Below are 72,089 nucleotides of genomic sequence, written 5' to 3' on the forward strand. Positions count from 1 at the left end.
GGATTGCATCCATTTGTGCTAGTTCATTTACAAACGTCCTTTCAAGAACATTTATTTTCTTTACTTTTCTTTTAATTTCCTTTTTATGCTTTGCCTTATTTGTTTGTTTTGTGAGAGTTATGGGTTAATCATTTAGGAAACCCTTACGAGAGCATCACTCGTCCTCTAGAGCGATCTAGGGGTTTAAATGGTTTGTCTTTAGTTGCTAAAATTGACTGTGATTCCTACGAAAGTGAGTTAGTGTATATTCCCATCCTCTCTTATTTTTCTTGTTTCTTTCTTTGCTTGAATAATGTCATCATTTTCCCTTGGGTTTGATTTTGTTTTGCTCAAGGACGAGCAAAAGTTAAGCTTAGGGGAATTTGATGAGTGCCATTTATGGCACTCATATGGTAGCATTTTAGGACGTTTTTCTTATATTTTATAGCTTTTATTTTTAAATAATGCTTTAGTTTTGGTCTTTTATGATTGAGTTCTTCCATTCCCTTTACTTTTCAATTTCTTGCATTTTAAGGGTATTTTCGTCTTTTCCTTTTTACTTGCTCTATTTTCTTTATTTTCAGGACTTTCTCGGGCTCGAGATTCATTTTGGAAGGCTTTCCGAGTCTTTTGGATGCTTAGGACGAGCTTTTGCATCATTTCGTTGGCATATGTGCAAGTTAAGAGTCAAGCTCCTACTTTTTGCTTTAGCGCTCTCGTGCATCTCCATAATCGCTTACTTGATCATGAACACGCAAAAATGAAGTTTTCAAGGCTGCCCTCCTCGCGGGCATCACATGAGAGCGTCGACTATAGGGATGCATGAGAGCGCTAGGATCGAAGCTTCACCTAAAGAGGCCACGAGCTAGCAACGAGAGGAGCCGTGCCACGAGCATGCAACAGGGGTGCGCGCGCAGACACCCCTGTGCGTGCGCGCAGGCCCCTCTGTGCGCGCGCAAGGGCCTCTTGCGTGTGCGCACCGTGGCTCTCTGTCCCTTTTATTTTTCTTTGCTATATATACTTGAGACCTTTCTATTTTTGGACAACTTTATACTAGCTTAGAATTTCTCTCTCATATTTTAGCTTAGTTTGAGAGCTTCTCTCTCTAGATCTAGGGTTAGTTTTAGGAGTAGGTTTAGAGAGAGAAAGTGAGGAATTTCATTGGGGATTTAAGAGATTGAAGATTCAAGGTGACAATTGTATTGGAGATCTCCATAATCAATCAATGAGGATTTCTAACTCTATCTCATTTTATTGCTTTGTTTAATTTCAAGTTTGTTTGGTTTGATTTTGATGTTTGATCTTGATTAGTGTAATTATTCTTTATATTTTGTTGATTCTTGTTTTCTTTACTTACTTGTTGATTAGATGATGGTTCTTGAGTAGTTGTTTGGCTAGGGATTGGGTGAAACTTGTATGATTGATTGATTGTGATTAATATGGGAATTGTGTTTATTGATTGTTAAGATTAAAGTGATTAATGAAAGTTTGCATGTGTGTAATTTGATTAGGCCTTGAGAATTATGCTAGATTGCATTGCGATTGCTAATGACACGACCCATTGATTTAGGAATTGCAATTATCGATTGGTTTTGATTGTGATTTTCCTTGTTAGTTTTTCATAGTGAACCCTAGCTTGACTTATAGGAGATAACTCTTTGATTCCAATTGATAACTCTTATCATTAGTCTTCACAACCATTGATTGGCATGTTCTTCCCTAATTGTTGCAATTGTCATGATTACTTGTTGATCCCCATTCCCTAGTGTTTCATTTGTTTGTTTACCTATTTAGTAGTTGTTTAGTGTTACCTCTTTACCCTTGACTTCGACCTAGCTTAGGCATAGATTAGAAATACTTGAACATAACCGTTCCTAGTGGTTCGATCCTTGACTTACCTCTATACTCGTATTTAGGTTTGTTAAGTGATTATAAATTTGTTTGGCTCTAGGGAAGATTAGATAATGACCTAGTTTTCCCTACGTCAACCTCCTACGACATCCACCCGCAACTCTGATGAGTGTCATTTATGGCACTCATTTAGCCTTTTTTAGGATGATTTTTCATTGCTTTTGTATCTCTTTTTCTTTAGTTTTACTTGTAATTTCTCTAGTTTGCGTTTTCCTTAGTTATTTTTTTATTTTCTTGCATTTCTTAGTTTATTTTGCCTTTTCTCCTTTACTTGTTTGTTTCTCTTTGATTTTAGGAGAATGGTGATGTTCGAGAAGCTCATTAGCGTTTTCTTGGGGTGTACAAAGCTTAGGATGCAAGCCGGTTCTTCCTCATGAAGCTCAAAAGTGAAGGAGTGCAAAGTCAAGTCTTTAAGGTCGCGCTCTCATGCCGCGTGGACATCAAAGTCGGTGTTGAACCCACCGTGAAGTCCTCTAGTGACTTCCTCCCCCAACATGTATCAAGTGGAGCGCACGGGAGCATCGACGAGCGCACGAAAATGATCTCCCCTACTCCCAGGCGCAGGCGCGCACGAGGGAGGAGCGACCGTGCAAGGCAGTGGCGCGGCCGCGCAGGTGGTGGGAGCGGCCGCGTAGCCTCCTTTTCCCTGTTTCTTTCCCATTTTGTTGCGGCCACGCAATAGGATGAGAGGTCGCGCCATTTGGGGTTCTTTTTGGACGTCTAACTAACTTCTCCTTAGTTAGTTTTACTATATATAGAATTTCTTCATTTTCTAGATAGATAATGATTAGAGTTAGTTTTTTATTAGGTTTTGATTAGAATTTTAGAGAGAGAGGCTCAAGATTTTGGCAACTTTGTTCGTAGACCTTAAAGAGAGAAACTTGGTAATTAATGATTGCTACATTTTGATCTTCATTCCTCTTTGATATTGATCAAAGTTTTGTACGAATTCTTTCCTTTTCATTGCAATTTGTTGTTTGATTCTTGATATATTGTTGAATTTCATTAGTTTGTTTGATTTGAAATGTTGATGATGGAATTGATGATTAGTTTTGTTATGCTTTTCAAATTTACAATGTGTAGTGAGTATTTTCTTTGCTACGAAAGTGGTAAAACATGTATGAGTGATAATCTATAGCTAATTTGGGGTTTTTGATTGATTTGATGATATGATTAAATTGGTTGATGAAATTTGTGCATGTGTTTGATTTAAAGAGGAGTAGCTAACCTTGATTATCAAGCTAGATTGCATAGTAGTTTTTAATGACACGAAAAATTGATTTGGAAGCTATTTTTATTGACTGGTCTTATTTTGTGATTTTCCTTTGAAGTCATTTGTAGAGAAATCTAGCTTGACCCTAGGAAATAGCTCTTTGAGTGATTTTGATTGCAAATATCATTTTCCCTCGTAATGCTTGATTGATCAAATTCCCGAAAAATTTGCAAGTTTATTGTGAGTGCATGTGGATCCTAAAATTCCCTAGTGCTTTGATAATTGAATTCTATTTGATAGTTTTGATTTAATTGATTCGATATCCTAGACCAACCCATTGTTTAAGACTTCGGAATAGCTTAGCTAGAGACTTTAGCAAATACCGCATTCCCTTGGGTTCGACCCGGACTTAACCTTATACTTAGGGTTGGATTTGGTTTTATAAATTTGGTTTTGATCGAGGAATCTTAGTAATCAATGACGTAGATTTAACCCGCGTAAAACATGGCGCCGTTGCCGGGGAATGGCATGGTGATTTGATATTGTTGGTTGAGTCTATTCCATTTATTTGAAACATACAAAAATATTTTCTTTCTTTTAGGCTGCATTTGTAGCCGTGCTATTGATATTTTGCTTTGAGATTTGTATGCGTAGGGCACGAGATCGAAATTTAGTGTCATTTGATCTGGAAATTGAGAGGACTATAACAAGGATAAGGGTTGCCAATCGTTCCTCAAGCTCGTGACCCCCAAGAAAAGAAATCCATCAAGAAGAAGAAGAAGAACGAGAAAGCATGGGTGCTAATCCGAGAGTAGCATTGAAGGAGTTGGGAACTCCGAGAGCTTATAAGTTTGAAAGCTGAATTGCTCCTCCTACGACACCGGCAAATGATTTTGAGATAAGACTGGCGATGATTACTTTGATAGAGAGGCGTCAATATATTGGTGCAAAGCATGAGAGTCCCCTCAACTATCAAAAGGAGTTTGAGAAGTATTGTAATACCATCAAGGTGAATGGGGTTTCTCAAGAGTTCATTCAACTTAAACTTTTCCCTTTCCCTCTTAATGGACGTGCTCTAGAGTGGTTGGATAAAGAGGTGAAGCCAAATTCTTTGAGAACATAGGATAAGGTGAAGCCAAATTCTTAGGAAAGGAGATGACCTCAATTAAGGCAAAGCTTGAGAGTGCTTCTTCACAAGCACCAATTCTTCCCTCCCACAATAAGGGGAGAGGTACATCTTCTAACTCTACTCTTCCTTCAACTTCGAATAATATGCCAAATAGATGTGTGTTTTTTGATGTATGTGGGTCATATGACCATGATGCTTCTAATTGTCCACATGCATTTGAAAATTGTGATGATGTTGATAATAATGATTGTGAGCAAGTGAATTTTGTTTCAAATAACAACAATGGGCAAAGATTCGATGGACCAAGGAACTTTGGGAATAAAAATGCTCACCAACAAGGGAACTTTGATAATTATAACAATGGTGGTTATAAAAACTAAGGAAATCAAAATTTTCGAGGCAACTATAATAATCAAGGCTATAATAATCAAAGTCAAGGTCAAGGGTATGGCAACCACAGCAAAGGTCAAGGCTATGGTAACTAATACAAAAACAATGGCCAAAATCAAAACCGGGGTAATTGGAGCAACCAAAACTAGGGAAATTTTCAAAACAACAATCAAAGGGGACCCCCACCCAGATTTCCTCCGAGAACTTAAAGGTAATGGGGAGAAGTCCTATGCTCAACCTTCATCTTCTAGAACTACCTTAGAAGAAATCATCGAGAACCAAACTAAAATTTTAAACACTTACATGTCGGTAAGTGAAAAAGTTTAATGAGATGATGACACACTACAAGATGCTTGAAACACAAATCACTCAATTAGCGAATACCTTGAAAGAGAGTGTGAATTCTAGCCCTTCTTATTTACCTCCACAAAGAGTTGAACCTAAGAAACCCGTGTATTCTATCACCCTAAGGAGTGGGAAAGTCCTTGAAGAGAGAGTTTCTAGGAAGAGTGAGGAAAGTGAGAAGGTGAGTGGTTCAAGTGAGGAAAAAGAGATTGATGTGTCAAAGAAGGTGAGCAAAGAATCCCAAGAGGAAGAGAAGAGTGATGAAAAAGTGCAAGAGGAGGTGATCAAACCTAAATTTCCATATCCCCAAAAGTTTTTGAGAAACAAAATTGATGAACAATTTGGGAGATTTCTTGACATGCTTAGGGAAGTTCATCTTTCAATCCCTTTCACCGAAGTCATGACCCAAATGCCAAGATATTCTAAGTTCCTTAAAGAAATCTTGAGTGGCAAGTGAGATTGCAATGAGATTGACTCCGTAAAGGTTGGATAGTGTTGTAGCGCTTTGATTCATAATGATTTACCCAAGAAAATGAAATATCCAGGTAATTTCTCTATCCCTTGCAAAGTCAATGGAAAATTGTTTCAAAATTCTCTTTGTGATCTTGGTGCTAGTGTGAGTATCATGTTAGGTGAGCTTCTTCCAACCAACATGACCTTGCAATTGGCCGATCAATCTATTAAGTTTCCAAAGGGAAGAGTTGAGCATGTCCACCTCCAGATAGGAGAGTTCACAATTCCGGTTGATTTTATTGTGCTTGAGATAGCGGAAGATGACAACATGCCTATCATTTTAGGGAGACCTTTCTTAGCTACTTCTGGAGCTTGATAGATGTGAAGGGTGGCCTTATTACTTTGAGGGTTGGTAACAATAAGGCTAGTTTTGAGCTTATATCGATGCATGAATCTTTGTCTCTTTTGAATGGAATTATGTGCATTAATTCACCTCATTCCAATGATAATGTATGCATAATTGTTTCTTCTACTAACAATGTTCTTGAGGTTTATGATAACGTGCCTTCGAGTGTTGAAAGCAAGAAGGTTAGTGAAGACAACAAGGAGCCTTTAAAGCTTCTGGATGAGGAGGTGATTGATATTCCTCCACGGTTTGAGCTCTGCCCGAAAGAGGACGAAATTGACTCTAAGAGTGTTGATGGTGAGAAGCCGTCCACTACAAGGAGCAAGAAGACAAGGAAGAAAAAGAGAGCTTTTATGAAGAAGAAAATGAAGTTGAAGCAAAGTGAACTTGATTCGGAATTTTCGACAAATGAGAGTACATCCAACAACGATGAGAAGTTGCCAAGGAATGAAAAAAATTTTGTTTCCTCTACCACTTTGGATAAGGTGGTGTTCTTTGACCTTCAGTGATTTGGGGGAAGGGTCGAGCTTAGGACCTTAGACTCATCGAAACCTAACAGCGGTATCGGAGTCTTGCTAATTTATTTTTATAACTAAAATTTTTCTAGGTATTTTTATGATTTTAATTTTCTGGTTATGTTAATAATTAGATTAGTAGCTCAGTTTTATTAATTGTAATCTTGTTTCAATGTGATCTTTGGCCCCGAACCCAGATTTTCGCCCAAAAATTGTGAATTTTGGGTGGAAATAGTATTCTGGACAGTTTTCATTCCTTTTAGATCTGTGAAAAAGCCAAAATCCGACTAGAAATGCCTTTTTTCGAGGGTTTTTCGTTTTTGACGAAAAATTTTAAATCTTTTAACCTTGAATCTTAATGGCTTATTTATGGTGATAATGTATTTGGTTCTTTCCATAATGTTTCTGCTTTTTTTTTTACCTCTTTAAGCATGGTTACTTTGTAGTAATTAGTGCTTGAAAGATTGGTTAAATTTTCACATAATTGCAAATCCATTGCATTAAGTGTGAAAAATTTATTATTAGATGCTTCTAAGTGCTAAAGATCCAATCTTTAATTGTTTTAAGTGGTTGGAACTTTGAGTTACTAAATTCCATGAGTTTTTATTGAAATTTTTGATTTTATCATTTAGTAAGTTGATTGGAATCATAAAGTTTCACTCTTGTGATATAATTTTAATTTATCTTCATATTGGAAGATATAATTTTCAAGGATTCACAAGTTAAAGTTGGAATCTTTATTTTAATTTTTGTGTTCATAATTCCAACTCCCCTTTATTTTTGTCAAATCTCATGATTCGGCACTCCTAGTTCTAGATTTAGCCGTCCCCGGTGACCGACTGATCGCTAACCTAGGTCGTGCCGGGTGTGTTTGGGAAACCATTTTTAAAAAAGAAAAAACAAAAATGAGGAAAGAAAAAATCAGAGGGTTACCTTAGATGAAGGTACGAGAGCCGCTTGGTCTGGAAATCTGCTTATAGGCGAATAAGAGGCTAGGTGTCGGATTCTATCACAGAAGAAAAAAAATTCTCAAAAGTCAAAGATTCAAGATTCTCTCTCAAGATTCACGCAAATATGTTAACGCAATGAAGAGGTCAACCCCTATTTATAGAAAGGGTGAAAAGTCTTAGGGTAAAAACCCTAGATTCTCCCATGGTAAACAGTAAAAAGTCGCTCCAATGAGAAACGGACACCTGTCAATAGAGTCACATGGCGAGCCACATCACCCCTGTGAGGGGCAAATGATTTGGGTATTTATACCCCGCCAAGTGGCCAAATGAGAGTGCGACACGTGTCACGAAAAGAGGCGTCATATAATGACACGTGTGACGCAGATATGGCCCCTAGGAGTTACAGCCTTCAAGGTCCAAATCCTAAGGTGAGCCGCAAAACAGCGCTGCCCTAAATCCTAGGTCATCAAACCCTAGGACAGGGCACCCCTTTCTACGACCCTATAAATAGGGAGATTCCCCATTTATTGAGGCACGTCTTAATCATTACATCATTTATTGCTCTCGAAAACAGAGAACACCTGATCTCGAAATCCGAGAAGATACTTACTTTCAGCACGTTTTACTCCGAATCCGTACTAACTTAATTTTCGGAGGCGAACCTCCGAACATCCGAAGCTCCGTTCTTTTGCAGGTACAGGCGGCTTCGTTGGATCAAGTCTTTAAGTTGTAACTCTCTCAAGGGACACAAAAATACCCGAAACAGTACCCTCTATCAAGGGTCCAATAGCCCTTTATTGTGACAACAATGAAGCTATTGCTCAGGCCAGAGAGCCAAGGGAACATCAAAAGGTCAAACATGTCAAGCGGTGATTCACATGATAAGGGAATGGAAATCAGAGGGTGAAATCAGAATTTGTAAAGTTGGAACGGATGACAATGTAGCCGATCCACTTACTAAACCTCTGCCTCAAGTGAAGCACAACAAGCACGTTGAGGCAATGGGAATCAGGCATGTTGGGGATTGGCTTTGATTTCCCTGTTTAGTGTTTTAATTAACTTTTGAATATTTTAATGTAAAACACTAAGATGAAGCATTCAAGTTTTAGAGTAATTTAATTTCATGTAATTTTATCACTCCGTTTCTATTTAATTGTGGTTTAGAATTAAATATTGAGTCCATTCGATTATGAGAATATTCAAAATAGGGTATCAAGACTAGTCTTGGATAAAGAAACACCTATTAAGTGAACATTGAATGTTATAATCGAAAATTATCCCTAATCGAGGTCATTTAAATGATGAACGATTAGTGACCGCTAGAGATTAGTGTGTAGTTTGATTTATAGCACCGTTTCTTGTGCTATAAGGACATAATTGTCATAAATCATTTGCACAGGTATTGGTTTAAAACCATACTGGATCGACCTATGAGAATACATTAAGAGATTTAAAAATCGTCATAAGTATGCTCCTCATTATGGCTATCGGAACCTCTTTCCTCAAACATGAGTATTATAAGTTCTCTTGTTTGAGTACTAGTCCGTTTTAATGTTAGTCAAACGTCTGCCGTACATGGAGATTATAACGGCAACACTCGGGCGGTTAAGTCCTCTTAGTAAGAGAAGCTGACAGTACAAGATTAGGAATGTCCCCCTACTAATAATAGGGAACATGTCTTTGTTGTTTACAAGGCCTCTCGGAGAGCGAGACTATGAAAATGCATGGCCGTGCTCAGATGGATTTTAGAAATCATCGGCTTATTGACAATCAAACTCGGATTTTGAGAAACACTTCTGGATTTAATAAGGATGACGAATAATCTTACGTTATAGTTCATGAAGAGACATTAAGTGACATAGGAAATAGGCTATACACAAAAAACAGCACTTGTTCGGAAGGACAAGTGGGAGATTGATAGGAATGGTGTCCTTCGAACAAGTGTATTTTTCCGATAAAGCGTTTGGAATTATTAGAAAGCTAATTATTTTGAGAGGTCAAGTAATCAAGATTCCTAGTTGGAGGCCGCTTCCGATTAGTAATATTAATCCATAGTTAGTATTACGGCTTAAACTTGACTGAACCCTTCGGGTCACACCTAAGCAACTAACAATCCGACACGACGAATTAATTCAAAGGAATTAATGAGTCACTCGAGTATTAAATATTTAGACGTCGGAAATCGAGCTAGGAGCGTCAAAACCGAGCATCGCCCGAGTCGAATTAATAAAAGACGAGATGGTAAAATCTATAATTAATCAACAATTACAGAAATACCCCTAGCATCGGAATACCCTGAGCAAACCGTGTTCTAGGGACAAGAGGAGCTAGCATGCGCACCACACCGAGCCAAGGGTACTGGGTGCACATGGCTAGGCAGCTGGCGCGTCGCTAGCTAGTCTAGCAACACCGGCCGCACACAAGTGCACCAGCAGCCCGCATGGCATGTGCGGCTTGATGTGCGTGCTGGCGCACAGGCCAGCTAGCATCACAGCAGCGCCATACCGCGCCACGCCCAGCAGCAAGCAGCAAGCAATGCTTGCTGGGCTGGCGCACAAGTATGCTGGCAGTAGCGCCCAGCAGCCTGCATCAATGCGATGCTTGCTTGGGCTCGCTGCTGGGCTGCGTGACCAGACGGTAGGCCCAGCCAAAGGGCCAGGCAGCCAGCTGGGTTGGCTTGGCGCTTAAGGCTGGGAGCGTCAGCTAGTGCGAGCTGGTTAGCTTGGTTTGCTTGTGGGAGGCGGTTTTGGGGATCCTTAGGGAGCAAGGATTTTTGTCCTTCCCCCCCCCCCTTGTGGTCCTCACCTAACCTCTCCTTGTGTAATTGCCACTTGTTGATTAATTTGTTGTTTGCTATTTTCTTTTATTTTAAATTTAAAAATAAAAAGGGAAAATTGATTTTACCAACTCTCTCACATTGATGGCAGAGTGGAATTCTCTCATGACGTTCTCTATAAATACCCACCTTGAGATTTGGAGAAAGTCACTTGAGTAGGAACTTAATAAGGCATCTCCACTTGAGAGAAAACCTTTAAGTTCATATAATACTTGAGTAGTGTTTTTGTCTGACTTGGCTAAACTCCAAGTAAAAAACCCGTCGGGGTCAAGTTGCGGGTAGGGGTGCTTATGATGCGAGTCGAGTTCGAGTTTGGGGTAGCTCGACTCGACTCGTTAACATATCGAGTCGAGCTTTATTGAGTCGAGTTTTGACCGAGCTTTGACCGAGTCGAGCTTTGACTAAGTTTGACCGAGTCGAGTCGATCTCGAGTAGCTTGAAATTTGATCCATCTTTAGTAAAACTCCGTATTTACTATAACATCTCTTCATTCTCTTTAATTTTTTCATTTGAGAAGTATATATTTGATGATTAGAGTACGTAAATAATGTTTATTTATTAATTAATAATCTAAATTAAAAGTTTTTTTATCAAAATATTTTCATTTTTTGTAAATATTATATTATATGAAGGATTTCGAGCTTCTTACGAGCTTTCGAGTCGACTAATGAGCAACTCAACTCGTTAACATTACGAGTCAATCTCGAGTTCGAGTCAAGCTCACTCGAGTCGAGTTTTGACCGAGTTTTGACCGAGTCGAACTCGAGTAGCTCACGAGTTGTCTCGTCTCATTAGCACCCCTAGTTGCGGGTGGATACCATAGGAGGTTTCTACGCTTGCAAGACTTGGCTTTGAAGTAAGAGCTCCGAGTGAGAGCGAAGCACGCGGCAAGGGTAAGATCTTCTTTTTTTCTCTTTCTTGTTATTTATGTTGTTTTAGTTATATTAATTGTGAGCGAGTCACGGGGTCGGGTTTTGTTCCGCGGTGAGTTGGACTCATCGAAACCCAACATAACTCTCTCACCCGAATACACCACAGCATCGTACATCCCCTGAAAGTAACGACACTGAGATGTATACGTGGCAAATCGTGCAGGAACGTCCAACTCAGCCCATGGACGGAAAAGAGGCTCAGGCTCCTATGAAAGAGATATCCATGAGTCAGAATCCTGTTGAACAGGACAAATGGAAATGACAAACAGCAATTCATACCAAGAGAAGCGCCTCTCGAACAAGTGCGGTAGTATCCAAGCTAGGATAACAGCCTCCCCAACTAGTAGCAACGGGGAGCCCTCATAGCGAAGGCCTGGCTGGCGCCAAAGATAGAAGTTACGCGTAAAACCACATACACCTGTAACAACGGGAAAAGGTCAGCAAAAGCTAACACGCGTCAAAAGTAAGCTTTTGTAAGTAGAATATACCTCTACGATCCTCACGAAGCTAGAGAGTGTAACTTCCTCCCCGTAGCTACGATAGTGACATGCGAGTCGCAATCCAAGCAGGAAGTCAACATAGGCCAAGCTGGCCCAATCAAAAGTCCCGACCTCTCATAGGTCGCGAAGATAAGGCAAATAGTAGAGTAGCGCTCGGTTACCCTTGTCAGGAGAAAAGGTCCCTGACAGCAAAATCAGAACAAAGATGCGCACCCGCTGCTCAGGGGTGGTCGCATCATCTCGAAAGGCCTTTGCAAGCAGAGCTCGACAAATGGATCGGCCGCTCATCTGCACTGACCTCGACTCAACACGGGCCCGAACGACAATAGGACCCAACAGCTCGTCTACCTCGGGTAACATAGGGTAATATCCCTACCCAAAGGAACCACAGTCGATTGGAACTCCAGTCCAGTCATAACAGAGAAGTCGAGGGGAGTGATGGTCATCTCACCCCATGGAAAATGAAACGTGTTGGTGGTATCCCAAAAGAACTCCACCAAACCTCGTACAATGAAATGGCTCGACCGTAAAGAGTAGAGAGCCCTAGTGGCCTGTAGCAAAGGAGTCAAGCCACATGACTCCCACAGCGCGTGCAGCTCCACGTTGTTGACGAAGTAGGTGTCGTACAAATGACCAATGGTGTCGTTGCCCGAAACATGGCAATGAACCCGCTCGTCGGACATATCGTGCGAACACGCTCCGAAATGTGGAACCTAGAAGTAAAGTATAGAGCGCGCCCATCCTACTCAGGGAACTACGCGAGGCTAGTGGAAGTCCCCTCACCTGCGTCGACAGGTTCGTCCTCCCGGTGAGCCCCGCGAGAACGAGAGCCAGAACCTCGACATCGAACCATGCTAATTATGTTCAGAATAAGAAAAATAGTAAATAAATTGTTCTATAGTATCTAAGGTTCGCCTAGCCGCATGATACTATGTTCATAAAAAATAGAGTACGTAGTACTAAAACAGAGTATGTTTTTAGTTCAACGATAAAAAGTATTTCTGAGCAATCAAACAATTTCTTGCAATATTATGGCAAATATTGTGACAAATTAAGCATAGAAAGCAAACAAAAAACATGAAAAACAAGCCACATTATGTTCACGAACTTAAGGTGTTCAACAATGGCAATTGGCTCGTTTCTTCGCCAAGTTGAGCCTAACAAGTTTCAAAATATTCCCAAGGCAATATACAAACATAACAAGTGGTTTCATGGCAAGAAATTCAACAAAACAAAGCAAAACAAGCAAAATTGTTTTTGAAATTTTTGAAAACCCGCGAGCAAAAAGCACCAAATTCGCCAAAAATAGAGTGAGTTTGAGCAAAACTTACATAGATCGGCAAACTAGAGATAACAAGCTTCGATTTGCAAAAAACTTGAGCGAATTTTGTTGAGAAACGAGAAAGAAAGAACAAAATGAAAATTTCAAGCGAAAGACGAAAAAATGAAACAAGCGGCTGCGAAATGAGGAAGAAGGGGTTTAAATCCGGAAAACCCGACTCCATCGCGACACGATAACATTATCGCGCCGCGATAAGCCTGGCGCGTCGCGATGGCACGTGACAGCAAAAGGCAGCCTTCTTTCCTTAGCGATGCAATTCCTTAGGCCCCATATTGGTTTATGTAGACCTTATTCAGAAAATTGGGTTCCTTGGTACGCTAGTTAGCCCCTATACGATAAATAACATGATTAGTAGTCCGCTCGATTACAATCACGGTAAGTGATCGACCTGCTGATGATCGTCTCACTTAGCTTAAGCTCCTAACATTGGCTCACTACAAGCACCAAAATATTGGTTCATTGCAAGCACCAAAGAGATTGGTTCATAGTAAAATCACAGCAAAGCAACAGCACAGCAAAGCATAGGCAAACTGAGGATCGTTACAAGCAGAATGGTCTTCGACAACGTTCCCTAAAATGTGAAGGGTTTTCACAAACAACTGAAGATGACTACAAGCATAGTCACCTTCGACAATGATCCCTAGCTTGTGGAGAATTGTCATGAAAACGGGAGATGGCTACAAGCAGAGTTATCTCCAACTATGTTCCCTAGCTTGCGGAAGATGGTCACAAAATAGTAGAAGATCGCTACAAGTGGAGAAATCTTTGATGGTGTTCCCTAGCTTGCGGAGGACTGTCACAGCAAAAAATTAAAGACAACTATAAGCGAAGTGGTCTACGACGATATCCCCTGGCTTAAGGAAGGTCGTCACAAATGCAGCGATAAATCGGTTACCTAGAGACGTGTACTCGACGGTGCAAGATACGCGTTTTTTAACTCTCTTATCTATTTAACTAACGCTAGTTTTCAGGTATCGGCGTTACAAGAATGATTTAGGATCGCAGAACGTTCTGAATCATTCTCTGTCCCTATCGCCACTTTGACTTTTGTTTTCGAAACTTATGTTCCTCCAAACTCAGTCAAAGTGGGGGCTTCTGTAGACACCTGATTGTGTCTCCCCGGAAAACCAAACCCAGTGATGAATGCCTTTCATGTCATATGATTATCGAACGAGGTGAAATATGAAAGAGTCTCGTGATGCACCTGTTTTTAAAAATATCTCTTACTGTTTTTCGAAAATATTTCTTTTCGTACCTTATTTATGGAAAATGTCAAATCCAGTTTAGTTTGGTCCATGATATGGGTCTAATAATATTGTAGTTGGATGGGGCTCGAAAAGAGCTTTCCAATGATATATTATAAGCCCAATTCCGATGAATAATGAGGAAGTTATGGCCAAAATACTAGATTGGGCCCAAAATGATTTATATATGGCCCAATGATCAAGTGGAGGGCCCATTAATTGTTATTCCTAAAGTTATAAGGATTGACTTTAATCTTCTAGAATAATCTAGAAGGTTATTCTAAGTTCTAATGGAATTAGGATTAATAATTATACTTTTATTTTATTTAGAAAAGATAAAGAATTTAATTTGGGATAAAACAAATATTTTAATGATAAGCTGATCTTAAATTAATGATAAATACAGAGTCTAATCGTCTAATTATATTAGGGGAAGGATTCTGTATAGCTTTTTTATCGTAGCCTTGCCATCGCGCTGCGAGGAGTCTATCGCAGCGTGATAGACTTATCGCATCGCGATAGGAGCAGTTTTATTCCAAGTCAAATTCTGACTCTTTTCTAAACTTTTTGGATGTTTTCTCTATAAATAGGGGTGTTATTTCCCCGTTTTCAATCATCAACAATCATCTAATTCTATTCTCTCTCTCAAATCTAAAAGCTTGTTCTTTCTCCCTCTTTCTAAGCCTTCCCTTTTTAAAAATACAATACCGCATTCACGAGTCTTAGGTGCACAGTTCTGGTTTTTGTCCTGTTCCTGATCAGTAGCATTAGAGCTTGAAGCTGCAGGGATTGAAATAGGTTGCTTCTGGACCCAAACTTTCTTTTGTTGGGGTTTAATCGGTTCAGGAACAGCTTGCTGAGCCTTAGGCTTGGGAAGAGCCTTTGGCTTAGGAGCATTACAGTCATGCCCAACTTTATCACATTTCTTGCAAAAAAGGAGGAGACCACTCAAACTAAACTTTTAAATCAAGAACTTCTCCCATATGACTCTCAATAGTTACTGAACTAGGAAGAGGCCTAGTTATATCAAATTCAATGAGCATTCTGGCAAAAGAAACTCTAAGTTATCTGGTGGTACACTCATCAGCATACAAGGGCACCCCAATTGTACTACCAATTCTGCTCAAAGTATCTAAACCCCAGCAATTCAGAGGCAAATTTTGTAGTCTAACCCACAAAGGAACAGTTCTAAGTATCTCAGCTTGAAAATTGAATTTATCACTCCATGGCTTAACAATAGCAAGCTTATTATTAAACATGTGAGGTCCTGGGCTTAAAACAGCATTCTTATCATCACTTGAGCACAAATTAATTATAAAGTAATCATCATCATGCCAAAAAATCTCAGGCTTAGCAAAGTTACTCTAATTCTAAGCAATGAATCTATGAACAGCAGCAATTGTGGGGTAACACCCAAAAACATGAAATATAATTGCATTACACCATTTGGAATTACCTGCTTCAATTTCTGCTTCTTGATTCTAAGCTACAAGTTTACCACTCTTCAGGACTGGAGCTACAAAGGTCAGGGCATCACCTTTTGCAGTCAGTTTGCCTCAAAATAAATTCGACCAATTCTCAGAGTTTTTGGCTTTCTTAGGTGATTCAGGCTGTTCATGTTGATCCTCAGACCCGGAAACAACCGAAACAAGAACATTTGATTGAGTAGCCATTGATCCTGGCAATGGAACAGTACCTGGGAAAACCCTAGGTAATGTTTAATTGGATTTCTGTTGAATTTGGCTCTGAAAAAGTTAATGATGATGCTTAAGAGCCTTCAAATCAGCTCTGGTAACTTTTCCAGTAGATGGATGAACAAGATAGAGTAACCAGCTCGAGTTCATCTTCAACTTCTGGAATGGAGTTAGGGTTTTCATTCACATTCAAGTTCTTCAATCAAGATCTATAGGAGCTAATGATCCAAAAGATGGGGCTTAAGGAAATAGAGTTGCTTGCTTTTTCTTGCGAGGCATGATCAATTGATTCTGAGTGAGAAGAACCAGCTTTAGCAAATCGCCATTGAAATCGCCAAGATGGAAAGAAAGTCAACAAAAGTCAAACCCCTTAAAGAATGTGAATGTGTTTTAATGCATTTTTAATTTCATTTGAATTAAAAAGCTTTATTTGAATGTGTTCGTCTTTCTTTTGATTCAATTAGATTTGTTGAATTCATTTGACTTTCATTTGATTCAAAAAGCTTTGTTTGAATGTGTTTGAGTTTCATTTGATTCAATTAGCTTTGTTGAATGCATTTAAATTTCATTTGATTCAAAAAGCTTTATTTGAATGTGTTTAACTTTCAATTGATTCAAATGGTTTGTTTGATTGTGTTTGACTTTCATTTGAATAAAAAAGCTTTGTTTGAATGTGTTTGAATTTCATTTGATTCAATTAGCTTTCTTGAATGCATTTGACTTTTATTTAATTTAAAAATCTTTGTTTGAATTTGTTTGACTTTTATTTAATTCAATTAGCTTTGTTGAATGCATTTGACTTTCATTTAATTCAAAAAGCTATGTTTGAATTTGTTTGACTTTAATTTGATTCAATTAGCATTGTTGAATACATTTGACTTTCATTTAATTCAAAAAGCTTTGTTTGAATGTGTTTGACTTTCATTTGAATCAACTAGCTTTGAATTCATTTTGACTTTCATTTGATTCAAAAAGCTTTGTTTGAATGTGTTTGACTTTCATTTGTTTAAATTAGCTTTGTTGAATGCATGTGACTTTCATTTTATTCAAAAAGCTTGTTTTGAAAGTGTTTAAATTTCATTTGATTCAATTAGCTTTGTTGAATTCATTTGACTTTCATTTGTTTCAAAAAGCTTTATTTGAATGTGTTTGACTTTCATTTTATTAAAATGGTTTGTTTATATGTGTTTGACTCTCATTTGAGTCAAAAAGCTATGCTTGAATGTGATTGACATTGAGTTGATTCAATCAGCTTTGTTAAATGCATTTAACTTTCATTTGATTCAAAAATCGTTATTTTACTGTGTTTTACTTTAATTTAATTCAAAATGTTCTGTATGAATGTGTTTGACTTTCATTTGATTCAATTAGCTTTGTAGAATGCATTTGACTTTCATTTGATTTAAAAAGCTGTGTTTGAATGTGTTTGACTTTCATTTGATTCAAATGGTTTGTTTGAAAGTGTTAGACTTTCATCTGATTCAAAAAGATTTGTTTAAATGTGTGACTTTCATTTGATTCAATTAGATTTGTTGAATGCATTTTGACTTTCATTTGAATCAAAAAGCTTTGTTTGAATGTGTTTGACTTTCATTTGATTCAATTAGCTTTGTTGAATGCATTTGACTTTCATTTGATTTGAAAAGCTTTGTTTGAATGTGTTTGACTTTCATTTGATTCAAATGGTTTGTTTGAATGTGTTTGACTTTCATTTGATTTAAAAAGCTTTGTTTGAATGTGTTTGACTTTCATTTGATTTAAAAACTTTTATTTGAATGTGTTTGACTTTCATTTGATTCAATTTGCTTTGTTGAATGCATTTGAGTTTTATTTAATTCAAAAAGCTTTGTTTGAATTTGTTTAACATTTATTTAATTCAATTAGTTTTGTTGAATGTATTTGACTCTCATTTAATTCAAAAGGCTTTGATTGAATGTGTTTGACTTTCATTTTAATCAATTAGCTTTGTTGAATGCATTTTAACATTCATTTGATTCAATTAGATTTGTTGAATTCTTTGACTTTCATTTGATTCAATTAGATTTGTTGAATGCATTTGACTTTCTTTTTATTCAAAAAGCTTTGTTTGAATGTGTTTGACTTTCATTTGATTCAATTAGCTTTGCTGAATGCATTTGACTTTCATTTGATTCAAAAAGCTTTATTTGAATGTATTTGGCTTTCATTTGATTTAAATGGTTTGCTTAAATGTGTTTGGCTTTCATTTGAATCAAAAAGCTTTGTTTGAATGTTTGTGACTTTCATTTGATTCAATTAGTTTTGTTGAACGCATTTGACTTTCATTTGATTTAACAAGCTTTATTTAAATGTGTTTGACTTTCATTTGATTCAAATGGTTTATTTATATGTGTTTGACTTTTTTTTTTTTTGGTAAATTGCAAAATTTTATTACCATAAGAGAGAAAGTTTACAGATTACACAAAGCTAACCTGCAAACACCCAAACTACACAGACCAAAAGGCCAAACAACCCCCAAACAGTTCCTGACTACATGATGCTACCTTCTAGGAAGGGTTCACCATGCACTAAGGAACAGAACTGGACTCAAGCTTCAAGCCATCTTCTATAAAGGTTGCACAAAGCTAAGACCAGACAAAGCATTACAAAAATAACAATTCATGTCACTATCAATGCATCTACAAGCAACTCTAAGTACAATATCCCTAAACACCTCTTCTACTGGTATACAACAACCTTTAAAAACTGTAGCATTCCTCTAAATCCAGATGTTGTACACTGTCTCTGTAAGAAACATGAGATGAATCCTCCCTGCAGGTCTTGATTTCCTGCAGTATTTAATAGCCCAGGAAACTTCATACTCAAAAGCTTGAACCAGTTTCCTACAATTCAACAAATTCAACACTTTCTGCCATATTCTCTTTGAGTAATCACATTCTCAGCAGCCTTTGTACACAAAAGACAGATAGGATCACAAGACATATTCCAATATTAAGCCTATCTTTTGTAATTAACCTGTTCTGAACAGTCAACCACAAAGACTCTTTGGAGAAGCATGATTATTACGGATTAGCCTTTTCCAGTTCACCTTAGGGGCCTGAGGTATAAGCTTTTGATACAGCTTCTTAATCTGCATTTTGCCACCCATTTGAACTGTATCCCAACCTCCAATATTATCAATTATCTGCCTACATTTCAAGATTCTTTTAAGGACCCAAGAACACTTTTTAGGCACCCCAACAGTCTAGCAATTTTTGTTCTTGAAATAGTAGATATGAACCCATCTAACCTATAGGGAGTCAACTTTATGGGAGATATCCCATAACAGCTAAGAGATGGCAGCAATATTCCACTCAGGTAAAGAAATAACATTCCAGCCACCACTAACCCTAGGTAAGCAAATAGTATTCCAGGCAACTAGGGATTTCTTAGAAGGATTTGACTGCCCTATCCAAAGAAAATCTCTAAACCTAGCCCAAATTTCCTTCAAGATCTTCTTTGGAAGCACAAAAATTTGAGCCCAGTAGGTTTGCACCCCAAAAAGCACACTTTTCACTAATTGAAGTCTACCAGAATAAGAAAGGTGCTTTGTAGTCCACCCACTAATTCTGGCAGTTATTCTGTCCATAAGAGGCTTGCATTGGCTGATAATGAGCTTTTTAGAGGACAAAGGGACTCCAAGATATCTGAAAGGGATAGTACCAGGGACCACCCAAAGAATCTGGAGGAGAAAATCTTGCTCTGCAGCAGAAATGCCCCCAAAATAAGCTTCACTCTTATCAAGATTGGTTGTCAAGCCGGAAGCATTAGAAAACTTAGTAAAAGCTTGAAAAAGAAGCTTCACATAAAGCTCATCTGCCCTAGCAAACATGAGCAAATCATCTGCAAACATAAGATGAGTTAGATGCAATTTCTCACATCTTGGATGGAAATTAAAATCAGGCACTGAATCCAGCTCATGAAAACATCTTGACAAGTACTCCATTCTCACAGCAAAAAGAAAGGAGACATTGGATCTCCTTGTCTAAGCCCTTTCCTGGCAAAGAAAGGAGGAGCAGGAATACCATTTAGAAGGATTGTATAAAAGATAGAGGTGAGGCAACCCATAATCCAAGAGACAAAAATTCCAAGATAATCCAACTCTTTCAATATAGATTTCAGAAAACTCCATTCAATAGAGTCATAAGCTTTCTTGAGATCAACTTTGATCATACACCTAGGAGTAACATTTTTGCCGGAATACCCTTTAATGAGCTCTATAGCTAAGAGAATATAATCACAAATGTGCTTCCTAGGGATAAAACCAGCCTAGGCTTCATCAACAACCTCACCAATAACTGTAGCAAGCCTAGAAGTCAAGATCTTAGAAATGATCTTGTATAAGACAGAACAACATGTTATAGGCCTAAAGTCTTTGGCATAAGAGGGGTTCTGCACCTTAGGGACCAAAGTGACTGTAGTGCAGTTCCAATCTTTAATCATCTCCCCAGTAGTGAAAAAGTGAAAGACAGCATCGTAAACATCAGTTTTCACTATTTCCCAAGCTTTCTTGAAGAAAAAGGAGTTGAAACCATCAATGCAAGGGGCTTTAGAAGAGCCAATCCCTTTCAGAGAAATATCAATCTCTTGCTTAGTAACTGGAGCCACCAAAAATTACTGACAAGAAACAGATAACTGCCTTCCCTTCCTTAAAACCATAAGGTCAACAGTAGGGAGAGTACTAGCAGTAGAACCCATTAACCCCTTATAGAACCCAGTAAATTCTTTCTCAATATCCTTAGGTTTCTTCAGAAGGACCTGATCTGTATTAAAAACAGAATCAATTTTGTTCCCGTTTATTCTGGTCTTCATATCAGCAAAGAAATAATAAGTATTGGAATCACCAAGCCTGATCCAATCAACCCTAGATTTCTGCCTATAAATGCTTTCCTGAGTGTTCCTCCAATATTTCAAATTCTGAATGCAATCATTTTCCTCATCAACTGAGCTTGAACTAAATTGAGATTCAACTTTAGTCTGAATTTCCTGCAACTTATGATAAGCATCCTCAATTCTGATATCAATATTACTGAAGTGTTTCTTATTAAGCTCTTTCATTTTCTCCTTAACAAGCTTAAGCTTGTTCCAAACACTTCTCATAGGATTACCTACAACATCAGTATCCCAAGCATCTTTAACAGCATCTAAAAAATGAGCATAAGAAGCAATGTAGTTGAGGAATCTAAAAGGCCGGGCTTTACTAGGAGAGGACTGAAAAAATTCAAAAAGAAGAGGGCTATGATCAGATAAAGAAGGAGGAAGGTAGACAGCTTCAACATGACCATAAAGATCCATCCAAGCTTGATTAACCAATCCCCTGTCAATTCTAGTGCAAACCTTAGGCCCATCCAAGGCTTTATTATACCAAGAGTAGAATAGTCCTTTACTCTTAATGTCATAAAACTCCATAGCATAAATAAATTGTTGGAAATCCCTTACCTCATAATCAGTAACAAGATTACCATTCATCCTATCCTCGGCATTAAGAACAGTATTAAAGTCACCAGCACACAACTAAGGAAGAGAAGTAGTAGGGAGATTCTGAATCCCTTCCAAAAGAGCTCTCCTATCTTGGATAGAATGAAGGCTATTATTAAACGTCAAGCAATTTGCACCTGATAGTCCTTAGAACTAACACTACAAGAAAAAGGGGTATTAGCGACGGTCAAAGTAGTCGCAAATCCGTCGCAAAAATGAATTTGCAACGGATTTGCAACTACTTTGGTTAGTTGCCAAACACCTCGTCGCAAATCCATTTTTGCGACTAATTTTTGAACAGTTGCAAATTTAGCGACGGATTTGCAACACCTTTGCAACTACCATTTAGCGACTAACTTTTAAATTTTAGCAACTAAATGATTGTCCGTCGTAAAATATTTGCGACGGATTAGCAACTACAGAGACCAATGTTTTAAGACTACCTTTGCGACGGATTAGCGACTACAAGACCAAACTTTTGCAACCACGAGACTAAACCTTTGCGACTACAGAGACTAGTTTTATTGCGACGGATTTGCGACTACTTACGAGACCAAACTTTTGCGACTACAAAACTAATTATTTGTAACAGATTAGCAACTACTGAGAATAATTATTTTGCAACTAACTAATCAGTCTCTAAACCAAATTTGCAGTCGCTAAATTTTTGCGACTGATTATCAATATTTGAGACCATAATTTAGCGACAACCAATATCAATCACAAAAAAAAGTAACCACGCATAAATTCAAATAACCAAGATGTTAATTTTATTCAAATATCCAAAATATAATCAATTTTGTATCAATGTATTAATAAATAATATTTAATACATATGACTAATTGTTTCAAAAGTCACCTCCCAAATAAAAAATGCTACTTCAAATAAGAACTAATGACAATGTAAAAGACCAGTTGTTCACAAAATTACCCCCAAGAAAATAAAAATCACTTAGTTGTATCACGAGAGCGGGTGACTATAGGCGTAGGAAGTTTAGAAGGACGGTAACGTTGTTGGACAAGTGATGCCATTTCCTACATGTTTTATGCATAGCTAATTTTTCCTTCTTCCATGTATCTTTTTCGATCTCACGATTTTCGATGAATTCCTTAGCATATTTTAAGCTCTATGCCGCTATTGTTTGGCTTTCTTCTACCTTGTTATGGTTTTCTTCCGCCATCTTCTTTAATTCTTCAACTTGAGAGCTTAGTTGAGAAATCATGAAAGGAGTGGAAGATGATGCAGTAAGTTGAGAAGTATAATCGCTCTTGTAATACATTTGTGAAGCACTCCCTAAACTATAGACTTTTCCTTTCTTTTGCCCACCTACAACCTCCAAGTAGACTTTGTTAGGGTTTATCTCAATTCCTTTGTTCTTATATTCCTCAAGTTTTTCCATATATTCTCCCTGCATTAAGATATGTATTAGTAACTATGATCTCAAATGTCAAAACTTAAAAAGACTAAAAACATTTTTAAATAAATAAAGTTCAAATAAAAATTGCAACACTTATAGCAAAATAATTTATGTAAGCAGTTATTAGTAAAATTTTCGGCAAAATCTCCTTTGTAAATTGAAGAATTCCCTCCTATAGGGTATGGCTTCAAAATAAACCTGTTTCAATTCACATTATGCCATACCACATTAATCATATGATTAATGCCGGCAAATCATTCTCATCCTCTAACTCAATCACACAAACAAATAAACAATCTATAGTATCTCCAAACATTAACTACCATATTTTTTTTGTAATCTTAGCAAAATTTAGAAGTATACTCATACCATGACTTTTAAAGACTTGTCACCCATCAATTCAACTTCATCATTGCCCACACAAACAGAATGAGTGCTCTCATAGACTTCAACAGCAGTTGGTAAAATTCCATCCTTTTTCTTTGTCTTGTATAAGAAGAAGTTGTTAGCACTAAAAAAAATACAACAAAAAATAGGGGGACATAGACTACAGAGCAATTGTAATAAAGACCAGTTATAGTTATCTCTTAGTGGCTAAAAAGTTTCTACTTGCTTCAATCCTATATTAAAAATCATAAGTTTGCTGCTAAAATCATACACTTACAAATTTTTTAACTACTTGAGGAGTATATACGCTACCTTGGTGATGGCCAGGGTCAAACTTAGCTTCTCTAATGTTTGGCTACATAACCGATTATCTCTTTCTTGGTTAGAACGTTTCAGAAAAATCAGGATGCTTACGATTATTTATAAATTCAGCTCAAACAATGTCAGTCATGAAACTAACTTGCTTATGGAGAGCCATTTTGTAAACTTGGTTCAATGTACCCCTAAGTCGGTCCCCAGCTTTTTTGTCAAATTCTCTCCTAGCCTTAGCATTGAACTCGGGTCTCCAAGTATATGGACGCTGCACATAATTAACAAGTAAAGTTTTTAATTTTAACTCAAAATAGCATATTATACATAAATAATCTCTAACTTTTTTTTACAAGTACTATCATTAATGCAATTAAGGATTGTATTACCTTTTTGTAGTATGCTTGTATATATAATGAAACAGGACATAAGAACTTTTTATTTCTGATTTATTTAACAAAAAGCAGCCCAACTTCATATTGATTTCATAGTATATCACTAGTTCTCAACAGACGACAGTTGATATTTGCAGCATCATTTATTTATTAGTTAACGAAAATTGTCAAATAACTTTGCCTCAGCTAACAAGCAACAATTATACTTCTTAATTTCCAAGATTTCCCGTATGCATAAGCAAAAAAGTAACATCTCGTCCAAATATGAATACCAAGCATAGAAAATTAGCCAAGGGACTTCATATAAATCAGACACACAATTGTGCCAACACTCCAACAGGGAAACAGAGTATAATCAGACACAATTTAGCATAGCCACATTTAGCTTGCTTCAAAAGAATATATAAGAGAGGAGCTGACACAGAGCATCTTCTAGCTTTTCCATTCAAAAGCCAGAGCAACAATGACATAGAGCAGCTGCATACAATGCATAATTGACAAACAGTTTTAAACATCCCCAATGCATAACTGTATTTAGCCCTTCAATTTTGGTGGAATATAACATTTTTTGTACTCTTCTAATTACATTATTTGATAACAGCAATTGTGAATTTAATTAATCAACACTTTTTTTTTGGCAAGTCATATTATATCAAAATAAAGATTGAGATCGTACATCATACAAATAAGATGGCTGATAAGTGACTTTTAGGGTGTTTTTTGAGTCGTATTCCGGCTTATTTTCCAATAATTTCACCCTTTTTTATCCTTTATTTCTATTATTTTATTATTCTCGTCTTTTATATTTATTTTGAGTATTTTTGGAGCCTTTTAGTTTATTTTCTTTATTTTATTAGTTTTAGTCTATTTTCGTATTTTATTTTATTTTATTTGTTTGCGTAGTTTTAATTATTTTTTTGGTTTAGTTTTATGTCCCTTATTTTCTAGTTTATTTCTATTTTATTTATTTTATTTTATTTGTCTTGGTTTTATTTTATTTCGTCCTTTATTTATTTTCATTTTTATTTATTTCTATTTTATTTATTTTATTTTATGTCCCGATCCTCTCCTCGGTTTTCTTGGTTTGTGTAGGATTGTGTTCGAGTTCAAAGTCCGAGATTCGAGGCACATGATTTGAGCCAAACATCGAGGCACTAGCTGCTGCCCCTAACAACCTGTTGCTGCCAGCATTAACCTTCACCGCACCTCCCTTATCCTCCACCACACCAAATCCCCTGCTCCCTCACGCACACAGCAACCCACCATAATCAGCCACCCAATCCCCTGCTCCCCTCAACAACACCAGCATCTCACAGCAATACAACTCAGCCCAACACCACCAACCTCCACCGCAGCCACTCTCACACAACCAACACCAGCCCACGCAACTCCCTTACCCCCCACAACACCACCAACACCAATCCCCTGCTACCTCACGCAACCCAGCCTCACCTCCCATTTCGCCACCAAAATCACCACTTAACCACGCTGCCCATCCAACAGCAATAGCAGCAAACACGCAACTCTCCCCACACCTGAACCACCAATCACCCCCGTAACAACCACCAGCTCCACCTACAATTTTCACGCAACAACCACCAGCAGCAACCCGCAACAATAGCAGCGAATTCCGGCCTCCCCTCTTCACCATTTGCAAGCAATCGAACCTCAACTAAGGTCCAATTTGATTGGAACTTCACGGCCGCGCAGCCCTGTCAGAAGGCGCACGCAATTGGAGTTCACAAAACAGATTGTAAGCCGAAGCAATTGCGCGACCTCCACGCGACATCTTCGCGGGCGCACATATCTGGGTTCAATTTGAGCCACTTCACGAGTTTTGCACGTGACAATTAATGATGATTTCACAGTGAAGCTTGGTGATTACCGTTGATCTTCGACTTGGGATAATGATGACCGTTGATGAAGGTGAGGCGGTGGTGATTAAAATTTCAGATAGCCAAATGAAGGAGAAGGGAATAGGGGCTGATTTGGGGGGTATTTCGTGGGTTTTGTTTTCTTTTTAATTTCTTTTTCCTTTTTTCTTTCTTTTTTATTTTATTTTTATTAATTTGATTAGTTTTATTTTTCCTTTTTACTTATTTTATTTTATTATTTTAGCTTGTATTATAAATACCCCTTTGGGGTTATTTTCTCTCAACTTTCAATCAACATTTTTCTACCCTAGATTAGATTAGAGTAGTTTAGTTCTTTTATTTTCTCTCTCTTAGGGTTAGATTAGGAGTTTCTCTCTCTAGTTTAGGAGTAGTTTAGAGAGAGAAAGCTTGGATTTTTCATGGAGTTTTTGGGAATTTGAAGAAGCAAATTTGTGGATTTTTCTTCTCATTTATTCAATGAGTCTTCCTAACTTTCTCTCACCTTTATTGCTTTTATTTATTATTGTTTTTGCTTATTTATTTGTTTATTTGAGTAGATTAATTAGTTTAGTTATTTGATTCTTGCTTTTATTATTATTTTACCTTGTTTTCCATGTTTTTGTTCATTATGTTAGCTTAGATTTTGTTCTAGGGAAATGGATGAAGATTATGTTAATAAGTTGAATGATTGATTGTGATTTGTATGAAATTGTTTCTTGATTATTGTGTATGGATTATGCTTAAATGGATTAGAATCTTTCTAGCTAATTGATTCTATACTTTTAATTGTGCTTTCAATCAATTGTGCGAGAGTGAGTTGGTTGAGGGTCTAAATTCTTCCATACCTTTGCTAGGCTAGTTGCACGAGAGTGAATTAGTTTAGTAGGATAATTAACATGCTTAATTGTGCGAGAGTGAGTTAAATGTGTTAATTGTTCCTAATCGAGGTCATTTTCATCTAATTGTTTGATGTTGTTGAATGCATTGATGTAATTAGATTCCACTTTCCCTAGTTTTAGTTATTTGCTCTTAGTAGTGTTTAGTTGAACCTCTCTTTACCTCACAAGCTTTCCTAGTAATCTAGTTGGCATAGATTGATACACTTAGTCCTTTTGGGTTCGACCTTTTTACTTACCCCTATACTCGTATTAGGGTAGTTTAGGATTATAAATTTCTAATTTGATTAGGGTTAGTAGACCTAACAACACTACCTAATCCCTCGATCAATGGCGCTAGAGTTTACCTCTTTACACCTTGTAGGAAGGGTTAAGGAGAGGATTCTTCATTTTCATGGCCCTAAACGAACACCCCTGAGTCAAGCTTTAGGGACTCCTAAACTAACAGACTAAAAACAGCTTAACAAACTAACAGCTTAATAAAGGCCTGCAGAAGATAAAGGAGGAAGAACATTCCACCAGTCCGCCTTTTCTACTGTCAAACCTGTTCAGAAGAGCTAACAATACCACTGAAATTGGGAACATGTTAAAGGACAGAATACTAATGGCCCTAGACTAAATTATCCTATCCCCCTCCAACTGATCAGCAACATGCTTCTATCCAAGACCCTAATATAGCATCCACTTCATAGTAGCTGAGGAATTGACCTCCAATAAACGATTGAATCTGTCTCACCCACAGCTTGTCCAAGCTAAAACCCAAAGTAAATTCATGAGTGCGGCTTTTTCCATATGAAAATCTTTACATTTATGCCAAACTGCAAACTTTATAAGGCATACATTCTCCTAAGACACAGGAGCTTTCTAAAACAAATTGATACCATTGTCCATAATTCCATAAGTACGCTCGGCAGCTCTACTCCAAGAAATTCTTATATATGTAATTTAGTACACAACTATAGGCTATAGATAGATAGCCGATCTACACGTATGTAATATAGTCTTCTTATATATGCTCATAAATTATCACACTTGCTATAGAGAGAGAGATGCTATAGGGAGAGACATATGTAACATTGTTGACATTCTAGCTAACTCGCTCTTGGGGGGGTGAGTGAGAGAGATGCTATTGAAATATCAGTCTCTTTAATTAAATGACCCAAGAATCAGATTTTACTACCTATATTCAAACAAATCAGAAGCACAAATCAAAACCACTGACTACTACAATTTTTTTGGCATGTTCAGAATTTGATATGTTTGGCTACTTGACATCTCCCTGGGTGCCTCATAATAAAAGATAATGTTTATCAGAGATAATCAAAGTAAGTGAGAATCAAATTAAAGGTAAATAAAGCTTTAATAATTAGGAGTTATAAGCAGTATAAAGTAGGTAAAACCAACACACCTCTAGTGTTCAAATCCCCACATAGCATATTAATCGAAAATATGAATTAGAAAGTTAAAACTTCACAATTAATCAGATTATTCACCAAACATGATATGAGTAGCAATGCTAGAATATAATTATCATATCACTTTAATCAAAGTATTCAATTTGACAAATCACCACAACTTTCAAGCCCCCTTAACCCATAAAAATAATTGAGAAATACTTGCTTGCAATTCGCATATAAGTATCAGGTAAGTAATAAATAAATAAATAAATAAATAAAAACAATTCTTGCTACTGCCATATTTGCAATTCCCGTATAAGTATCAGATAAAAAACAATTAAAACCAATTTGCAATTCGCATATAAGTATCAGATAAAAAACAATTCTTGCTACTGCCATATTCTGTAAAAAAAAAAAAAAAAAAAAAAAAAAAAAAAAAAAAAAAAAAATTGCATATAACATACTTCAATTTGCAACTTTTAAGAACAATTTATGCTTCGTATTATAATCAGATAAAAAAAAAATCGCAAATCAATCAACTCGCAATTCAATCAATAACCAGATTAAAACCAATTCGCAATTAGCAATGGATATCAGATTAAAATCAAAAAATGGAAAGAGAAAAACACAATGATAACCCTAAAATTCGCAATTGGCAAATTACAGTAAGAGAAAGATGGAATGGACTATATGAAGGAGAAGAATAAGTTACTCACCTGGGAGGAGATGTGGTGGCGCAAAGGCGGCTGTTGACGACGACGGCAAAAGGTTCGTTGTTCTGAAATTCAGAATGGAAGCGGGTTTTTTTTTTCCGGACAAAAGAGTCTTGTATGATTATGAATAAACGAATAAGAATAAGTAGTGATGGGAGTTTTTGTTTTTTTTTTTGCGGCAACAACTTATTATATTAAGGGTTTTTTATTTCTTTATTAATAAATTTTAAAAATAATGGTAGCGAGTTGCAATAGTAGTCGCAAATTTTTTTAAAAAAAAAAATTGGTTTCAAAATTATTAACCTTAGCAACTAAAATTTAGTCGCAATAAGTTATAAGAGCGTCACAGATTAGCGACCGCATAGCAACTATTACAAAGTCGGTTGTAAATTTGGCAACTACTCGTTTTTTTCAGTCGCAAAATACTTCATGCGACTAATTATTATGGTAGTCGCAAAAATTAGTTGCTAATTAGCAACCGCATAGCAACTACTTCAAAATCAGTTGCAAAAGTTGCAACTACTCGTTTTTTTCAGTCGCAAAAATAATTTTTGCGACGGATTATTATGGTAGTCGCAAAAATCAGTCGCTAATTTCCCTTTTTCTTGTAGTGTAATCAAGCAATTAACAAATTGCTCATGCACTTTAATAACATCAAGATTCAACCTGTCATCCTTCCATCCAACCCAAATCCTACGTTTTTGGGAATAGGACAGGTTAGTAATCCAAGACCATCCTAAACCAATTCTTTTCTAGAATGGACAAAACATTTTTATTTTTGACCTTGTTTTAAAGCAAAGCAATAACATCACAATTATGCTGTAAAAGCAGCTGTTTGACATCAGCTACCTTATTGGAGTCATTAAGACCCCTAGTGTTCAAGGTTATGATTATCATGGCACCAGAGGGGGATTAACATCACCCCCGATAGGTTTAGATAGATCATCCTGAGCATCTTGAAGTAATGCAGAGTAAGGATTTGAGCTATAAACTGCAGGCATTGTATGAGCATTTCCATGACTTTTATGCTTCCTGCTAACCACTCTCCAATCATTATCAGAGTTGGCTAGCTGAGCTGTTAGAGCAAGAGTAAATGTACTAGCACCATGAACAATCCCTTTACCTCCAATAGATACAAATACAACAGCTACAGGTACAGGAACAGGTTGGGCTTTAGAAACCCATACCTTTGCATGTTGTTTAGGCTGCTCCTTAGAAGCATCTTGTGTCTTCAGTGTTTGAACCTTTTTTGCAGGAATCATGACCCACCTTATTACATTTTTTGCAAAAAGGAGGATTCCATTCAAAGACAACTTTCTATTCCACCAGAACACCATCTGGACTTTCAGCCCAGATAGTCTTAGGTAATGGCTTAGTGATATCAACTTCAATCAACAAACGAGCAAAAGAGACCCTCAATTGTTGTGAAGTGCATTCATCAGTACATATTGGAACCTCAAGCACACTCCCCATCCTACTCAGAGTATCCACCCCAACAATTCAGAGGTAAATTTGGGAGTTTAACACATAAAGGAATAGTCCTCAATACCTCAGCATGAAAATCAAACTTCTTAGACCAAGGCTTGACAATTGCTGCCTTACCAAAGAACATGTGTGGGCCAGCACTAAGAATAGTATTCATGTCATCATGATTTTGCAATTTGATCAGAAAATAGCCATCATCATGCCAAAAAATATCAGGTTTAGCTATATTATTCCAATTTTCAGCAATATACCTGTGCACAACATCAATAGTAGGATAGTAGCCTATAACATAGAAAAACACTAAGTTTTTCCACTTAAGATTACCTTCTTGAAGTTCATCTTGCTGCGATTGAGCTAGAATTTTACCCTCTTTGAGAACAAGGGATACAAAGGAGAGCGCAGATCCCTTAGTAGTGAGCTTAGTAGATCCTGTCTTCTGAGAAGCAGGAACTGTTTTAGGATGATCAGGCACCTCTATTTCTACCTCAAAAGCAATCAATTCCTCAACAGAAGCAGAATCAGATCTAGAAACCAATGGAACAGTACCTTGAGAAACCCTAGGTGCTGCTGGATTTGGGTTTCTAGGGATTGAACCAAAATTGAGGGCATTACCACTTTCAGGAAACTTAGAAGTACCCCGCAAAGGATTTCCTATAGTGATTCATGCAGAATCTGGTCTGGAATCCAATGGAACAGTAGTTTTCAACACTGTTGCATTGGACTTGTTCAAGTGAGCACTCAACGCATGAAATTCCTCAAGAGCTTTCAAATCTGCTCTGGTAATCTTCCTAATTGACGGATGAACCAGATGAGCTAGAGGAGTGACCAGCTCTTGAAGATCTTCATCTTCTTCTGGGATCAAAGCAGGTCCAGAAAAACCACGAACATTCAACTGCTTTAAACCATCATTCAAATTATTCGATGAAGCTATATTAGATTGATTCAAGTTATTTTGAGGTATGGGGGTGGATTATTTCTTCTTTTAAGCCACTGAAATCGATTTAGCTGAAGAGAAAACCACCAAATCAATCGCCATGGAAGGAGGAGAAGAGAGAAATGTCAACGCCCCCATATGTGTTTGACTTTCATTTGATTTAAAAAGCTTTGTTTAAATGTGTTTGACATTCATTTGATTCAATTCGCTTTGTTGAATGCATTTGACTTTCATTTCATTCAAAAAGCTTTATTTGAATGTGTTTAACCTTTATTTGATTCAAACGGTTTGTTTGAATGTGTTTGACTTTCATTTGATTCAAAAAGCTTTATTTGAATGTGTTTGACTTTCATTTGATTCAAATGGTTTGTTTGAATGTGTTTGACTTTCATTTGATTCAAAAAGCTTTGTCTGAATGTGTTTGACTTTCATTTGATTCTGTTTTTTTTTTTTTGGAAAGTAAGAAAAGTATATTGATCAAAAAACTGTACAAATGTACAAGTACAAGCCTGAAAACAGGCTGCCCAAACTACACAAGCCTAAACAAGGCAAACACACTCCTAAGGTTCAAATTCTAGCCTAGCCACCTTCTATGAAGGGTACTAGGAAGAACTTGGAACTAGAACTAGGTTAGAGAATCCCCTGGTACCTTTTAGGAAGGGCACAGGGTAAACCAAAACTGCTAACATCAAACCAAACAACTAACAATAGAAGAAAAAACATAGGACAGTTAGTACAAACATCAAAAAACATTTAAATACTAGTCTTGAGTTGTTGAACCCATCTGCAGTCTTCAATCTTCCAAGCATGATTAATCAGCTGCTGACATCTGACCACAACTTCCCTTTTCATAGCTTTAGACAGAAACTCAGGCCTAAGAACAGCTTTGTGCCAAAAAAACATGATTTCTGGCAAGCTAGATATTATACACCACAGCAGTCAAGCTAGCCAAGATCAGCTTCTCTTGAATATGATTTTTGCCTTCCTTTCTCCAATCCTTCCAGATACTCAGAGTACTCACATGCTGATTGGCAAGACCAAGCAAGTGAGCCACCTTATAAAGGACCCTCCTGCTATAATTACAAGAGAAAAATAAGTGACTGCAAGATTCTACAGCCTCCCCACATAAAAGACAGTTAGTGGAATCATAAATGCCAAACGGAAATAGTTTATCCCTTGTTCTGAGCCTACCTTGCACTGCAAGCCAAGTGATAAAAGTGTGCTTAGGGACATTGAACTTGTTCCAAACCCAATTATACCATGTAACCTTTTCCGTACTGCCCTGTAACCACTTATAGCCATCCTTAATTCTGTATTTCTTGTTCAACCATCCCTCATTCCCAAATCCATCTTTTAAATCATCTTTAACTCTGCACATCAGTTTCCATGCCCATCTAGCATCTTTCTTTGGAACATAATCCCACTAATCCTCATCCTTTAAGTAAACAGAGTGTATCCATTTTACCCATAAAGAATCAGTTTTCTTGGCAATCTTCCACACATAGCTTCCTAGGGCAGCTTTATTCTAATTCCTACAGTTTTGGATCCCCAAACCACCAAATTTCTTTGGTCTAGACACCCAATCCCAAGCAATTAGGGGAGCTTTAGTCAGAACTGCATTGCTACTCCATAGAAAGGCCCTGCAAAGTTGAGTGATCCTGTCCACAACAACCTTGGGCAAGAGAACACACTGAGCCCAATAAGTGTGCAGACTCATCAGAACAGCACTAATAAGAGTACTAGTAGTATAGGACAGATTCCTACTGCTCCAACATTGTAATCTCACCAGTATTTTATCAATGCGACTGTCATAATCCACCACCTTCATATACTTAGTATTTAGAGGGATACCAAGGTACCTTAAAGGCATATCACCAAGCACAAAGCCAGAATTTCTCAAAATATTGTCTTGAACTTGTTGTTGCACATTCCCAAAATAAATTGTTGTTTTATCCAAGTTTGCTTGCAACCCTGATCTAGCCTCAAAAGTTTTCAGGACTTTGATTAGGAGCTTGATAGACTCAGCATCACCATATGAGAAGAGCATCAGATCATCAGCAAAAATTAGGTGATTTAGAGCCAGCTGTTCACACCTTTGGTGGAATCTAAATCTCCTTTTCTTCCCAACTTTCTTCAAAAGTCTTGTTAGATACTCCATCACTATAACAAACAAAAGAGGAGACATAGGATCTCCCTGTCTCACTCCCTTTTTCCCCTAAAAAAACCATAAGTGCCCCCATTAAGCATCAAGGAGAAAGAAAGAGTAGTCACACACTACATCACCCAAGAAATGAACTGATTGGGAAACTTAAGAGATACCAGCATCTCTTGGATAAACTTCTAGTTGACAGAATCATAAACTTTCCTTAGATTAACTTTTATTGTACATCTAGGAGGCTTCCTCTTGTTATTATAGGCTTTAAGCATATCTTGACAAATCAGAATATTGTCCAAAGTGGACCTCCCAACAACAAAAGCACCCTGACATCCATCAATCAGCACAGGCAAAACCTCTTTCATCCTTTCACAAATCATTTTAGAAATGATCTTATAAAGAACATTGCAACAAGCTATAGGTCTCAATTAAGTGACCTTATTAGCATGCTCAACCTTGGGAATCAAAGTGAGAGTGGTAGCATTAATCTGTTTGAGAAGCTACCCAGACTTGAAGAAATCCAATATAGCTCTGGTTACATCAACTCCCACAATATCCCAGGCAACCTTGAAAAACTTGCTAGAAAACCCATCAGGGCCAAGGGCCTTGTCATCATCAATACTCCAAAGAGCACTCTTCACATCTTGTTCAGAGAAAGCCCTGCAAATCCCAAGACCCTACTCATCTGTTAGAATCCTCCCCTCAACAATCACTCCATGATGAATACTGCCTATCATTTGATCTTTAGTACCTAATAACCCTTGATAATACTCAAGGAAAGCATCATCATAGACTTTCCCGGGATCAGAAGTCACCACCCCCTCATTGTTCACAATAGAGTATATATTATTATGCATTCTTCTTTTCCTGATAATAGCATGAAAGAAAGTTGTGTGCATATCACCATCCTTAAGCCAATGAACCTTAGCCTTTTGCTTCAAAAAATTATACCTGTCAGAATAAGTTTTACCGTACTTCAATCTAGCATCCCTTTATTGAGCTATTAACTCCTCATTTCCAGGATCATTTGCAATTTAATCTGGATATCCTCTAACTGTTTCTCTGCAATAGCATTAGCAGCCTCAACACAAGAAAAGTTAACCATCTTTGAATCTTTCATGAACCTTTTCACCTCTTTCAGTTTTTTAAATTATTGGAACATAGGGGTGCCAAAATACATGCTCTCCCAGGCATCCTTGACACTAGGCAGAAAATCAGGAAAATCAACCCAAATATTGACAAATCTAAAAGGCTTCTTGATTTGAGAACCTGAATCAAACAAGTTAATCACATAAGGGCAGTGATCCATCAATCCTTCAGGAAAAAAAATGGCTTGCATATTAGGAAACCTATCCATCCAACTATCATTAACAATAACCCTATTTATCCTTGTACAGACCCTGTCTTTACCATCTTAATTATTATTCCAGGAGTAGAACATACCCCCAGTAGCCCAGTTAGTAAGATCATTCTGTCTCAAGCAAGACCTAAAAGGCTCAACCTCATAAAGAGATACAGTGCTACCAATTCTGTCATTGAGATTCAAAACATTATTAAAGTCCCCTTTCACAATCCAAGGACCCTTAACATTCCTACCAAGATCACCAATTTGATCCCAAAGATAACCCCTGGAAGCAGTAGTGTTCAAACCATACACCATTGTGCAGAAAAAGACTACCCCAGAAGCTCTATGGACTACTTGTAGATGAATTAACTGAACCTCATATCTAACAATAGTAACATCAAAATACTGAGATAACCAAATGATCCAAATTCTACCCCCTTTATGATGAGGATAGTTAGCACAGACAGACCAATGACTTCCCTGTCTACCAAAAACTGAACTAAACTTCCCAGCCTTGACTTTGGTTTCAAGAAGTCCAAATAAGCCAACTCCATGATGTATAATAAACCATAGAACATCACAAAGCTTACTAGCTTTATTTAGACCTCTAACATTCCATAAACCTAACTTATCCATGGAAGTGTGAGAACACTCCCCCTCTTCTAAAAAACTAAACCTGTTACCACTGCTGCTGATCAAAATAACCCCTGGCTGTAGAATTTGAGCTTGCTGAGTCCTCTCACACTCTTCCTCATCATCACCACAAGCTTCTGTCCTGCCCCTCACATCATGTTCCTGAGTAGCAAGCTTCTACACTGGCCTCCACACTTTCTGTGGCTAAGTTTTATGCGTATGCCTAGCCTGCCCCTTGTGTGACTGGTTTCTTTGCTTATTTCTAGCTTGCACCTTATGGTTAGGACAGTGAGCATCAACATGCCCTACCCCACCACAAACCTTACACACCACATGTTTTGGGTAAAATTACCCAAGACACGTGGCCCTATCAGAAGCTGACACGTGTCAGCCTCTTGGAGGTCCAAATGGATCTCCCACCTAATGACACGTGCCACTCCAAACAAATGGGAGAAAAGGCTGCCTTTCTGGCCCAAATCCAGATAAAGCCGTATTACGGCGCAGCCCACCAAATTAGGTCAGAATGACCTAAGAAAGGGCACTTTTCCCAATGATCTTATAAATAGGGAGATTTTCCCCATTTATGGGGCAGATAGATTTATTACAACAACCCTACATTCTCTTACATCAGAGAAAACACCTGATCTCAGAATCCGAGAAGATCTCACTCTACTTTTCTGCACCTTTTCGTATTCTCCAACACATTCTAACTTGATTGTCGAAGGCAGAGCTCCAACCACCCAGAGTCTCCGTTATTTTGCAGGTATAGGCACCACCGAATTAGTCTTCAAGTTGTAACTCTCCCGAGGGACAAAACACCCAAAACATTTGGCGCCGTCTGTGGGGAGAGTACCTCAAAGATGGTTCAAGAGTCTGTACCGCTGCCAGACCCCAGCCGTCCCACGGTTGATGGGGAGGTCTTTGCAAACAATGAGGACGACCACGATGTGGACGTCGAAACATATGTGGCCTCTAACGGGTCACTCATTGCTAAACACATCCGTTCCAGAGACAAGATGGAACGAGTAAACAATGAAGCTGGTCCCAGCAAGTCTGCTGGACCACCGCCTGGGAATACCAAGGCGGCATGAGGTCAGGCTCCAGTAACCCGAGACGAACTCATGAAATTCATGACAAGTTTCAAGGGTAAGATTAAGGACCTGACCAACCAGAGGACGGCTGGCTCTAGAAAGGGTCAGTTGGCCAAAAAATCTCCTCAAGCTGAGAAGAGGAAATCAGTTAGACACAGGCAGCCTACTCCACATCCAAAGGAGAAGACTATGCCTGCCATTTACTGGTCTAAGATCCTTCTGCCCCAGACGGGAAAAAGGAAGGTCATCCGAGCTGTTCAGCCGGATGACAGCAAGAAAACCTTTACGGATGCTCGACATGTCATCGAGTAAAATCGAAACCAGCAGCTGACTGAGTCAGCTTCTACGTCGAGCTTTCCGAACAGTTTCAAAAATACATCCGCAAGGAATACTCAGTCCTTATATGAGAGCCACACCAGCGGCAAGTCCATGCATTCTGGCCCTCAGATGATTGGGAATGCCCCGTATGTGCCTCAGATGGCAAACGGGTCGTACGCCCCTTATTTCGTGCAGCCAGCCCTCTTTGGGGGACAGGCAGCATATAATGTCCAACCCTTGGACTAGTAGCTCCGTCTGCTTAAACTTGGTGAACAAACTTCTGCGTTCACCAAGGAGATAACCGAGGCGGCACTGCCGGCCAAGGTTAAGAATGTGTTGGTTGGTTCCTACGATGGCACCTCCAACCCTGAGGACCACCTCATGGTCTACTCTAACCTTATGCACATGCAGGAGTTGGAGGATGCTATGTGGTGCCGATGTTTTCTGGCTACCTTGAAGTGCATAGCCCAACAATGGTTCAACAACCTGCCAGCCGGGTGCATTGATAGTTTCAGGAGGCTTGCCTTCCTATTTGCCTCCAACTTCTCGATGAACATAATTACCAAGAAAACAAATCTCGTGTAACACCCCCAAATCTCCCTCTACAAAAATACCAGTATAATATGTATAATTATACTGTAGAGATAGACCTGAGCATGTTACCGCCGCGTGATTACGCAAGGCTACCAAACTTACTAAATAAACCAATACTTTGCAGCGGAAACTTCAATACTCTTTTATTAATTAAACCATAATAATAACCATTGTCATGAGTACTCAAAATAAAACATAAAGACCAACATTCCTAATCTAGGTGAAATCATTCTCGGGACTCCACATGCTCAATCATTGACTCCCCCTGAAATTAGTCAACACTGCTTACCATTAAGGTAAAAAGGGCAAACCAAAACAAATAAGAAACACGGATAAGCAAATTATGCTAAGTACGATAAATGCAAGATAATGTAAACTCAATTTATTTGCATACATGCTTTAAAAATCATTTCCAATAATTAATCCAATAAATTCCAAACTCATTATTCCAAAACCGATTCCAATGATTCAATATTCAAAATAATAGTTAATAAAACCAATTCCTTTATTAAGAACCAATTTCTTTTAATCCAATTCCTCACCAAAGTGTGCACACCCCCCAAGCTAGTCTCCTTATATTACAAGGCTATTCTTGAGGAAAGACCCGGTCATACAAAGTCCAAGGCCTTATCAATAAACCAAATCCGCATAGTGGGATTACCAACATGCTTATAAAGCATATAATAATAATAATTCAATGGTTCAATAAATCCTTTTAATATCCAATAAATTCCAATATAATTCAAACTCCTTTTTAATAATTCGACATACTTTCAAAATCAAAACCTTTTAAATAGATACATGAGAATAAAATCTCATATTAATAACTTTTCAAAAATCAATAACTCTTCCTTGAAAAACCTTTTGTTTAATTCAACAAACCTTTTAAAATCAATTCCTTTATTTAAACACGATAAGTAATCCAAACCATTCAAAATATGATTTAAAAATCAATCATTCAAAATACTTTTATTAAGACAAATTAAATATTAAAATCAATACCTCCAAACATAATTCAAATCAATTTAATTCAATCACCAATAAAATCATATAAAACATGTTATTCAAACCAATCACTTTCAAAGGTATCTAGCCACCTAAACGTACCTCGATCCTTGCTAGAAAAACCACACAAAAAGAACCTCAAGAACCTTGATTCAGATTATCAACCAATACTTCGCACTCAAAGTTCAATCACGAATACACCTTGCAAATAACATAACCATAAGGTTATCACAACATAAACTCAAATCTAATGTGCATGGACTATAAAACTCTTTTAAAATAATACTTTAATATAAAATTATAGCTTTGAAATAGGTATTTGTATTTTAGAAAACTAACCATGAAGAAAATAAAGGAATAGGATTAAAGAAAATTGAATTTTCGTTGGAAAGAATAGGCAGAACTTGTAGAGGTCATAACTCCTTCAATATAACTCCAAATTGGGTGATTCTTGAGCCTAACCTCAAGGATTTTTCAAGAGGAACAATCTTCTGTAACGTCAATACCCCAAAAACTAACCAAAAGTGCCCAAAAACTGGCTTCAAAGATAAACGGGATGATTTGTGTAAAAAGAGGAGAAGAAAAGTATGAAAAGGTTTAGGGAAAAGAAGAATAAGAGAAGAAGAGAATTGAGTTTTGGTGTGTAGAATATGAGAGGTATGAAGGGGTATTTATAGGCTCATGAATGAGAGAATTATGTTAGGAGAATGTAGGAAGAACTATGGTAAAAAGAATTAAGGAAATTACTTGGAGAAGTGAATAAAAAAATATGGAAACTTTTGATATTAAGGTGATTAAGAATAATAGAATTCAGGAAAGTGTGTTTGTCATGAAAATAATATGGCAAAAGATTTTACTTGGGGAATAATCAAGGATGAAATAAGGTAGGGAAATAAGATGATCAAATCTTTGTGAGATGGAAAATAAAATTAAGGAAAATAAGAGATTTTAAGGAGATAATTAAAAATACAATTTACCAAAATAAAAACCCAAAAATCCATCATGGTGGCCAAAAATTTGAGCTTTCCTAAGCTCATATTTTCGGACCTCCCTTTAGATATTTTGGGAATTAATTTGCTAGTTTTAAGGAATTAAAAATAATTGTGTAAATAATATATATTGTATAAAATAATTAATTAAGAAAATACCAATTATTCACTAAATAAATTAACTAAGAAAATCAGATTTTCTACACTTAGAAAATCCAAAAATTATAGCTTATTATTTAGGAAATTCAAACCTCCTAATTAAATAATTAAAATATAATTTTGATTAGTTAAAATATCCGAAATATATATATATAAATAATCCGGTTTTTGAAATAAAATAAATGGATAATAAATCTTATCCAAAATCCAAAAATAATAATTGAGTTTTTAAAATACTTTTGGTGCCAAAATTCAAATATCATTTTGGCTCCAAAATTCAAATAGTAAAATAAATTACTAAAATACCCTTTTTAAGAGAATACTAATTAATTAAATACATTTCAAAAATACGGGGTATTACATTTTGACTTGAGCACTATACGGCAAGGGGAGAGAGAGGGACTCCGCTCCTACGTCAGGCGGTTCAATCTAGTGAGAATCCAGATTCAAGGACTGTCTGACGAAGTTACCTATACAGACTTCTTTAAGGGTCTAAAGAACGGGTCAACTTTTAAGTTTGACCTTGTCAGAAAGAGGGTTTTCACACTTCAAGAGGCATTGATAGAGGCAGAGAGCTTCATTCAAGCAACCGACCTCTGCACGTCCAACAATCAGTCAGACTCCAAGAAGTCTGACAAACAAAAGGAGAGTCGGTCTGCTCAGCCGGCTCCCAAGGCTGACCATAGCAAAAGAGAAAAGAAGTCTGGGCGGTTGAAGATTCTGATCAACCGTACTAGAAGAAAAAGAAGGAATTCAAACTGTACGTTCCAAGGTACGAGTTTAATAAAGACTGCTACTCCATCCTCATGGAGATAAAGGACCGGGTGACTATTGAGAAACCCGTGGCCATGAAAGGTTCCGCCAAGAATCAAAACAAGAATAAATAATGTCAGTTCCATGAGGACATTGGCCATGACACCAATGATTTCTTCAGCTTTAAGCAGTTGTTAGACTGTCTGGCTGATCAGGGGGAGTTGAATTCATACATCCTCAAGTCCAAGGACGCCTCGAAGGCGAAAAAGGGGCAATTGTCCAAAAAGACTCCCTAGCTTACTAGTAGTTCGGACACCGACAAGGATTCGGTCTACACCATAGCAGGCGGGTTCGCCAGTGGTGGCCCGACCATTCGGGGTACCAAGGATCATCTGAAGAAGATGATCAACTTAGTTGATGATGGACAGGCGTCCACTAGTGGTACTTTCCCAGACGTCCTAATCACTGAGAAGGATCGTGGCAAACTCCGCCGACAGCATGACGACCTGGTTGTCATTGAATGTAAGGTCGCCAACCAGCTGGGTGGTCGGATCCTTATCGACACTGGTAGCTCCTCTAACCTCATCAGCTACAAGTGTCTGTCCAAGCTGAACTACAAGCTGGACAGTCTGCGCGATGTCTCTCATCCCCTTGTTGGCTTTGGGGAAAGGGTCGTGCACCCAGTTGGACAGATTGACCTACCCATCCAGCTATGGCAGAAGGGAAAAGGGCGACATATGATCATCCGGTTTTTAGGTGGTTGAAGAGCTGACCGCCTATAACATCATTCTGGGCCGACCCACTCTGAACGAGTGTAAGGCCGTCAATCCCAGCTCTCATGTTGTTAAAATATGAAAAGGATGATGGCTCTGTTGGCTCCCTCAATGGGGATCAGAAGACGACCAAGGAGTGTTACCTCTCAGATATCAAACCAATGGCTGCAAGAGCCAATAAGCTGAAAGAGCCAATAGACCTTGACGATGTCAAGGACTCCGACCCAGCCCCACCAGCAGCCGGAAAGAAAAGAAAAGTTGATCAGTTGGTGGAGGTGAAAAGGAGAAGAAATAGCAATCACTAATCGAGGAACGGTCAGATGAGCTCCGTCCCCAGCCGGCTGGTGAGCACATTGATATTCCTCTGGACGATAGTCGTCCAGAGCAAATTGTTAAGGTGGGGACGACTGCTTTTGAAAGGTTGGTTGCAGACTTGCACCTCCTGCTAAAAGAATTCAAAGATATCTTTGCCTTTGAAGTGGAAGAGATGCCAGGCATCAGCCCAGATCTTGTTATCCACAAACTCGTCGTGGATCCTAAAAAGAAGCCCATCCGGCAAAAGAAAAGAAATCACGGCGAGGAGAGAAGTCAGGCGGCAGCTGCCGAGGTCAAAAAGTTGTTAGACGCTGGGTTCATTCGGCCATGTAACTTCCCTAATTGGGTTACGAACGTTGTGCTTGTAAAGAAGCCGAATGGTACCTGGCGCATGTGTGTAGATTACACTGACTTGAACAAGGCATGTCCAAAGGACAGTTACCCGCTTCCAAAGATCAACAGCCTGGTCGACTATACAGCATGGCATGCCTTGATGAGTTTTATGGATGCCTACTCAGGCTTCCACCAGATACCCCTATGGAAAAAAGATCAAGAGAAGACGGCCTTCGTCACTAATCAGGGGTTAATCTGTTATACGGTGATGTCGTTTCGCTTGAAGAATGCGCCGGCTACTTTCCAGCGGATGATTAATACAGTCTTCATTAATCAGATTGGGAGGAATGTAGAGGCATACATTCATGAAATGATAGTCAAATCCAAGCTACAAACGAATCAGTTTGCTGATCTCCGAGAAACCTTCACCACACTCAGGCGGCATAAGGTCATGTTAAATCCCAAAAAGTGTGTTTTTGGTGTTGAGTCTGGGAAATTTCTCGAATTCCTGATTAATCAAAGGGGGATAGAGGCTAACCCCGAAAAGATACAGGAGGTAATTGACATGAAGTCACCCCGCACTGTCTAGGAAGTTCAGAAGCTCACCGGTTGTCTGGCTGCGTTGGGGAGATTCTTCAGCCGGTCAGGTGACAAATGCCTTTACTTCTTCCAAGTAATCAGGAAGAAGACTAGATTTGAATGGGGAGATGATGCTGAGGCGGCCTTTCGAAAATTGAAAGAACATTTACACTCCTTGCCAAGGCTTGTTAGCCCTCTGCCCAAGGAGACGCTTTACATGTACTTAACCGTCTCAGATCATGCCGTTAGTGCCGTTCTCCTTGCTGAGAGAGACGACATCTAGCTCCTGGTCTATTTCATTAGCCATGTGCTCAGAAATGCTGAACTGCGGTACCCAATGGTTGAAAATTTTGGCCTCTACCTTTACATGGCTGTTAAGAAATTGAAACCTTACTTCTTGGCACATCCGGTTGTGGTCTACACAGACCAACCTCTTAAGCGACCAATGACAACCTTGGAGTCATCCGGTAGAATGCTCAAATGGGCTATTGAAATGAAAAGTCTTGAAATCACTTACGAACCAAGAAAGGCAGTGAAGGGTCAGGTGTTTGCCGACTTCATTGTCAAAATGACAAGGCCGATTGCTCCAGACAATCTTAATCGGGTTTGGAAAGTTTATGTAGAAGGGAGCTCTAATATGAACGGCTATGGTGCAAGCGTAATCTGTCAGTCTCCTGAGGGGGACAAATATGAGAATGCACTACGGTTCAAGTTCCAGGCCTCAAACAATGAGGCAAAATATGAAGCCCTACTAGCCGGCATCCGCATGTGCAAGGCGGCAAGGGCAACAAAAATTGACGTCCGCTTTAACTCTCAGTTGGTTGTTAGCCAATACCATAGTGACTATGAAGCCACCCTGATGAGCATCGTTTATGGCGCTCAAAAGAATAAGATTTAGGTTCATTTTCTTTATTCTCTTTCATCATTTTCATATAATTCTCTTAGTTTTATTTGATTTTCCATTTTTATAATTCACTTTAGTTCTCGATTGGTTTTTACGAGTTTTTCATATTTTTAGTTGATAATTCATAATTTTAGTTTTACCTTGTTATACTTTCTCTCTTTGTTTTATTTGTGTTTTGTAGGTGAATAATCAAGTCAATTTGCTCATTTTGGGAATGCCTTGTTCGCGGGCATCATCTCGAGTGCACTGATGATGGGGATGCTCGGGAGCGCGGAGTTTGATCAAGCAAGCGAAGGAGCCAAGGCCTAGTGCACCGCTCAGGGGTGCGCGCGCGGCTGGTCTGTGTGTGTGCACGGCCTGTGCAACCCCCTTCGCTCGATTTTTCCTATTTATAGCTTTTGATTTTCTTTTTGGGGACAACTTAACTTTGTACTAGAGAGAGAATTTTTCCAGAAATAGTAGAGAGAGAAAATAGAAAGAGAAGCTTAAGATTTACATGCTTGTACTTGAATTTGATCTAAAATTTCAATTTGACCTTGAAATTCCTTCTTCAATTCAATGAATGTTTGTAAGATTTCTTTCCCTTGATTTACTTTTAATGCAATTCCTTCTAGTTTGTTGGATTTTGATTGAGATTACATTCCTTGCTTAGAATTTGTTGATTGATTGATTTTCTTTTGATTAAGCTTTAAATGAATATGAATTTGATTGAATTTGTTTTGTTTCTTAATTTCACCATGTTTAGTGAGCAGATTAGTTGCTAGGGAGAAGGGGAAGCGTGCTTGATTGATGATTTTTGCTAGTTGATGATGCTAAATTGATTTTGAATGGTGGAATTAAATTGGTTAACATAGTTGTGCATGTGACTAATTAGACTAGGAGTGATCAACCTATAAGATTAATCTAGATTGCATTGCAAATTTCAATGACATGAACCCTTGATTTGAGAATTGCTTTAATTGATTGAATTTGATTGTGATTTTCCTAGTTAGCCATTCATAGTGAACCCTAGCTTGGCTTATAGGAGATAGCCCTTGAATTCCTTTGATTGCAACTATTGTTTGTCCTTTGCAATGTTTGAATTGATTGAGTGATCCTTCAATTAGCATAATCATTGAGCTTTCATGTGGAACATATATCCCTAGTGTTTAGTATATTGAATTTCTCGATTTATCTAGTTTTCTCGATACCTTAGTTACCAACCGCATCTTCCCACAATCTTCAAAGTAACTTGACCTAGGCTATATCTTGCACCTACTCATTCCCTTGGGTTCGACCCTTGACTTACCATATACTCGTATTAGGTTGATCGAGTGTTTATAAATTTTCTTTAGCTCTAGGAAAGGGTAGAGAACGACCTACATTTTCCCCGTGTCACACCCATCCGGCAATGATCAAATACCTTCAGGCGGTTAAAGAAGAAGCTGGGACACTTGAAGAATTCCACCCGAGTTAAGTGCCCAGGTCTGAAAACAACCAGGCGGATGCACTGTCAAAATTGGCATCCTCCGCCTCCTGTGATACGCCTCGGTCAGTCTTTTGGGAAGTTATGGAAAAATGAATTATTACTGAAGAAGAGCCCATTGGAGTGCTTGACCGAAGCTCTACCTGGATGGATGGCATCCGAGCATATTTGACAGACGGCACGCTTCCTGATTCACCCCAGGAGGCAGCCGTATTAAAGAAACGTGCTGCAAACTTTGAAAGTTCTCGAAGAATTGCATGCCGGGTACTGTGCCTCCCATATAGGCGGCAGATCTTTGGCCGTCAGAGCCAGGCGACATGGTTACTTTTGGCCCACCCTTGGGGCAGATGCCATGAGGATGGTCAGAAAAATGTGATAAGTGTCAAAAATTTGGCAAGCTATTCTGGCTACTAACCTGACGGCAATCCACAGCCCAGTCCCGTTTGCTAAATGGAGCATGGACATTTTAGTTCCTTACACGCTTGCTCCAGGCAAAAAGCGCTATATTTTGGTGGCTGTGGATTATTTTACCAAGTGGGTGGAGGCAAAGGCGGTCAAAAGCATTAAGACAAAGGATGTCATCTCTTTCATTTGGAAGAACATCATCACCCGGTTTGGGGTACCTATGTCTATGGTGTTTGATAATGGCCTCAGTTTGAAACGCCTCAGCTCAAGACTTGTTTGGGAGATCAAGGGATCTCACATTGTTTTGCATCAGTCGGCCGACCCCAACTAACGGCGAAGTTGAAGCCTTCAACAAACTCATCTCAAACGGCATCAAAAAGAAAATTGAAAGTGCCGGTGGTTTATGGGCTGAAGAATTAATTCATGTCCTCTGGGCCATCCGGACAACTGATAAAGGGGTGACTGGTGAAACCCCATTTCTCATGATATACGGTGCTAAAGCCGTCTTGCCCATCGAGCATTATGAGCCGACTCTATGAGTCATGCTATACGATGAAGAGGCAAACTGGGAGGCCATGCGGCTAGCATTGGACTCGCTCCCGAAACGCAGGGGCAATGCCGCCTTGAGTCATGAGATTTACCATCTGACAATAACCCATGCCTACAATAAAAAAAAGTACACAAACGGCCCTTAAAAATGGAGGCAACCGGTAGGGCCAATGAACACGGAAAGCTAACTCCTAATTGGGAAGGCCCTACCAGATCTATGAAGAAGTAAGAGACGGCACCTACCGCCTGGAAACTCCAGACGGCAGGCGACTGCCCAGAACTTGGAATGTAGACAACTTGAAATAGTACTACTTCTAAGGATTGTAAATTTTTGTAAATGAAAAACTTATCAATGAAAAGTTCTTTTCGTTTTCAGTATTGTGGTTTATTCCTTGGTATACATGCATAACTTTCCAAGTACCGCCTGTACAATGTACAGATGGACATTGCTAATAAACTATATCATAGTTAACTTAAACTTGAAGAAACAAGGCCACAGGCCGGATGATAAACTGAGCTAGAAACTCGGTGGCTAAACGAATGTCTAACAGACGTGAGGCCTATGGCCGGATGATTTTAAATTTTATAATTCGTCTTCTCCAACATGAGGAAGGCGTCCGGCGACGCCCATCTGGGTGGAATCGTCGCGGAGAGTAACTCCCATCTAGGTGACAAAGTGCTCTACAACCGCATACAGACGGCAAAAATTCAACGATCAAATTGGTCAACTCATAGCCATCTGACGAAAGTAATCTAAAGGGAATACAAGTGGACTTTGAGAGAGGTTGTGTCTAATAACACATCCGAAATTTGCATAATGCCCTTACTTAGATTACGGCTTGAAATTATTAGCCTATACGAAGTATTCCCAATGGGGTAGACGGATGAGTGTATAATTGGATAATAACTACTCCGCTTGGGAGTAGGCGACCCGCCTGTTTGTAATACATCCGGGTGGTTTTGATGCAACGAGTATAACTTAAATGAAGTCATTGTTTCTATTATACACAGACGGCCTAAACTGAGTAGTCTTATTAGTTCACTCATAGCCGTCTGGGTTAATAACTTATGAGGGTTAAGTATGCCCTGCAAACCTGTTTAAGTGGGGCAGGCGGCCCCTATATGCCCGCTTGCTATACCTCTGAGCTGTTAGGCCGTCTGTATTTGCATAGAAGCAAAGCAGGCGGGCGAAAGCAGATAAAACATTTTAGTTTGCCTGCTCCTTTTGAGCGAAATGACGAGAATATCAGGGCTAAGGCTCGATATAATAGTCATTCGGCCACCTAGAAAAAGGTCCAAGGCCGTTTGTCTGAAATAACCGGATGGATGGTCAGTGGCTGGTTGTATGCTTGGTTTGGGGCAATCACCATAGTGTTTGATTGACTTAGAAATTAGTCATACTCTTTTAAGTATCAAAAATTTCCAAGTCAATCAACCCACTCTTGAACCCAAGCATACAACCGTCCATGGGCAATAACACCCGGTACGCTTCTTGTATCAAATAAGATGCAATCATTCACGCAAACATTTAAAGAGCTTAACTTTTAAAGAAAGACCGACAGATGGCCAGCTGATTCATAAATAAAAGTTGACCCCTTGGCCAGCAAATTAAACATTGTTACCCGGAATATATCCGGGGGAAACAAAGAAATTGTTCAATAAATCCAACTCCTCTGTTAGTAAAAACAAAGAAATGTATTTGAAATGGCCATCCAACCGCAGAAGAAACTTAATCAATCAACTTCAGGAGAGGACTCAGCTTCATTTTCATCAGCCACTTCCTCGTTGGCTAGATGTTGTTCGTTGTGCTCCTTGTACTCATCCTCATCTTGGACATCCGCCCCGCCCTCCGCCTCCAGGTCCGCCCGTGCATCAAGCTCATCAGTAGCTCGCTCATCACGATACTCCCAAACGGCGTAATCGTCTTTGGGGAAAAGAGACTTCCACGCCATATTCATGCAAGCGACGCATTCGGCTTCGCTCTCCTGTATGAGCAGCTTCTTCTCTTCTTCAACACGGGTGGTCCACTTGGACGTGAGCTGCTTCTCTTGGTTGGCAAGCTTATTTTGCAACTTCTCATTTTGGCGCCTGAGACTATCCGTCTCCCTGCCAATATCTTGTAGCTTGTCCAACTCAGTTTTGGCCGTCTTCAGCTCCGCCTTCAGTTCAGTCACCTTCTTCTAGGCTGCCTCCAAATCTTTTTTGACTTGCAAATTCGTAGCCGTCTGTGAGTACAGGATATCTTGAGTCAGCAACTCAATCTTATTTACATCATACATGGCTTTGTCAAGATTGGAAGCGGCCCTTAGGTAGGCAGCCCTTACCTCTTTTTGCTTATCGTTGAATGGTTTTTTTAGACCATTCACTCTCAGCATGGCCTACATCCAGTCAAAAGAAGAAGCGGTTAATATACAGTCGGCCAAGTCAAAATTTGAAAAATAATCTAACTTATAAAGAAAGTTACCTCTGCCAGATTTGTCAGAATAACATCGAAATTGAGGGAGCCGAATCCTTTAATGGAGTCACGTTATTCAGCAGAGACGGCCTTGAGCATGTCCTTGGCTATTTACCCCGCATCTGGCGTCTGAGGAGCATCTGCACATGCAACATTGGGTGAGAGGCTAGCATAGATCTGGCCAATAGACCGGCTGGCTTCAGAACTTGATGGTGACTGGCTATAAGTCTTAACCCTGCAAGGGTAGGGCAAAGGGTCAAAGGCGGAGGTACCTGGAATCACGACCAGATCCTGGGCGTTCTTTTCCTTCCGCCTGTTGGAAAGACCGCTTGAAGAGCTGGCAGCACCCGTTGGAGGCTTGTCCTTTGAAGACTTGGACTCCTCCTCTAGCTTAACAACAGCCATAGCAGCCGGCGACTTGCCGCCTGTTAAGGGGTGGGATTCGGATTGGCTCGCAGAAGGTTTGTGAGCAATCGTCTTCCGTTGCTTTGTGGGTGTTGGCCCCTTCCCAGAAGCGGGTCGTTTGGGGGCCTTCTGCTCCAAAGCCGGCAGTACGGGCGGCTTCACGGATCCTTCCTGAAAAAACACAACACTTAGCAAAAGCATGAAATTCAAGTCCAAAAAGAAATTAGCGGATGCAAGAGAGCTTACATGCTCCAGTTGATCTTTTTTGAAGATCTGGCTCTTCTGCCGGACCATCTGGGGGTATGTGGTGGCTGAGTTGCCTGGCTTTTTGCTGGGATCCAGTTGAGACATAGCTTCTTCTGCAAAAAGGCCAACTGGGTGGTTAGAAAAACAAGCATAGTAAAAGTTTAAAAATGCTCTACAAAACACTCATCCGGCTGCCCACCTCTTCCTTTTTCTGTGCTTAGGCCACAGGCGGCCAGGAAACAGGGATCCATAAGCCATTCAAACCTAGGGATGTAGCTATTTAGGATGATCTCCTTCTTAGATCCCCCTTGTACCATTTTTATTTCAACCTTAAACAGCCCAGGCGTCAAAATCTGATCCCAGCCTTCATCAGACACTGGCGGGAGAATTGCTTTTTGAACCAAAAGATAAGGGTTCTGGTTCTAAGAGTTGAATTTTTTATTCCAAATGGTGTCTGGGGAAGAGATGATGTAAAACTTATTTCTCCAATCTTTCCACTTAGACTCTTTCCCCAAAGTCATCATGTAACCTTCGTTACAAGACAAAGTGTATTAGCCGGGTCCGGATGACTTGGGAGCCTTATTTAAGTAATGCATATGGGAGAATGCCTCAAAGCAAGGTTCAACTCCCTCCATCCTACAGGCGGACATGTATCCTACAACATTGACCCAAGAATTGGGTGCTAGCTGCCATACCCCAGGCGGTACCCATCAAGGATCCTTTCGACGGATGGATCTAGTGGGAACCGAAGGCCCGCCTGTATTGTGGCCGCATAACATCCAAAGCAAAAATCCCCATAGCTTTGGCCAGACGACTGTGTCGTCAAGAGCTGGGACATTTATTTTATAGTCGGCCCCCAACACATAGGTGTCTAGGATCTCTTCTAAGTTTTTCCGCATGAGCCTTTGAGTTGCAGCGGAAATGTGAGTAAAGTATGGGGTGTACCGCTCTTAAAGAGAGGAAGAAGTCTTCTCCTGGCCTCGTTCGACAGAGGCGACCTCCCCCTTAGATTCCTCTTCGACAGTTTCAGGCGGCCTCTCTTCGCTCTTAAAGCCGCTTGAGATAGCATCCGACTGGGACGACCCCTGTTCCGATCCGGATGTCTCTTCGCTAGACTCATTTTCTGACTCGTCCAAAATAGAGTCATCCAGCATAGTTGGGATGCCAGACGGATGATAGAAGACATCATTCCTAGGAACCCTAATAGGACTCTCGTCCTCTTCATCACTGGACGCCTGAGCTGCCCTCTTAGTTCTGGCCATAGTATCTTGCATAGACACAGACACGGACACGGTCGGATTCGGGGACAAGTGCAGATTGGGGCAGGCGGCACCCCTAGTCCTAGATTCAGCCATCCCAGGTGACCGGCTGATAGCTATCCTAGGCCGTTCTGTGTGTGTTTGTGATACCATTTATAAAAAGGGAAAAACAAACATAGACGGAAAAGCGAAATATAAGAAAGAGAAAGAGCAGACGGTTACCTTGTGAAGGTACTGTTGAAAGTTGCTTAAGCCGGCTGCGTCAGACGGTTGAAAGCAAGCGGCAGGCGGAAAGTTCTTTATGGAAAAGTCAAAGATTCTCTCATATTCTCTTAAGAGTTTTTTCGTGAATATGCGAAAAATGAGGGGCAATGATAATATTTATAGAGGGTGAATCCAGGGGCAACCCTGTAATTTTCCCATATGGGTGAACAGTAAAACTGACCACCCAATGCATGTGTGACAAATGTCACAGATGCCCCGTGGCAAGCCACGTCACATCTGTGAGGGGCAAATGTTTTGGGTAAAATTACCCAAAACACGTGGCCCTATCAGAAGCTGACACGTGTCAGCCTCCGGGAGGTCCAAATGGATCTCCCACCTAATGACACGTGCCACTCCAAACAAATGGGAGAAAAGGCTGCCTTTCTGGCCCAAATCACAAGAAAGCCAAATTACGGCGCAGCCCACCAAATTAGGTCAGAATGACCTAAGAAAGGGCACTTTTCCCAATGACCCTATAAATAGGGAGATTTCCCCCATTTATGGGGCAGATAGATTTATTACAACCCTACATTCTCTTACATCAGAGAAAACACCTGATCTTGGAATTCGAGAAGATCTCACTCTACTTTTCTGCACCTTTTCGTATTCTCCAACACGTTATAACTTGATCGTCGGAGGCGGAGCTCTGATAAGTGGCTTTTATGTCACTTTTAGTGTTTTTTATGCTTATTTTTCGGTTTAGTTTCTAAATAATTTCCCTAGTTTTACGTTTTATTTCTCTCTTTTTCTTATTTTCCTTATTTGATCTTTATTTTGTGTATTTTAGTAGTTTTTAATTGTTTTTAGTTTATTTTCGTAATTTATTTTATAATTCTTAATTTATAATGTTCTTAGTCTAAGTTCTTGTTAATATTTTTCTTCTCATTCTCCTCCTTTTATTTTCTTTTATTTTCATGTTTGGTTTCTTTATTTAATTTAATTTCATTTGATTTTATTATTTCTTTTAGTTTTAATATTTTATTTTACTTTAATTTTATCCTTATTTTACTCTAGGAGTAGGTTTTAGTTCCCTTTTGTGGTTATTTTTATCTTATTTTTCCCATTTATTCTCTTATTTTCTATTTAACAAACTTTCTTTTTATTTTGGTATTTTGGAGTGTGTTAGTTTAATTTCTTTATTTAATTAGTTTTAAATTATTCTTGTATTTTATTTGCTTTGATTTTGTTTTATTTTATTCTTTATTTTCCTTGAAAGTATTCTAATTTACTTTTATTTATTTTAATTAGTTTTTAGTCTTTTTCATAATTTTATTTGTTTGTGTTTTATTCAATTTTGCTAGTTTTAGTTCTATTTATATATTATTTTCTATTTTATTTTATTTTTTTCTATTTTATTTTTTTTATATTATTTGTCTCGGTTTAACCCTCGGTTTTGTTTGGTGTTTGTGTGTAGGTTCGAGTTCGAGGTCCAAGCCAAATTTCCAAGTCAACTCAACCTCCGCAACACCAATACACCACGGCCAGCAGCACTCTTCACCTCACATCACCACCATTTCACACCCACTGCTTCACCATTCACCAATTAACCCAACAATACACGTAGCTGCCGCAATTAACCACCTATAATCACCACCGTCAACCACCATTTTAACCCACAACAGCCCACGAATACTGCAGCAAAACAGCCAGCATAACCACCTCAAGCAGCCTCCCCTACTCCAATTCGAACAGCCTGCAACCACCGATTTACAGCAGCAGCCCGCAACTCGCAGCTCCAATTCAATCCCTATTTCGATGACCCATTAGAGCGGGCGTTCGTTCATACGAAGCGGACGCTCCTCATTCATTCATTTCCGCCAATTCGAAGCAGAGTCCTTGAGCGGCCGCTCTGATGATTATGAGCGGCCGCTCTGATTTCACGCTTTTTGTCTGTACGGATTAATGAATTAGGATGGCTTCGTGTCGATTATCTAAGGGCCACGATTTTAATGAGGATTGGAGGTGAGCTTTGAGCCGTTTGATGGTGTTGATTGAAGTTGATGAACGGCTATGATGATGATGGTGAAATCCGAAATCAGAGCAGCCAAAACGAAAAGGAGAAGAAGGTGGGGGTCTGATTTTGGTGGTGATTATTCGTGGGTTTTTGTTTCCTTTGTTTTCCCCCTTTTTAAATTTTTTTTTCTTTTTATTTTCTTTTTATTATTTTTAGTTTTGTTACTTAATTAGTTTGATTAGTTTTATTTCTTTTTTATTTTATTTTAGCTTGTATATAAATACCCCTTTTGGGGTTATTTATCTCTCAACTTTTAATCAACTATTATTCTAATTAGATTAGATTAGATTAGTTTAGTCTCTCTCTTATTTTCTCTCTCTTAGGGTTAGATTGTGATTTCCTCCATCGTAGAACTTGGATCTTCTTCAAGCTTTGTCAATTCAAGTCTTCATTTAGTAATCTCTTTTTCCCTATCTCTTTACTTTAGTTTATTGCTTTCATTTGTTTTGCTTATTGTTTTGTTGATTCATTACTTGCTTATTTGTTCTTGCTTGGTTGATTTTCATGTTCAACCTTGTTAATTATGCTTTCTTATATTGTTTAGTTTTCATGGTTAATTTCTCTTCCCTAGGCTAAGTTTTTAGGGGAAGGGGGTGAATAACATGGATTATTATTGATGATTAATGATGATTTGATTGAACTCATGCCATAAATTGATGAAAGATATGATTTTTGATAGCTTGAGATTATTAGTAGCACATTATTTGATGTTCCCTAATTTAAATGCATGAGAATGATTTGAATTAGATTAAGATCACCTTTACTTTGATGATTGCATGAAAATGAATTATTTAAGTAGAGTTTTATGTATTGTGCACTCTTAATCTCTCGATTTTCTTAGAGTCTAATTGGATGCGCAAAAGTGATCTCGATTAGGCCAAGACCTCATTCATTAATTTGCTTAGACAATTGCATGAGAGTGAGTTGTTTAGGTAGAATTTAGTATTCTATGGCATGTTCTTCATGATAATCATCGTTGTCCACCTTTGTGTAATCGTGTTTGACACCCCCGTACCCCCTAGCGTCATTTCCCTTTGGTTTAATCCTTCTTTATCTTTCTTTCTTTATTGTTTTAAAGTCTCTATTCAAAGAAAACCAACAAAAATTTACTCTCCTTTGATTCTTGCATTAGTGAATTTGGTGTTTAAACTTATGTGCTTCCTTTTGGATTCGACCCTTTACTTTCCACTAGCTAGTTTAGTGAAGGTCTAGGTTTATAAATATTTAATTTGATTAGGGTAGTAGACTCAACGACCTACTCTACCGTGATCAAGCTCCAACCACCCGGAGTCTACGTTATTTTGCAGGTACAGGCACCACCAGATCAGTCTTCAAGCTGTAACTCTCCCGAGGGACAAAAACACCCAAAACACCGCAGGTCTCCATTCATACCTCACCTCTTGCTTCACTGTGCTTCCAATTTCATTCAAGAATTCAACGAAATCTGGTAGCTCAGCATTGAATTTCAGCTCAACCATGATCCTGGCATACTCCAATCTCTCCTTGTTAGCTGTTTCCTTATCAGTTTTAATAGGCTTTCCCACCATAGAAGCCAACTTCAATAGAGCCTTCTAACCCCAATACTTAAGGTTCAGGCCAGGCAGTCTGACCCAAATAGGCACCATATCAACTGGCTCCTCTGCAGGGTTCATCCCAGGCACCCATTGCTTCATTATCACAAGCTTATTATCAAACCAGATAGGTCCTGCACCAAGAGCTTTGTCTCTTGCCTCAACAGATCTAAATCAAACCAGAAACACTCCATTTGCCATCAAGGACACCTTATCCAAGCCATATTTTCCCCATATTCTTCTATCAAACCCATTAATGACATGCAAAGGAGGTTTAACACCAATCACATAGCACACAATTGCAGAATTCCAATAATCAATTTCGAGCTGCACATCATCTAGAGTGATCTGAACCCTCTCAGAACTGCAATTACCCTCATCATAGGTCTTCCCCCCAAGACAGATCCAAACCCTTGTCCCTAGTCCCCTGAAACAAGCGCTCCCTCCAATTCAATCTAGCACCAGAATTAGAAATAGGTGACCCAAAAAACAGGGGATTGCGATTCAAGATTCTCATAAATTGCGGAAAACGATTTCAAGTGCAATTAGAGTTCTTAAGTATCAATAATGGGGTAGGATTATCAAAATCAAGCACACTATCACCACATGCATCATTTCTAAGTTCATCTTTAATGGCGGAAGAAGAAGAGTGAATAACCTTCAACCATTAATTGAACTCCACTTGATGCTCTCCACGATCCTCTGCAGGCAATTCCATCCCGGAGCATCTTCCATCATTGCTGAGTCCAGCCAACTATCCACTAAAACATCTGCAGAAGCCATGCTCTATTCTTCCCTCTTCGTAAAATTACGAGTTTTGGGTCTTGAGTTTTCCTTCAACTTCTGCTTCTTCTTGGATTTTGAGACTGAATTCTTACTCCCCTCGCCCTTCTTCCTCTTCGCCATTAAAATCGAGCTCAAAATCGATGATCAAAACCATGGGTGTCCAGCTTCTCAAGACTTTCTCTTTCTAGACTTTCATTTTACTTTACTTTCATTTACTTTCTTTTGATTCAATAACTTTCATTTTATTTAATTAGCTTTATTGAATGCATTTTGACTTTCATTTGAATCAAAAAGCTTTATTTGAATGTGTTTGACTTTCATTTGATTCAATTACCTTTGTTGAATGCATTTGACTTTCATTTGAATCAAAAAGCTTTGTTTGAATGTGTTTAACTTTTATTTGATTCAATTAGCTTTGTTGAATGCATTTGGCTTTCATTTTATTTAAAAAGCTTTGTTTGAATGTATTTGACTTTCATTTGATTCAATTTGCTTTGTTGAATGCATTTGACTTTCATTTGATTCAAAAAGCTTTATTTGAATATGGTTGACTCTCATTCGATTCAAATGGTTTGTTTGAATGTGTTTGACTTTCATTTGATTTAAAAAGCTTTGTTTGAATGTGATTGACTTTCATTTGATTCAATTTGCTTTGTTGAATGTATTTTGACTTTCATTTGAATTAAAAAGCTTTATTTGAATGTGTTTGACTTTCATTTGATTCAATTAGATTTTTTAAATTCATTTGACTTTCATTTAATTTAAAAAACTTTGTTTGAATGTGTTTGAATTTCATTTGATTCAATTAGCTTTGTTGAATGCATTTGACTTTCATTTGATTCAAAAATATTTATTTGAATATGTTTGACTTTCATTTGATTCAAAATGGTTTGTTTGAATGTGTTTGAATTTCATTTGAATCAAAAAGCTTTGTTTGAATGTGTTTGACTTTTATTTGATTCAATCAGCTTTGTTGAATGCATTTGATTATATTTAATTCAAAAAGCTTTGTTTGAATTTGTTTGACTTTTATTTAATTCAATTAGCTTTGTTGAATGCATTTGACTTTCATTTGATTCAAAAAGCTTTGTTTGAATGTGTTTGACTTTCATTTGAATCAATTAGCTTTGTTAAATGCATTTTGACTTTCATTTGATTCAAAAAGCTTTGTTTGAATTGACTTTCATTTGATTCAATTAGCTTTGTTGAATGCATTTGACTTTCATTTGATTCAAAAAGCTTTATTTGAATGTCTTTCACTTTCATTTGATTCAAATGGTTTATTTGAATGTGTTTGACTTTCATTTGATTTAAAAAGCTTTGTTTGAATGTGTTTGACTTTCATTTGATTCAATTTGCTTTGTTGAATGCATTTTGACTTTCATTTGTATTAAAAAGCTTTATTTCCATATTTTTCTTCATTATGGTTGCTTGGATTTTGATCTAAGGAAATGGATGAAGGTTTTGTTGATGAATTGAATGATTGATTGTGATTAGTATGCAATTGATTCTTGATTATTGTGTGCGGATGATGTTTTTACATTGCTTAGAGTCTTTTTAGCTAAACTATTCTAGGTTTCTAATTGTGCTTTCAATTAATAATTGTGCGGAAGTGAGTTGATTGATAGTCTAGATTCTTCCACACCTATGCTAGGCTAGTTGTGCGGGAATGAACTAGCTTAGTAGGATAATTCGCATGCTTAATTACACGGGAGTGAGTTGGGTGTGTTGATAGTTCCTAATTGAGATCATGATCATTTAATTGCAATCTGTTGTTGAATTCATTAATGTAATTGGATTCCTCTTTCCCTAGTATTTTGTTGATTGTTGTAAGTAGTGTTCTAGTTATTCCTCTCTCTATCTCACATATTTCCTACTAGTTTAATTAGCTCAAATTGATACGCTTAGTCCTTGTGGTTCAGCTCTAAACTTGTCTCTATGCTTGCTTAGTGGTTAGTTAGAAATTTATAAATATTGTTTAATATGAGGAGGTTAGTCAACGACCTAACCCTCACCTGATTATCACTCACCCTGGTTGAGGTGGCAGCCGGAGCCTGTGACCGACTCACCCTAGTCGAGCTGGTAGCCAGAGCCTGTAACCGACTTACCCTAGTTTAGGTGGCAGCTGGAGCCTGTGATCGACTAACCCTGGTCGAGCCCTTAGTCGGAGCCACTATGGCATGTGGGAGCCGACTTAGGTGACCTTTAGACTTAGCGGTTTCACAACGATAGTTGAGGCGTGCCATCGCTAAAGGGGCTAAGAGCAGGAGATAGTTCAGTAGGAACTACCCTATACAAACTAGCCCCCGAAGAGGTGGTATAAGGTTACTCATACTAGCTCTTTTGAGGTAGTAACCTTATCGGTAATTACTCAACAGGTCATCTGAGGTTCCTTCCATACACTAAACATACTCAAAAATTGAGGAAACAAAAGAATTTGACCTCAAATCCTACAACATACAATTTTTTTTTGAAAAAAAAAAACTAATGTAATGGGCTAAGTAATTAATCAAATTCTCCAAATTGATTACTTGTAAAATTTTATCACATTTACTAAAAACACAAAATATTAACACAAAATCTAATAAATTGACAAAGGAGGTATGAGCTAAAACCAACAAAACACCAATTTTGATTTAGAAATTATATTTTAAAAAAACTGGGAAAAAAACTTTTATAAGGATCTTTGAAAGATTACTTTTCTTCTTTTATAAGGATCTTTGAAAGTTTACTTTTATAAGCTTCTATAAGGATCTTTGAAAGATTACTTTTCTTCTTTGTTGAACGTCTCGCAAGTCTAAAATAAAGTACTAAGAAAATGTATAGACTTATGATTAAAGAAATTGAAAAAAAAAAAAATTGAATTGAAGAAACCTGTAAAATTTTATAAAAAAGAGATGGAGAAAAAGGGAAGGAATGAGGAACAAAGGAGAGAGAAACAAATGATCTAGAAAGAGGTAAGAAAGTAGATAGAGAAAAGATGCAAGATATCTAAAAAATTAGGGGTCGTTTGGTTCATTAAATTGAAATGGATTGGTATGGAATCTCATACTAGGGGGGTATAGAATCTAAATCCTATACTTGTTTAAACTTGTTTGGTTTATTCTTTAAAATAGTTTTCACAATTCATTAAAGGAATAAATAGTGAATCTTAGGGAGTAAGGTGGGTATGTGATTCTAGGGGGATGGGTTGAAATTAGAACCCTTACCTAAATCTAGCCAAACAACAAAATGGATGGATTGGATTTTATCTCCATTCCAAAAACTCCAACCAAACAACCCCTTAATGGCACGTGTAATTCCAAACTGATAAATCCTTTACTCACTCGCCTTATATTAAAATATTATAAACTGATTTTTTAAAAAAATTTGTGCATTAAATTTCTTGATAGTGGTGTATCGAGGGTTTCAAATAGGACGTACAATAAACTTATAATTCATAATTTTTTTGACGAGCCTATATTTATTCTTCAAAACTTTGTTCTATTCCCTTTTTATGTGTCATTTATATTAAATAGTTAAGTGTAGACTTTGTTCACTTCTATATCTCTAGAAGAAATCTGATCTAAACTAATTAGAAATTAATTATTATTAACTAAATTAAGACAAAAATAGAAATAAATGTAAATAATGAGTTGTTAATAAAGTGAAGGATGACTAGCGCTGAAGAATTGAGAAATATGGGGTTGACGTCCTCCAATAAAAACATATGACAATAAGGCCAAATGGAGGAGAAAATCAAAAATTTAAAATAGAGGATTTACTATTAACAAGAGGTTTCGAACACAAAACCATCAAACCTTGTTTGCTATCGTGCATTTCTAGCCAGCACCACTACACTAAACTTATATTACCCCCGTTAAATGTTATGTACAACTTTTGCCAAAAACGGATGATCAAAGTTATGTGCAACTTTTTATTTTCTTTCATTTTTTAGTAAACAAAAAAACTTAAAAAGATTGATATACCCTTACTTAAAAAATCATATTTGAATAATTAAGTGGGGTGGTCCCATTTTCTCTCTCCTTTCTAATAAAATCAGATTTCCCCATCGTTTTTAGCGGGGTGGTCCCATTTGAAGGAATTATGTCTTCGTCATGTGCAATTACTAGATATATAAATGGATCAAATTATGGAGATAATTAAGTTCGTACATTTGGGTCGTCGTTATATCATAGCTAGAGGTACTAACGATCTTTGGACTAGTAAAATAGGCCAAAGCCCACTTAGACGGATCCTATGAGGTCACACAAAGGGCCTATATCGAGCACGAGAGGACAAGGCCCATGATGGGCCTTATCCCCTATGATGGCCGGCCATATAGAGAAGGTTGAAGGGTTTTGGGCTTCCTAACTTAGTCTAATTATAAATAGATTAAGTGCCTAGGGTTTGCAAAGAAAAATTCAATTGATCAGTAAGATTAAAACCTGAGTTAGCAAACACGAGACCAGGCCCCTCAAATCTCTCTCTATCTCATGACATTCTCTCCTCCCCGGCGCCTCTCAAGGTGGTTCGTGGTGGTCGACTTTGTCCATTAAAGGTGGTGATTGCGGTTTTCCCTTTCACTCGACCAATCTAGTATTGGTGGACGACTCGTTCGAAGCTCGTGGACTAAGTAGAGGAGCAACGCTTGGAACTCTATTCTCTCCCTCATTTGCCTGTCAAATAACTACGTGGAATTCACGCTTCAAAAGTATGATTATTTGTCTTGTGTGTTATGCATGCGATCTTGGGATTAGGTGCTTTATGAATATGATTCATGATTTTCCACTTTTATCGTACCTATAAGGCTATAAGCTCCTTCACCATTTTCTCTCTCCCCTTTCTTTAACTACTTCCTATTATACTAGCTAATCTTTGCCCCTCAAATTTTGTCTTGGTAACCGCAACCCCCTCTAAAATTGTACATAACATTTAACGGAGGTAGTATAATAGTATCTAGCATTAAATAATTTTATATATCTTGCCAGGGGTGTGCAAGTGTCTACCTTAAATGCATGGTAGATCCACCCCTGTTCCTTAAAACTAGTTGTCCATTAAATTTTTTACCCTACTAATTAGGTAAATTTCAAATATTGCTTTATAGGTGATAAAATGCGAAAATTTAGGGTTTGGAGCAATTAGGTTACAAGTCTTACAACTAACCTTTTTATGAGTACATAGTACATTATTTAATTGATTAATTTCAGTTTTACAAGGTTCTTATTTATTTATTTATTTATTTATTTTATTATTATTATTATTTTTTTTTACTAAATTAAACAAGGAGAAAACTGGGAAAAAGCAGACATGCAAAAATGAAACTATAAGGCGGGAGCGCAAAGTTTCCTCAAAATTTAAATAACCCCGCGTTTACTCATTTGCTGACCTCACTAAAAACACAAGTTTATATAAAAACCGACAAAATCACATTCCCGTATCAAAAATATTCACACCAAAATAAAAACTTCCTCTCTTTCACTTTTTCCTTTTCCCAAATTACCCTTCTCTATCTATCCAATTTTCCTCAACACCCCTCCCTCCATTGCCATGGATCGCAGCGAGCGAAGATCAGGCAGCGCGCGTAGAAGCTTGAAGCGTAAGCTTGAAGAAGACTTCAATGAAACTCGTCAAACCAAGCTCGATCTTTCTCCTTCGAAGAAACTACCGAATCAGCAAGATCTGATAGTCGAGATTAATTCGTATGTTCATATTCTTCATCGCTCCTTCTCGTCGTCTAATTCCGATCGTGCCGATTCCAAACGCGCCACTCATTTTTTCTCCGAACTCGCCAAAAACGGTAAAAAAAAATAAAAAAAAATCAGGATTTTTATTTTAATTATTTTTATTTTTATTTTTATTTTTTTGATTTGATGTAATTTGCATTTAATACGATTTTGTATTTTGTGTGATTTTTTTAATTTTTTTTTGTGCAGAGGAATTGGCGAGTTTGATAGTTGATTGTGGAGCTGTGCCAGCTTTAGTGATGCATCTTCAGTCGCCACCAAACGACGGCGTTTCGAAGCCCCTTGAGCACGAGGTTGAGAAAGGAAGTGCTTTCGCGCTCGGTCTTATTGCTGCTAAGGTTACTAATTTGATTGCCTTTCGAAATTTCTTGTCATTAATTTTGTTTTATAATAATACCAGGAACCTTATTTGGCTGTTGTTATTTTGTGTGGTTCAATCGAGTAAAAACTGTCAAACAGATACCTTGTTTATATGTTTCTGCCATTATTGGGCCGATTCTGTAATAGAATTTGATGGACTCGGTAGGTTTTGTATGTTTATACCATGTCATAATTCGAGGTCTAAATAACTTGTTAATATCCTACGATTTTGACTCGTTTGCCTGAGCTGTATCATAATGTTGAATAAAAATGGCTGTAATTAGTGTTTGGACTTTTTTTTTTTTTTTTTTGATGAATTCTTTCTTATTTGGATTTTGGTTAATTTCACAGCCAGAACATCAACAAGTTATAGTTGACGCGGGTGTTTTGCCTCATCTTGTTGCTCTTTTAAAAAGGCATAAAAGTGGCTGTAATTCTCGATCTCTCTGTGGTGCTGTAAGAAGAGCAGCTGATGCTTTAACTAACCTGGCTCATGAAAATCATAATGTCAAATCTCGTGTCAGGTTTGTAGCATTGTACATGTCTCCAGCTGTTTCACATTTTTAAGAGACGTATTTGCTATATTGTGACATTTTGTTTTATTTCTGGACAGGGTTGAAGGCGGCATTCCACCACTTGTCGAACTTTTAGATTCTACTGATGTCAAAGTCCAAAGAGCAGTAGCTGGTGCTCTAAGAACTCTTGCTTTCAAAAATGATGAGAATAAAAATCAAGTAATGCTTACTATGATCCATGCCAAATTCTACTTTGTAAGGCCAAGCGATAACCTAAGTACCTAACCAATTGTTTTTATGTATCTGCAGATTGTAGAATGCAATGCTTTGCCTACCCTAATATTAATGCTTCGCTCTGAGGACCCAGCTATTCACTATGAAGCGGTTAGTGTTCAACTGTTCTTCAGAATAGGCTGTAAAGCTGTATGTTTGATATAATGTGGGTTGTTGTTAGTTATTCACTTTGGTGGGCATGTCAAACTTTGCAGGTTGGGGTCATTGGGAATTTGGTGCACTCGTCTCCTAACATAAAGAAAGATGTTCTCCAAGCTGGTGCCGTGCAACCTGTCATCAGGCTGCTCAGGTATGTGTATCAGTCCTATGCCAAAGTTAATTATTCACTTTTTAAATATCTTGTTACCTGCTTCATATTGCCTACTTGATGCAGCTCCTGCTGTTGTGAGAGCCAAAGAGAGGCAGCTTTACTCCTTGGACAGTTTGCCTCTGCTGATTCAGATTCCAAGGTTAGCTCTCTAGTTGCAATTAAAAAAGGTTACCTTCATTCGACATTTATTTATTTTTTAAAATTCTGAATAGCATTGTTATAGTGGTATAACCAATAATATATATGTAGGTACACATAGTCCAGAGAGGTGCTGTCCCACCTTTGATCGAGATGCTCCATTCACCCGATGCTCAGCTTATGGAAATGTCTGCTTTTGCTCTTGGAAGGTTGGCTCAGGTATGCTTCCTGTGTTTACTCTTCGCTTTGCGCTTTCTCTCTTTATAATACCAGTCTTTTCTCTGCAGTAGTGGCCCTGTATGCTGTTTGTGATGTCTTATCCTGTCAAAGCAGCCCTTATTGTATGGTGCCTTGGTACTAAATGGAATGTTACTTTTATTTGTTTGAAGGATTCACATAATCAAGCTGGTATAGTTCAATGTAGTGGTATCATGCCCTTGTTGAAGCTACTTGATTCAAAAAGTAGTCCTCTACAGCATAATGCTGCATTTGCTTTATATGGCCTTGCAGACAACGAGGTATTGTTGGAAAATGCTTTGCTGGCTTGTTCCATTTTGATATTTCTTTTCTGTACAATCAGCCTCATCAGGTCTGTATGATAGGATAATATTGCAGATCTTATTAAAATTGGTGGTGTTCAGAAACTCCAGGAAGGGGAATTTATAGCTCAGGTATGATCAGATAATGCTTCTATTGAAATTTTGGGTCTTTTGGTTGTGGGTTTCTTTCTGTTCTAAAATTCCCGTATGCCATTTGTTCATGTATTTTTGAAGGGAAAAAATTGTTGGGGTTTAGTTGATCAAATGCAAACAAATAAAGTAGTGAATCTGTTTAATTTTAATGTTTGTCGATAGTAGTAAGAGATAGTGAGCATTTGGTGCACTCACTTGGAAGAAATATCATCAGGGAGAAGAAGAATAAAAATGAAACCAAAGTAATTAATTATATTATTTAAATGAGGTAGGACTTTATGTAGGGACAAGATATTTGGGAGAATGAAACCTTTATATAGGGACAGAGAGGGTGATGTTTACATAACTTAAGATAAAATGATGAAGCTACCGATTCTACTTAAATAAAAAACTTAAGAATATCTTAAAAATATGATAACAATTTGTAGATATTCTAAATAGAGTCATTTTTAGTATCTATATTAAAAAATGTAAGGATATCGTACTTCAATGTGAATGGAAGGTGTGCGACTTTGCTTGAAATGAATAGGTTGCAGTGCAGGCTTGCTGTACTTCATTGCTTTTACTTCCATCTCATCCTTTGCCTCAATGTGAGATTTGAGATTCATGCACTTGTCTTGAATCTTTTTCTCGCTAGGACTTCTTTGCCTTTTTCCTATGCTACAGTTTTCGGTACATTATTCAATTTATGATCCACTAAACATAAATGTTGCAATTCAGCAGTAGAGAACTGATCATATCATAATCTTCTTCTATTATGCCACCATATCTATGATGTATGTTCAAGCTCTTTACCCTCATTTGCTTCTTCCCAATACTTCCAGAAGCCACTTCCATCCAAATTATTCTTAACTCTGGATGGTGAGTTTGGTGACAATTCTACTTGAATTGATTGAATTTAAGCTCTATTTATTGTCTCTTCTATCTAATTCATAAAGTGTGTGCTTAACATATCGGGACTTGGAAAATTACTTTATAATGGCCTTAAGTTAGCTCATAAAAGTTATAATGACCAATGATGCTTGGACTCAATGACTCATCACCTAGCCTTGATGTAGCCATGTTGACATGATTTATGTTGCATAAACATATTGACAGGGTTGGGAATAGGCTAGTTTCAAATTTCAAGACACAATTGAGGCAAAGAATCCCTTAAAATAATAAATAATATAATCAAGTAAAAAAAAAACTTAAGAAAAAAAATCTTAATTTACATTAATACCACAATTTGGAAATTGCTAACATTGAGCAATAAAGATTAAGATATATAAAGAAATATGTAGTTGAATTTGTATGAGCTATAGGTAATTTAGTTTAGCAATCTGGAGAAGGCATTGTGCATTTTGGCTGTTTTCACACTTCCAATCATAGCCTCTCCCTCCTTTATGTCCAGGATTTATTTTCAATTGAGAACTGCTATTCGGTTTCTTATACTAGTTTGATTGGCATTTCTGCAGCCAACCAAGGATTGTGTGGCAAAGACTATGAAGAGAATGGAAGAGAAGATCCAAGGAAGAGTAAGATTTCACCATTTTATCTCAGGCCTAGTTCAATCTGTCACTGAAATGTAGTCTTCTGATATTCTTTATTCCATGAAACATATAAATAGGTACTAAACCATCTGTTGTACCTCATGCGGGTTGCTGATAAACCTGTTCAAAGACGAATTGCTATTGCACTTGCTCATCTTTGTTCATCAGAACATCAGAGGAGGATTTTCATCGACAACAATGGTAATTTCTGTTTATGTTTTGTCTAACAGGTCATGGTTACGTCTTCAATAGAACACCTATTATCCCATTACAACACTGCTTATTTTTAATTATTTTTTTTTTATTTAATTACACTTTGAAGGGACTAAATTTCTCTGTTTGGATTTGGATTTATTTATTTATTTTCCGTGACTATATTCTTTACAGGTTTGGATTTGCTCCTGGAGCTTCTTGAATCTTCAGGTACTAAGCAACAGCAAGATGGTTCAATAGCTTTGTACAAGATGGCTAGCAAAACCAATATACTTTCACCAGTTGATGCAGCTCCTCCATCACCAACTCCACAGGTGTGCTATCAGGCTTATCAATTACAATACAGTTTGTTCGATGAATCAGCAGTTTGTGAAAAATAGTTGGAAATCTGCTTCTTTTTAAGATATTCTTTGCTATAATCGTTGATCTCATTCTATGATATCTATACTGCTTTTATAGACTCATTTTCGTTTATTCCGGTTATGATGCCTGTTAATCAGTCTTGTTTCTTTGTATGGGCAGGTGTATTTGGGTGAGCAATATGTAAATAATTCAACATTGTCTGATGTTACCTTCCTTGTAGAAGGTAAAATATCTTATTTTCATGTACTCTACACATGTTTTTTTCCTTTCCTTTTTTTTTTTTTTTTTTTTTTTTTTTTTTTCAAATGATAAATATAATTTAGTAGCTAATTATACTTCCGTTTACTTTCAGGCAGGAGATTTTATGCTCACCGTATATGCCTTCTTGCATCTTCTGATGCATTTCGTGCAATGTTTGATGGTGGTTATCGGGTAAGTGCATCATAATCTGAGTAGCTTTCTGTTCACTAGTTATAGATGCATCTTTTCTGACATCATTTACAATCTACTTGTTTTTATAAACAGATGTATTTAATGTCAAATCAATGCATACAGTATTTGATTGAATTCTCATGTGACTGATTGCAGGAGAAGGATGCTAAAGATATAGAGATTCCAAATATAAGATGGAGTGTATTTGAGTTGATGATGAGGTGAGGTTCTCGTCAAATTTAGTTGGAATGAAATTGGGCCCTGTGGAGGTTGCTAATCTTGTTTTGTGGGTTTGCAGATATATATATACAGGATCTGTAAATGTCAATTTGGATGTTGCTCAGGACTTGCTTAGAGCTGCTGACCAGTATCTACTTGATGGTCTTAAACGGCTTTGCGAGTATGCCATTGCACAGGTATGCGTGAGATTGAGTTAGCAAGTTTTTATGTTCTTATATTGGATATCAAGTAGCTAACAACCATTATCTTCAAAAACGCATCTGAAACTTTCAGGATATCTCTGTGGAGAACGTTACACTCATGTATGAGTTGTCAGAGGCATATAATGCTGTGTCATTAAGGCATACATGCATCTTGTTTATCTTGGAGCAGTTTGATGGACTAAGTTCCAAGTCCTGGTAAGAATTCATCGCAAAGGTCTTGTATTTTCGCTGCCTTTATAAGAGTTTTTTGAACTTGTATTGATAGAAGTCAGAACTATATAAGCTGCAAGGTCTATAATTTAATTATTTCTGTTAGAAAAACTTGTTGAATTGTTACAATATTATAGGAGTTTTAGCTGTTGTAAAAAAAAGGGGGTTTTAACAAATTTGTAGACATGTAGTGTTACTCTTGCAATCACAGTAAGCATCCATGTGGGATTTATGTTTACAACTGGTTTCTTGTCGGCTTTAGAATTAACTGCTGTGAATCTGCCTATTATGAGGGTAACATCATTCGCGTACTGTTTTTTTTTTTTTTTTTTTTTTTTTTTTTTTTTTTTTAAATGGCTCAGAAGTGTTAAATTGGATGGGGAATTCATCTTGTTAGATCTCTGGAGTTGGCAATGTTTAGTTGAGTGCACAGAAAGTCTTAAAAATGCTCGCACAGTTGTGCTATTTGTATCAAACTTGATGTTTATGTGAATATAATATTAGTTAATGCGACATGCTCTTCATATGAAGTAACAATTGGAAACCTGAGATTTCAAGAATAACTACATCGTAGAACTTCACACAACTGTGTTCATTGGATTAATCTTGTGCACTGGTTCATGGCACAGGTACCCTCGCCTAATTCAACGCATTATACCAGAGATTCGTGAGTTTTTTGAAAGAGTACTTACAAAGCCTAGTCTTGTTGAAGTAACTGGAGAATAGAAGATCCAGTGCTCGTCTAAGTCTTGACTAACCATCTAGGATCTGTAAGCACATAAACAAAAATTTAGCTTCTTAATCATTCTTTGAGCTTGGGGAGCAGAATTTCGCTTCCATTCGGCATAGTGATCCTTCAGTATAATTGATTAGTGCAAAGTAATTGCCAAACATACTTTGGTAAATTTTCCTTTTAGCCTTCTTTCTCTTATAATTTCTACTAATAGCTATGGGTGATGTAAATATCCTGACATTCTCATGAGGGCTGTGACATTTAAGTAAAATTTTTGTTTGTATATTCTATGAAGAGTTTGGTCACGCATTGATTCCTCATTCTTGAACATTCATTTTTACTCGATCAACTGAACAAAAATAAAACTATTATGATTTAATTTAAAATTGCATAATTGCAGAACAATTTCACCAAAATTATTACTCATCCTATTTAGGAGAAACTAACTTCATTTGGAAAAAAATTTCCCTAATCTTATACAATTTGTCCCTATATACAACTCTAGTAACTAAGGAATAAATTTTACATAGCCTAATTTTGCAAACAAAATCTCCATAATAAACTAGCCTAACCAATTGGTTGTAGTGGTGATTGGAGTTGCATACTTGCATTTGGTAGGGACTAGGGAGAACCGCGTGTTTAATCCCTCGCAACAAAAATAAGGAGGGATTGGAACCTAACCACTCAGAATTGAGGCCTAAATCCGGATTATCCTAAAGGGTGAACTGGGTGGGAACCAAAAAAACAAAAACCCCAATAAGTTGAACGCTAAAAGTAGCCCTTGAATCTTCAGGTAACGCCTGCATTTATAACCTAAAAAGACGTTCATATCCTTATTTTAAAGCTAACTAAATTTACCTCAACTTACCACTTTCACTCTCCACAATTATTTAGGTTGTACCGTTTAATGGTTCGGCCACCAACAACCATGGCTCACCAACCAAGAACCAAAACGTTCATAATCAACCAATTAATTTCAATTTTACAAAATCAAGTTCGTTGGTTCCAATGGACGACGACGAGGGATCGGGGACACCACACTATGCTCGTTGGTGGCTCGCTGAAGCGTACGGACTTGGTGTGATTTTTTTTTTTTTTTTTATATATATATTTCCAGGCAATCGCTTAAAAATTCAAACACCCTAGGTTGAATCTCCTAGAATTTTCAAAACAACCTAAGGTGTTAGAATAAACTAGTTGTTTGCTTGAACCGCCTAGTTTTTTCGAACAACCTAGGTTGTTTTGAAGATTCTAGACGATTAGGGACTTAGCGTGTTTGAAATTTTTAGGCGGTTAGTGTTTTTTGTGGAATTAACGTTCATTGTTATTATTATTGTTGTTTTTTATTAGAAATATTGTTATTTATTTATTTATTATTATTATTATTATTATTATTATTATTATATCTCAAAAACAAAAGTCATACAAGCTACAATAAATTAGTGGGAAGCCGAGATACAATCTGGGCCCCTACTCCTCTAGCTATAGCAAAGCCTAACCTAGTGAAGATATGAGCTACAACACGAGCTCCAATGTCTTGCGTCATCAAGAACCTCTGAACCCGCTTCAGCAACGCAACAACCTCCTTCTCTAATTCTCCAAGCGAAGAAAAGGAGAAGGGAATGAAACCATATCCAATCGCTCGACAACAAGCTTCATACTTAACTCGTTTCCGACGAGCCGCATCAGCCACAACCGGTCCAGGAACAAAGTCAGATAGCGCTGTCTGTGTCAAAGGAGAAGACCCTGTGAAGTCGACACATACATCACGACCACGATCCCATGAATAAAGTAACACATCGGCAGGTATGAGGGCCCCGTCATTTTCTCCAGACAACCCCATGTTAACCTCCTTTCTTGCTGAAATCCTAGATCTGCAGCTAATATCAACAAGTGTATCCCAGACAACATATGCCGATGTTTAATACCTACAATACCAGCACACGACACCGCGTGGTCGCCGAAAATATCTCCAGCAAAAACCCGAGAACAAGCAGAGCATTGCGTCGAGACAGAGAACAATGAAACACCCATCTGGTTGCACAGTAAACATCGGTATGTCTTTGCGTTCATCGTCTGACCCAACCTAGAAATAGGGACTGCCCGAAGCAAAGCAGAGGTGTGATCTTTCTGCTGCGATTTCCACAATGCCGACTGACGAGGAGACAAAGAAAAGGCGGATTCTACAGATGTGGTAACCTTTGTGAAATACATATCTGTTGATTTCTTCATGAGTTTAGGGGCAACGACTCACAAGGATTACCTAAATGTCAGAACCCACTGTTCCATTAAACAGATTCAACGCATCCTCAAAGGCTTGACCAAGACTAACAATACCAGTACGACGTAGAAGCTTTGTCTGCAACCCAGCAAATTGCAACCGAGAAGCAAGAAAAGCATAATGATGAACATCACCTGCGGAATAAACACCAAGCCCTCCAAATGCAAATGGTAAGGTGGCAAGGCACCATTGCCAATCACCAAACTCGGGCCCCGAAGCAGTAACAATATGCTCTAAGGAAGATCGAAAAGCCTCGTCAAATACGCGCTGATTATTATTATTATTAAAACTAAAAAAAAAATTAATACATAAATTTCAACTTGACAATACCCTATAAATGTCCATTAACAATGTCCAAAACATAGTCAAATAAAAATAACAAAGTCGTAGCTAAAATGCATATTACAAATAATCTTTGAGTTTTTTTTATTGCACTCTTATCATCAATCACTTGACCTAACATTGTTTTGGTATCACGCGATAGTGTAGGGTACTCACTAAGTGATCGCTGCGCCGTAACTATGAATCACCCTACCCATTGCACAAGCCATGAATATGTTAATAATAGTTACAATAGGTGTTTCGGGTGCTTTTATGTCCCTTGGGAGAGTTACGGCTCGAAGACTGGATCCGACAAGGGTGCTTGTACCTGCAAAATGAACGGAGCTCCGAATGGTCGGAGGTCCGCCTCCAAAGATTAAGTTAGTACGGATTCAGAGTAAAACATGCGGAAAGTAAGTATCTTCTCGGATTCCAAGATCAGGTGTTCTCTGTTTTCGAGAGCAATAAATGATGTAATGATTAAGACATTATCCCAATTATTGGGGGAATCTCCCTATTTATAGGATCCTAGAAAAGTGTGCCCTTTCCTAGGGTTTGATGACCTAGGAATTAGGGCAGCGCTGTTTTGCGGCTACATTGGGATTTTGGCCTTGAAGGCCGCCTTTTCCCAGACGCCATATCTATATGACATGTGTCAGGATCTGGGGAGCCTATTTGGACGCCTCTTAGAGAGACACGTGTCACACGCTCATTGGGCCACTTGGTGGGGTATAAATACCCAAATCATTTGCCCCTCACAGGGGTGATGTGCCTCGCCACGTGACGCCTGTGACAGGTGTCGGCCCATCATTGGGTGGACTTTTACTTTTTACTGTTTGGGGAATCTAGGATTTTACCCTAGACTTTTCACCCTTTCTATAAATAGGGGTTGACCTCCCCCTTGGATTCACACTTGCGTGAATATTGAATCTTTGACTTTAAAGAACTTGATTTCTTCCTGACAGCATCTGACACTTGACCGTTCGCCCGCCTGTAAGCAGACATCCTGACCAGGCGACTCTCGTACCTTCAACTAAGGTAACCGTCTGATCTTCTCTTTTCTTTTTGCAATTTTCTTTTTCAAAAATGGTTTCCCAAATGCACCCGACACGGCCTAGGTTAGCGATCAGCCGGTCACCGGGGACGGCTGAATCTAGAACTAGGAGTGCCGAATGCTCGTTCGAGGACTCCCCTTTGAGAACTTCTCCAAATCCGATAGTGTTTGTGCTCCTGGAGGACACCATGGCTAGAACCAAGCAAACCAGTCGGATGATAGGACGGATGGTTCCTGGTACCATTCGGAGAGGTCTACCGTTTACTCAGAAGGCTCCATTATGGCGCCTGTTACCGAAGTCTATGAGAATCCTCCTAGTGCTACTAGCACCCCAGGCTCCTCGATTTTGGAGGAGTCTAATAATGAACGACAAGTTCCCGGGTCAAATGATTCGGTGCCGGATGAGGAAATGGTGGAGGACACTGCCGACACTAGCCAGCAGGCCCCCTACTTGGACAATAGCTTTGATGATGACTCTGATTCGTCATCCTCTAACATCGCCTTCATTGACTCGGAGAAGGTGCGCTCAAAATTAGACGCTGTTAGAGAGTCCCTGTCAGCGGACAGGGGAGAAGGATGGGCAGAGCCGTCTGCTTCGCGCCGGATGGAACGTGCTCCTTATTATTTGCACGTTCCCAAAGGCAGGCGGAAGAAAATGACGGAGGACTTTGGGAAGTTCATTTCCAACCATGTCATGGGACATGGATTTCTTCTTTCTGTGCCGGACGCTGAGGATACAATCGTCTGGCCAGAGAAGGCCATCTACGATGATCAGTGCTTCGGCTGCTATGAGGCGGCATACAAGCTGGTCTTTGCTTCCCTCTCCATTCGGCAGTGGAGAGAATTCTTGATGGATACTAACTGGGTATTTGGCAACTAGCCCCCAATTCCTGGGTAAATATTTTGGGCTATGTTGCCGCCTGTGAAATGCTGAAGGTGGATCCCAGCTTTGAGGCATTCGCTCATATGCATTATTTGAGCAAAACTCCTCAATCAAGCGGAGCCGGCTGGTTCACCCTTACTAGCCATAAGGGTTTTATGATGATGGTAGGGAAGGAGAACAAATGGAAAGAAAGGAGGACGAAATTCTACATAGTATCCTCCTCCGACCGCCTGCGCAATAAGAAATACAATCGGTGGAACCAGAACCCTCCTCTCCTCGCTGGGAAGAAAGCCCTGTCGCCTGTCCTAAGGCAGGCGCAGAAGGAGATACTGGATCGAGGTCTATTTACTATGGCCGTTCGAACCAATGAAGAGACGGGGGAGAAGGAGGTTAACCCGCAAAGCTACATTCCCCGTCATGAATGGCTATCTGATGGGACGTTTTTGGCCGCTTGCGGTCTTAGTACTGAGAGGCCGAGAGGTAGCAGGCCGCTTGGCTTTATTTTACTTTGTTGATCTTGATTCTTTCTTTAGTTTCTAACCTTTACTTTCTGTGCAGACATAGCAATGGAGAAATGATGAGCGTCGTTTATGGCGCTCAAAAGAATAAGATTTAGGTTCATTTTCTTTATTTTCTTTCGTCATTTTCATATAATTCTCTTAGTTTTATTTGATTTTCCATTTTTATAATTCACTTTGGTTCTCGATTAGTATTTACGAGTTTTTCATATTTTTAGTTGATAGTTGATAGTTTTAGTTTTACTTTGTTATGCTTTCTCTCTTTGTTTTATTTGTGTTTTGTGGGTGAATAATCAAGTCAATTTGCTCATCTTGGGACTGCCTTGTTCGCGGGCATCATCTCGAGTGCATTGATGATGGGGATGCTCGGGAGCGCGGAGTTTGATCAAGAAAGCGAAGGGGCCAAGGCCTCGTGCACCACACAGGGGTGCGCGCGCGCGCGGCACAGGGGTGCGTGCGCGCAGACCCAGCTGTACGCACGCGCGACTGGTCTGTGCGTGCGCACGGCCTGTGCGGCCCCCTTCGCTCGATTTTCCTATTTATAGCTTTTGACTTTCTTTTTT

At 38.3% G+C, this 72,089-nt stretch overlaps 3 protein-coding genes across 7 annotated transcripts; 1 reads left to right on the forward strand and 2 right to left on the reverse strand.

Moving 5' to 3' along the window:
- Positions 1–22,098: 22,098 nt before the first annotated feature.
- LOC145570452 (uncharacterized) lies at positions 22,099–28,876 on the reverse strand. Of its 5 annotated transcripts, none has more exons than XM_081629543.1 (5): positions 28,728–28,876; positions 23,601–23,720; positions 23,418–23,495; positions 23,123–23,239; positions 22,099–22,744 (listed from the first exon to the last, which is right to left on the reverse strand). In XM_081629543.1, exons 2-5 carry the CDS (start codon positions 23,616–23,618, stop codon positions 22,463–22,465), a joined length of 495 nt encoding a protein of 164 aa, XP_081485669.1. In that variant the 5' UTR covers positions 23,619–23,720; positions 28,728–28,876; the 3' UTR covers positions 22,099–22,462. The 5 variants fall into 5 exon arrangements, 2 of the variants coding, with proteins under 2 accessions (XP_081485669.1, XP_081485670.1); XR_014096466.1 differs by having other exon boundaries at positions 22,100–22,744; positions 23,453–23,495; XR_014096465.1 differs by lacking the exon at positions 23,418–23,495 and having other exon boundaries at positions 22,100–22,744; positions 23,555–23,720.
- Positions 28,877–32,668: 3,792 nt separating this feature from the next.
- Positions 32,669–35,279, reverse strand: LOC145571063 (uncharacterized). Its single transcript, XM_081630159.1, has 6 exons — positions 34,742–35,279; positions 34,477–34,567; positions 34,058–34,249; positions 33,803–33,958; positions 33,505–33,664; positions 32,669–33,358 (listed from the first exon to the last, which is right to left on the reverse strand). Exons 1-6 carry the CDS (start codon positions 35,277–35,279, stop codon positions 32,669–32,671), a joined length of 1,827 nt encoding a protein of 608 aa, XP_081486285.1.
- Positions 35,280–59,601: 24,322 nt separating this feature from the next.
- Positions 59,602–66,754, forward strand: LOC145572225 (ARM REPEAT PROTEIN INTERACTING WITH ABF2-like). The gene is made up of 19 exons (XM_081631225.1): positions 59,602–60,287; positions 60,424–60,572; positions 60,946–61,118; positions 61,208–61,328; positions 61,419–61,493; positions 61,598–61,692; positions 61,777–61,852; positions 61,963–62,070; positions 62,241–62,369; positions 62,454–62,522; positions 64,001–64,060; positions 64,153–64,276; positions 64,463–64,602; positions 64,811–64,874; positions 65,004–65,083; positions 65,240–65,304; positions 65,382–65,499; positions 65,597–65,721; positions 66,366–66,754. Exons 1-19 carry the CDS (start codon positions 60,038–60,040, stop codon positions 66,460–66,462), a joined length of 2,118 nt encoding a protein of 705 aa, XP_081487351.1. The 5' UTR covers positions 59,602–60,037; the 3' UTR covers positions 66,463–66,754.
- Positions 66,755–72,089: the final 5,335 nt, after the last annotated feature.

Source organism: Chenopodium album, chromosome 12, assembly GCF_948465745.1.
Source record: "Chenopodium album chromosome 12, dcCheAlbu1.1, whole genome shotgun sequence".
Taxonomy (NCBI): Eukaryota; Viridiplantae; Streptophyta; class Magnoliopsida; order Caryophyllales; family Amaranthaceae; genus Chenopodium; species Chenopodium album.

Excerpts from the sequence above, each read along its gene's own strand:
- LOC145572225 (XM_081631225.1), top strand. The coding sequence starts at position 60,038 with ATGGATCGCAGCGAGCGAAGATCAGGCAGCGCGCGTAGAAGCTTGAAG. Across the intron at positions 64,277-64,462 it reads GATTTTCATCGACAACAATG|GTTTGGATTTGCTCCTGGAG; the intron begins GTAATTTCTGTT and ends TATTCTTTACAG. Across the intron at positions 65,722-66,365 it reads GGACTAAGTTCCAAGTCCTG|GTACCCTCGCCTAATTCAAC; the intron begins GTAAGAATTCAT and ends TTCATGGCACAG.
- LOC145570452 (XM_081629543.1), bottom strand. Across the intron at positions 23,240-23,417 it reads CTCAAGTAGTTAAAAAATTT|ACAAAGAAAAAGGATGGAAT; the intron begins GTAAGTGTATGA and ends TTCTTATACAAG. Across the intron at positions 22,745-23,122 it reads ACAAGTCTTTAAAAGTCATG|GGAGAATATATGGAAAAACT; the intron begins GTATGAGTATAC and ends ATCTTAATGCAG.
- LOC145571063 (XM_081630159.1), bottom strand. The coding sequence starts at position 35,279 with ATGGATAAGTTAGGTTTATGGAATGTTAGAGGTCTAAATAAAGCTAGT. Across the intron at positions 34,568-34,741 it reads TACTAACTGGGCTACTGGGG|GTTCTCAAATCAAGAAGCCT; the intron begins GTATGTTCTACT and ends TGTTTGATTCAG. Across the intron at positions 33,359-33,504 it reads TAAAAGTTAATCTAAGGAAA|GGGAAAAAGGGAGTGAGACA; the intron begins GTTTATGATTCT and ends TGGTTTTTTTAG.